This window comes from Brachypodium distachyon, chromosome 4 (genome assembly GCF_000005505.3).
Source record: "Brachypodium distachyon strain Bd21 chromosome 4, Brachypodium_distachyon_v3.0, whole genome shotgun sequence".
NCBI lineage: Eukaryota > Viridiplantae > Streptophyta > Magnoliopsida > Poales > Poaceae > Brachypodium > Brachypodium distachyon.
Window position 1 is genome coordinate 23154829 of NC_016134.3, and position 70605 is coordinate 23225433.

The 70605-nt window shown below is 45.5% G+C and overlaps 4 protein-coding genes and 1 long non-coding RNA gene across 6 annotated transcripts; all 5 read right to left on the minus strand.

Annotated features, from left to right (window-relative positions):
* Nucleotides 1-3358: 3358 nt before the first annotated feature.
* Nucleotides 3359-8576, minus strand: LOC100838506 (DUF724 domain-containing protein 3). Of its 2 annotated transcripts, none has more exons than XM_024462843.1 (6): nt 7954-8576; nt 6052-6480; nt 4940-5554; nt 4770-4836; nt 4600-4698; nt 3359-4518 (listed from the first exon to the last, which is right to left on the minus strand). In XM_024462843.1, exons 1-6 carry the CDS (start codon nt 8470-8472, stop codon nt 3638-3640), a joined length of 2610 nt encoding a protein of 869 aa, XP_024318611.1. In that variant the 5' UTR covers nt 8473-8576; the 3' UTR covers nt 3359-3637. The 2 variants fall into 2 exon arrangements, with proteins under 2 accessions (XP_024318611.1, XP_014757678.1); XM_014902192.2 differs by having other exon boundaries at nt 7951-8576.
* A 5994-nt stretch (nt 8577-14570) lies between these two features.
* Nucleotides 14571-20046, minus strand: LOC100834141 (cycloeucalenol cycloisomerase). The gene is made up of 8 exons (XM_003577563.4): nt 19874-20046; nt 19618-19793; nt 19326-19409; nt 18258-18299; nt 17680-17790; nt 17110-17301; nt 15871-15968; nt 14571-15013 (listed from the first exon to the last, which is right to left on the minus strand). The coding sequence occupies exons 1-8, from the start codon at nt 19878-19880 to the stop codon at nt 14824-14826; spliced, it is 900 nt and encodes a 299-aa protein (XP_003577611.1). The 5' UTR covers nt 19881-20046; the 3' UTR covers nt 14571-14823.
* Nucleotides 20047-21793: 1747 nt separating this feature from the next.
* LOC104584565 lies at nt 21794-24186 on the minus strand. The gene is made up of 2 exons (XR_002960234.1): nt 22223-24186; nt 21794-21951 (listed from the first exon to the last, which is right to left on the minus strand). It is a non-coding gene; the product is annotated as an uncharacterized LOC104584565 (long non-coding RNA).
* Nucleotides 24187-26953: 2767 nt separating this feature from the next.
* On the minus strand, nt 26954-39017 carry LOC100838819 (receptor protein kinase-like protein ZAR1). Its single transcript, XM_014903346.2, has 2 exons — nt 37228-39017; nt 26954-27977 (listed from the first exon to the last, which is right to left on the minus strand). The coding sequence occupies exons 1-2, from the start codon at nt 38771-38773 to the stop codon at nt 27310-27312; spliced, it is 2214 nt and encodes a 737-aa protein (XP_014758832.1). The 5' UTR covers nt 38774-39017; the 3' UTR covers nt 26954-27309.
* Nucleotides 39018-43925: 4908 nt separating this feature from the next.
* On the minus strand, nt 43926-50618 carry LOC100834441 (flavin mononucleotide hydrolase 1, chloroplatic). The gene is made up of 7 exons (XM_003577564.4): nt 50382-50618; nt 49731-49806; nt 48250-48301; nt 47839-47953; nt 47705-47775; nt 44366-44453; nt 43926-44280 (listed from the first exon to the last, which is right to left on the minus strand). Exons 1-7 carry the CDS (start codon nt 50600-50602, stop codon nt 44139-44141), a joined length of 765 nt encoding a protein of 254 aa, XP_003577612.1. The 5' UTR covers nt 50603-50618; the 3' UTR covers nt 43926-44138.
* Between the last annotated feature and the right edge of the window lie 19987 nt (nt 50619-70605).

Genomic DNA, 70605 nt, shown 5'->3' on the forward strand with positions numbered 1-70605 from the left:
ATTTTAATGTTTAGGCATTCATATTGATTTAGAAATAAATGAGTGTGAACATTTATTGGCTAGATGAAAGAGCCAAGAGAATAATGAGCTATGCTAGAAAATAAATAGACAAAATTTAATACTTCTTCCGTCCAACAAATAATGTCTCAAGTTTGTCAAAATTTAAATGTATCTAAACATGACTTAGTGTATATATGCATTCAAATTTAGTCAAAGTTAAGAGACATCCTTTATTGAACGGAGGAAGTATGAGCTTTATAAGGGAACGGAAGGCTTGGAAAAAAATGCAGAAATTTATTGAAAGCATTAGATGCTAGTCATAGCTGTTACACATAAACAAATGAATTTTTTTCATGAAGTTGTATCTCATGCAAAGTAGACATATAATTTTATTTTTTGCTATGATTTCAATCGAGTTCAGATCCTCTATGGTTGTGTTGTAGTTGCATGCATGATGTAGCTCATAAATCTGCCATCCACGCTCAATCCAAGGGCTCTTTTTCCTCCTACTTAATTCGTTAATTAATTGAAAACAAACAGTTGATAATATGGAGGGAAATTTTCCTTTCACCGTAGACTTGGTGCCAAACGGACGGGGAAAAAGATTCAATTGGGATCCATCAAATTATTTTTCACTTCTCAACCCATTTGATCATCTGCTCATAGTGTAATTGTACAGACAAATTAAGTTCTTCTTTAGTGGAGTTAGTCCCATTCGCCAATATTAGATATTGTCTTTCCCCTTTCACTTTTGTAATTCGTCTGAACAAATATAGTCCACAGAATTAAGAGAAGATAATAATCATTAATTAGTTTTCTGCTACTCGAGGTTTCCCCTCGATATTATTAGTTGTTCATTTCTAATTAATAATAGAACTAAGAGATGAAGGAGAGCCCTTGGATTCATATTGGATGGCAGATTCTATGGGCTAGAGCGTGCATCAAGTATCAACATAACTACAGATGATCCGAACCTGTTTCAATCATATAAATCAAATGAGTTGTAAAAAAATTCCTTAGGAATATAATCCTCCGAAAATTCCAAAGAAAATTGATCATTTGCATCAATGAGGACCAGATTGGTACTCTCCTCCCAAATTTACATGGCCAATATAAAATTTTATGTTAAAATTTGATCAACTAGTAGCCAACAATATTTATCAAATGTTTATTAAAATATCATTAGAAAATATAATTTAATTGGCATTCAATGATATCATTTTTGTGTCACAACAAAAAACCTTAGTACTATGTACTACACTAGTTTAATACATATGGGCTAGGACGGATCTAAGGGGAGTGCCATTTTTTTATGGACCGAAAAATAATGGTGTGGCTGGGGGTGTTATTCTGTTTCAGAAATGACGGGATACAAGAAAATATTCCATTCATACACAAATCGATCATTTTGGACATCAATACCAATGTTACCTTGTTTTGCCACAAAAGAGAGAGAGCTTTATTAAGGTAGAATAGGAAACTACAATCAGAGGCGAGGAGCCCAGAAATAGATGATGGTGCAGATAGGTGGCAAACCATTGAATGCACATTCCTCTTAGCAAGTTCAGCAAGCTCGCCAGCTACCCTCTTTTTCCCCATTCTTCTTCGTTTGTAAAATTACCACTTATGAAACAAGTGCCAACAGGCCTTAACATTCCGCCAACAGATTGTCGGATTCACTAGACAATCTAGCTTCACCACCATGGCATGTATAGGTGGCCATCAGGCCAGCCCTGGCCCTATTTGGACAAGCTAACATGGCACGGGCCCTGAAGCCAGACTATAACTGGGCCGGCCCATGACATGACCTGTAGGACCAGACACGTCACCTGAGCCCGTTAAGCCTGCGAGGCCTAGAAAGCCCTCTGGCCAATTGTAGAAAAAAAATTAAAAAAATTGTTGGGCCAAAAATTGGAGAGACGATGAGCCGAATGTAGAAAAAGAGTTGGTTGACCCAAAATTTGAGCGATGATGAACAAAATGTAGAAAAGCTAAAAAGAATAAACAAATCGGGCTGGCAAGAGGGTTCGAGGTTCAAGCCCCAGCACGGCACCGACCTAGCCCGTTTATCTCTATGTCGAGCCCATCCCGGGTCGGGCCAGCCAGCCTGGCTATCGGGACGCCGGAAAAGGCCTTCGCCTGTTGGTCGGCTATATCGGCATGTACAGACATTGGAGTAAGAGACGAAGACCTTTCATAAAAGCTAAGATTATCTCTAGCGGATCCCATAAACGGGCGACGTTGGAGTTGACGAAAGAGAGGTACAAATCGGAGCTCGTCGTCCTCTTCGACGATGACGAGGAATAGTCAGCGCCAATGAGAAGACGTCGCTTTGGAGCATATTTTATTTTTTGTGAATTGTTCTTCTTCTACTAATTAGATTTATGTAGGAAGAACTTTTTTCTTTATGAAGAACTTGATGTGATGAAATGATGAATGTATTTGTGTTGTTCCAGTATGATGAGTTCTGACACGAAGATTCATTTTAAATTTTCGTTTTTCGGTTAACTACAAAACGTTTTTTCCGGATGACCAGTTTGCGGAATCTGCTAGATATGCTCTAAAGACACCTCCTATGCATTAGAACATCACCCCAAATATTTCCAGGAAGATAACTCTTTTGCATCAATTTCAGACCAGCCGAATTAAACCATCAAATAGCCCACCGAACACGATGTGACCCACCTATTTGATGTGTTCATCTCTGAGCATAGGTTTTCCAGGTTGAGCGCCACTTCCCCCGAAGTGTTGAGAGTTTTATTGATGGCTCCTTCCTGGTGGAGACGAAGTCTGCAGGTGCTGGTATGATCCTCAGAGATGAGCTTGGCGTAGTCATCTTCTCGGCCTGCTGCTCGCTGGATCAGTGCATTGATCCACTTGAAGCTGAACTGTGTGCATGCATGGAGGGCATTGCTCTGGCGCTCCAATGGTCGCAGCTTCCAGTTCTTGTCAAAACTGATTGCCAGGCAGTTGTGGCTGCTGGCACGGGCAAGGGGAAAGACCGGTCTAGATTTGCCTATCTAATCGATGAAATTAGGTTCTTGGTGTCGCAAGGACGGCCGTTTTCGTTTGTGAAAGGGGATAGAAGTCAGAATTGTGTTAGTCATGCGCTTGCGAATATCGCTCGCATGAAGAGGCGTCGTGTGGCGGTCCATCGCCTGTGATGGACGTGGTTCTCCAAGATTGTACTTCTTAATTCTTAATATATCCCTTTTCACCCGGAAAAAAAAAGAGAGTGTTGAGAGTTTGATTCCTCAAGAAGGCATTTACAAAAATTAAAATAGCACACAACAATGGTTTAGTTGAGCGTGAGACACTACTAGCCTTCACCAGAACATCTGGGTATTCACCAGTAGCATGGATAACCACAGGATAGCATTACGAACTACCTACACGAACATCTGGGTGTTCTACATAAACAAGAGATTTCACCAGCAGCATGGTTAACTATAGGATAGCATTCCGAACTACTTACACAAACATCTGGGTGTTCTACATAACCAAAAGATCCACCAGTAGCATGGCTAACTATACAATAACATTAGGAACTACTCCTACTTACCAAAACATCTGGGTGTTCTCCATTTACCATAGTAACTACATACACAAGCTTACCTGCTTATTTGTCCTATCAAACTCACCATGGGGATAGATACGATCGCTCGAGCTCGCTCACTTCTGTTTTAAGTCTCAAGATATCCATGGCATTGTTCATCTTCTGTGAGGTCGCAGATCGTAGTATCCCGCGCAAGAGGTAGGCATGTAGTTCGAGATGATGGACAGTCATAGCTAACATGCGAATTTGAGTGCCTAGTTCTCGGTCATCGGTTTCTTTGTGGGTGATCCTCTCCCCCAACTCTTTCATAGCATCCTGTAGCTGGACACGACTGTTCTTCACGTGGATCAAAGTTTCTAGCCGTGATCTCAGGTCCCTGACATCAAAACCATTTTCCTCGAGTGAAGAAAGGCTTTTCATCTTCTCCTCCAGTAGTCCCTGGTCATCCTGAACATCCAGCCTGTATATACTTTCTGCTAAAATAGCAAAAGAGAACATCAAACCTAATGCCATTCCTTCACTGATCTCCACACCATACTGTTGAAACTGATGGAAATTTGGTCGCTGTGGCACTTTACTGAATATTTCCAGTGCCTCAATCTGTGCCCACATTGGGGAGGTCTTCACAAATGGAAGATGCTGGATGGCCAAAGATTCTGTTTCAGTAGAATTGCTCGTCCCAACTGAAGACAACAAAGTTACTGTTGGCCTCTTGATGGATTGGCTACTTTCACCTGCACACTCTACCATTGCTGAAGTACGACCTTGTTGTGACATGGTATGTTGTTCATTAGGTGCCAACTTCTTGGTTGGACTCTCCATAATAACTACGTCACCCTTGAGTGCAGCTAAAGATGTGACTGACAATGGACTATCAATATTGGTATACTGTGTTGAACGCCCATTACTGGGTAACCCAGCCACATTCCCTTGATTATCCTCATCAATACCTTCATGTGACCCTTAAAAATGGAAATATCAAGATGTAAGCGCTGGAAACCCAGTGAAAGTGTTGCTGACTTCTCCGTAATCAGTACACATACCTCTTGTGTCCTCTCGTGGTGTCAGGTCAATATAAATCTCCATATTCATTTCTGAAGGTATTCCACATTCAGGAGTCACATCATTAGGCAGTTCAGACACTGCAAAAGAATTCTAGTTAGCACTTTGTGTTGTTTTCTGTACCATTTGAAGTTACTAGTCCACAACTTACAGTCTTCAGAGATAGCTATAATGTTGCTGGCTTCCTCAATAGTTTTAGAATATATCCCCTTCTCTGGCTGTATTTAGAAATGTAAAGGGAACTAAGAACAAATGATAATTTGAATGATCCTAAGACAAGTTTAAAATAGATAAGAGGATGTGTTAAAAGTAACAACTCACAGTTTCAGGGTGATCAATCCCAGTTCCAACATTTAGATTCTTCTGTTCAGTACTTGCCATTAGATAACAGAATTCATCAGTTGACTGCTTTTCTGGATCAGTTAACACTTTTTTTGACCCTTTAATACTGCGAAATTCTGTGTTAAATGATCGTGTTCCTAAAAGTGGGCCCTGTGGAGCAGGTCTTGGTTGCCCAAATGCTCCAAATAACGAAGCCTGTAACTGTCGACTTTGTTGCATAGAGGATATAGTAATAATCTGAGAAGATGATTGTTCAAGATGACTACTTTGAGTAACTGAAGATGAACTCAGATGACCAAATCCTGCCATGAATGGCAGTGAAGGAAGTGACAACCGAGACCCTAATGCAAGTACTGCGTTCCCTTGCTCCACTGTTTCTTCAGGATAAGAGCTGGACTGATGATCGACTTCATCATTTTCATTACAAACAGGGAGGAGAGGAGACATTATCTTTGATGATAAATCTGCATTCTTGGACTTTTTGTCACCACAAGAACTAGGTTTATTACTGACTTCACCGCCATCATTATACAATGACAAGGCAGCAGAAATTGACCTTTTTCGAGAAGTTAATCCAGGTGGATTGGCAGGTTTCTGAAATGGAAAAGGTACTACATCATCATGGACATAATTTTGGTGCAAAAAATTAACATGGGAAAAATAACACATCGGTACAACATAACACAAGGAACTGAGTATACAATCTTCAGGACAGGTTTGAGGTAACATTGAGTAACTCCTTGTAGTTTGAATGGAAAAATTAAAGAGATGATGTCCTAAACATGAATAAACTGCATATTCCTAACACATTTGCAGCTGTTTCTGGTTTCATGTGCATATTCCTATTACATTTGGATAAATATACAGGATGCAGACGTCGTAACAGGATTATGTCAATCAGTTCACTGGGCCCGCCCAAGGGACTGAGAACAGATCGAAATCAACACCAGGCCTTGATTGAATCAAAACTTCAAACCACTATGTAGTGCATACAATGGCCGAACTAGATAGCATCCCATCTTCTATAAGGAAAAAAAATAACAGAAGAGAATGACGAAAAGACAAAAACACAGAGTATGTACTGAGCGTACCTCTTTCAAACAGCGTACCCATTTTTTGCCGTCCCAGTCAAACTGTGACCTTAGCAGCGTATTTTCAACCGTCAACAGATCGTGATTATTCAAATTTACTACATACTTCTTCTTGATTCCACTACCTAAAACCTCCAAAATAACACCAGGCCACCAGCTACCTTCATGGAAGACCTCAACATGTGAAGATGGAGAAAATCTGTACTTAGAGTCCATAGAGTTGATGTCGCGTGCTGGCCGAATATATTGAGAATCTAGAATCTCAGTGGCCAATTCCCCGTCCTCTCCAGTATGCATGTACTGTACTAGGAAAACTGTAGCACCAATCACTTTAGAAATAGTAGCTGGACTCCATGATTCACCGAATCTTTTTGCAGACTGACTCACTTCAACATGGACTCCCTCACTGAACAAAGGACTTCTATTGTCCTGCACACAACAAGAGCATTAAAAATATAGCGCTTTGGGTCGCAAGGGTGAGATCATTTGTTCTGTTAAACTATTCATTTTCTTAATACATAATCCCTCCATTCCTCAATACATGGCATATTATGTTTCGTTATCACAATGCTTTGACGAAATTACTTTACTAACATGTGATTATATGATATGAAACCATAATTATCAGCAAGTAAGTTTAAAGACAAATCAAGTGATATAAATTTTGTGTCATACAAATCACATACTCCCTCTGTCCAACAAAAAGATGCCTCAAGTTTGTCAATATTTGGATGTATCTAAACATGACTTAGTGTATGATGTTTGCTTCCGTACACCACCCCCCCCCCCCCCCCCCCAAAGTATATTTACGAATCTGAAAGCGTCTAAAAGGACCAATCCGTGTTTTAGGCTCAAAATTGGACCAACAGGTTTTTTCACCTCGTCACCAATTAATTGCCTGACTAACGCAAGTGCTGTGGAAGCACTCCGGCGATCGCCGCAGCGAGCTGTCGAGTCGATTCTTGAAACGGAAAAGCAGGGTGTCAATTAGACAACGTGGGTGTTGACTTCATTGGGATAATTTGTGTTGTCATTGATGATCATTAGTTCATTACAATTGATCTAGGGTTCAAAGCAAAAGACGCCGCCACCATTAATTAGAAAAGGAGAAATGGAGTCCAGATCGAGAACTTCATGGGATTGGCAATTTGACAGTGCACAGCTGAGAAACACATGTGCATGCAATTAAGATCAATCTACGACACCAAAACTATGAATTGGATTGGGCGGCTGCCGTTTCTTGCCGTCGGAGAAGGAATTACTCTTGTTTTTGTTGTAAAGTACATTAACTGGGGGGGGGGGGGGGGGGAGGTACCGAATCATGGCTCGTCACATATTAAGAAAGTAATGTTTTGTCAAAATCTTGTCTTAACGGAACCTAATACACCATGTATTATGAAAATGAGAGAGTATGTCATAAGAGAAAATCCCAGGCTTTCAGTTCACAAAGCAGATTCTCCACACATGCATATTTCAAATGTCTATGTTGAAAGCCTGGATCTTTTCAAAGATGCCAGTAATACCAACTCTACATAATGATCCTGCCACTGTTTACCTTCCATGTTTCATATTTCACAACGAGGTCCAGCTTTAGCAGCTTGTTTGTGCAGCGGCACTTAGCACTGCAGGCAAAAGTCCTGGACGTGCCATGAACTACTATACTAGTGGTACTCTGCAAATACAGAGGCACCATTTCCCCTGTTTTTACCTTCTTTTAGTTGTGGCAGTTCTTAGTTAAGAGGCTTTTTCCACTTCGTCATTTGTTTTTGCCTCTTTGGAATATCGGCTGTCTCGTTTTTGCATGTTCGAGAACAAAAAATTCCATGTGTTTCAGAAGAGAAATGGCATACTAGTTCCGGCTGTAAAAACAAAGGGAGTTAAATACTCCAGCCCGCTTACCACCTCTGCAGCCGGGACCCACCGGCCATCCTGGAACACGCGGTGCGGCCGCAGAGCCGTCTCCTCGAACTCCAGCAGCTCCCTGGACGTCGGGAACGTGACCTTGTAAACCCTCGGCCCGCAATCACCACCAACCACCGGCTGCGGCGGCGGAACAACGGAGACCACGCCAGCCCACCACCCCTCGTTGTGGAACGCCTCCACCATCTCGTAGACCGCGAACCCCCGCCGCCCCTCCTCCTCGGGAGGGGGAGGGGGCCGGGGCCGCACGTCAGCGGCATCCGCGGTCTCCCGGAGCGGCTGCCCGTCCTCGCCCTCGAGGGTGGAGTAGGCCACCGTGTAGCAGCCGCGGCCGCCGCTGGAGAGCAGGTGGCCCGCTACGGTGGCCTCGTAGAAGGAGCCGACGAAGCCCGGGTCGTCGCTGCGCACCTCCACCTCCTCGCCGACCGGCAACATGAGGTCGTCCTCCGAATCGGAGGAGGAGGATACCGGGGGTCGCTTCTTGGGGCGGCCGCGACCCATCGGAGCAAAGGTGCGAATGTGCGGTCGATTCTTTCGGGGGTGGGGTGAGAGAAGTGGGAGGGAGAAAGGTGGTGGCGGAGGCGACGATGTGGGTTGGGGGGTTTTGTGAAGGTTGGCTGGCTGTAGGCTTGTAGTAGGGACTCGATTTCCCATGGCGCACGACGTGGGGAATTGGGAGTGGACCATCGGTGCTGACGCGTGGCGGCATTCGGAGTACTCTTGCAGTCGCACGACTCGCGTCAACGAGTCTGGACGGGCTAAGTAATACTCGTCCGTACCATATTAAATGATTCAAATTTATCATATGAATGTATTTATGTTTAAAAGACGTCTAGATACATGTAATAGAAAATCGTTTCATATGAGACGGAGGGAGTATGAGAATGGCCAAACCTTCCACCCGTGATTTACCCCTATAGAAAAAACACAGGAATAGTAAAAGTACAGAAATTGACATGTTATACACGTGAAATAATATAGGATTGAAAACAGAGGTTTGAGATAAAAAAGCCGTATGAAATGCAGGAACGCAAATTATAGGAATTAACAACATACTCCCTACGTTTCATATTAATTGTCGCAACTTTGTCTAGATTATGCGTATGTAGACAAAGTTGTGACATGTAATATACAACGGAGTAGTAGTATAAAGACAAAACTAGTAATAATGAACTACTTCCTCCGACGAAATTACTTGTCGAAATATTACATGCATCTAGACGTTTTTACACGTAAATACATCCGTATTTGAATAAATTTGAAACAAGTAATAATGACAGGAGTAAGTAACAGAACTAGCCCTGTAGATATGGCCTGATTGATTAGTTGAGTAACCATGGGACAAGTAACCGTGACCATAGCTATCCATAGACATCGAGACAAAAATTGAAAAGAACTCGGTGTTTCTCGTGCATGACAGCGCTTGAGCAACAAGGGCGAGTTGCTTCGCTTGTGCAAAATAATGAGCTTCAGTTGGACTATTCCTGTGAAATTACGTTGGTGCAATAGTGTTTCATAGGAATGGACATTTTCTCATTCTTGGTCCAAAGGAACCTATTCATGTGAAATTCCTTTCCTATAAAAATCATATACAAATCCTTGGTTCCAAACGGGGCCATGGTGTCTACCAACAAGTGTACATTTTCTTTTCCTAATCTCTCTGTGGCTCTGTCCCGAGTGATTACTTGGCTTTTTTCCAACGAATCCAACCACTCGGGGAGCTGCGACCGTGCGGTGCTCGCTTGTCCGCTTGCCTCGCCGCCGCAGGCCTCGGTCATGGCTGCCGCCTGCTTCCTCCACCCCAAAATCGCCGACCCCGGCCTGCTCCGCGTCGCAATCTGGCCGCCGCCGGCTTGCTCCGCCCAGGAACAGAAGGAATTGCGAGGTCAGGGCCGGCACGCACAAGCGCCTTCGTCTTTTGCATGCATTGAGGCACACGCCGCTCTTCGGGAACCACCACCGCATCCGCCTCGGCTTTGTAAGCATCATCTCATTTAGTTACTTCGTTTTTGAGTACCGATTCGATCAAGAATCCTTCTTTACCTAACTGGCTATAGCGCCTTCCCGAAAGCCTAAACCAGAAAAGAGGATGGTCCCGTATTAGCCAAAAGCATGCAATATCAGGAACTTCCATCCAGGCAAGCGTTACGAAAAGGGGTCCATTGGATACTGACAGTGATAGATGGTACCCGAAAGAAAGGCACAGAATGAGTCAGGTTCTCGATTGCCGCCCCCTGTGGTGCATAAACGAGCTGGCAGGCTCTTCGTTGAGACAGTGATTCTTTCATGGCAATCCCTTAAGTCAACCACTCTAGCATATCGATTTGGAATTCAAGTTTATCAAACAATCTATTCAACATTTTAAGATCTCGCAAAAAGGAAATAAAACATGCTTCGCTTTCACCACCATCTGCAGCGCCCACGCTGGCAAGGGGACAACCAGGTTCTCCTTGCCATCATCGCTAAGGAAGGCCGCACTCAGGCCGTTGGAAGGCCCCACGGCACACTTGGCTCGCGAGTACATCATCCTCTTCGATTCCATTTTCCTATCTCTGATACTCTTTGATTCTTTTTTTCTATCTTTTGATCCATCGATTGATGATTCTTACGGTTGAGGATTGATAAGGTACTTCGGTACTTAACTGATGCAGGTACTGTACGTGTTTTGTACTTAACTGATTCTTTAGTACTATGCATAAAAGTTCTTTTTTATCTTAGGTCGAGGTACTATGTTTTGATGATTTTTCATACCGATGTACTGATATGAGTTGATGTATATAGTCTTGATATGAGGAGGTATTTAAAAACGGCTAAGGTACCTGTGTTGTACCATACAATGTACACTCGCCTCATCAAAAGGTACGAAGTTTTGACATATACTTAAACTGTGACTGTTTTTTTCCTGATACATGTGATGTATACTCGTCTCATAAGTTCAAGTACACAGTCTTGATATTTTTATGACTTAAAAACTGATAAGATACATATCATGTACCATAATGTACTTCAAAACCGATAGTGAACAGTTCATATACTATAATGTACTAAGTATTGACGAGATATCCATCTTGTAAAAAGAGAAGAGTTTGGGTGTCTGACAAAGAGATAGATGAGCAAAATTTGCTAGATAGTCACACAAGGAAAGTAATATGTTTTGTTTCCTCACATTGTTAATCCGCACCTCTAATAAAACATAATACTCCCTCCGTCCAACAAAGGGTGTCTCAAATTTGACAAAATTTGAATGCATCTATACACTAAGTCATGTCTAGATACATCGAAATTTTGACAAACTTGAAACATCTTTTGTTGGACGGAGGGAGTAGATTAATTGGGATGCACACGAACCATGTGGCTAGGACGGTGAGGGTAGATACCACCGGGGTACCGCCTCGGCTTTAATCAGAAGGGGCTTATTCAAAGGTGGAAAAAAATGTAACGCTTGGCAGTGAAAAAAGCGATTTGTTATTTCTAAGGAGACTGAAGTTGATGTTAACAACCATTTGATCTAACCATTGGGATTCGTGCAAGATTTATGCAAGTACTCCGTACAAAGTATGAGAAACCTTAATTGGATGACCATGACTGTCGACTAAGAAATAACTATTTGTAAGTCGACCGAGAAATAGACACTCTCATACAAAATTTGTGCGCCATTCAAGAATATGCTGCGGTTATTGGATAATGCGATTACTACTGGACACAAAGACTTTTGCGAAAGAAGAATCGGTGAAGTTTGTCGATGATGAGTAGATGTACTGTTTGCTCCTCTTCGCATATCCCTTGTATGGTTCGTCATAGCGCCGCAAAGTTGGTTTGTCATCTCGCATTCTCACTAACAAATGGCGGTCATCTCGTTGCGTCTCAAAGTGGGTCTGTCTGACTCGGTGATCTCCCTCCCCAAGCCCATACTATCAGGTTAGCATATCTATACCCGTGACTTGTGAAACATAGTCATCAACCAAATCAAATGGAACAAAAAAAATCTCTTGAAGTGGTACGAGTTGAGATGAACCTCTACGTGGTGGCGGCTAGGGCGCTTCGATCTCATTTTCCCTGCGCCAATAGTGTCGCTAGTCCGTCCAGCCTCCGGTGGTTTTCTTGGCTTCGGAGGCACGGCGGACCCCGACCGCTTGCCAATGGAAGAGCTTCTCATTTTTGTTTTAGGGTTTTCAGTGTCTTCTTCAAGATGGTGAGGCGGCGGCGACAACTTGCAGCCAGAATAAGGTCCTAATCGCGCTGTCCTTGCTTCGGTGGTGCGCCTAGCACCTGCAGAGGGCGTGTGGAGTCATGCGTTCGGATATCACTTGGGATCCGGCCGGTTTTTCAGGTTTTCGGCAAATCCTTGGGTTTCGGTTGGATTTCGTGTTTGTTCGTGTGATTTCAACTGGTATGTCTCTTCTAATCTATGGTTCTCATCTCTGGCGATAGTTGCTACTCTGGTGCGATGGATCTTTTGGGGTCTTATCACGATGACTACCCCACCATCTACTACCACAAGTTCTTTTTTGACAAGCTCTACCCAGCTCCAACGATGGAGGGGCAAAGAAGGTGGCTCGGCTCGTTCTAGTACTTGTTGTCGTCGCTAGGTGGTACAAAAACTTATTTATAATTTTTGTTACTTCTAAGACTCTTTGTACTGCTATTGATGACTATTAATAAATCGGTGGTCCTTCGCTAGGTTATGTGTAGACATAACTTCAACTATTAATAAGAACCATTAGAACAATCACCAACGTAGTCTTACAAACAAGTCACATATATGAATGATGATATTTAAGGACAATATTATAAACTCATGAATACATCGAAAATAATCATCACGTGATTACCTCTCCAATGGTCTTATCCCCAGTTTAGGTTTTGGCTGCTAACATGCTTCATTAATTCAATTTATTGTTTGCCTAGATTATTAGGCCGGCAGTAAAGAAACGAATTTACAAGAGGTTGTTTTTGCATCTTTTGGTGTTTAGTTTAATCTTGGATTAGAAAGCTTAATTGTCGTTGACCAGAATAATTTGACCCAATAAGGCAATAACCCAAGGGTGCTCGTCAAGTCCCTTTCTCACCACCTCACCTGAACCAAACGGGGTATATATCTGAATGAAGAAAGCTACTCCCTCCGGCCGGAATTAGTTGTCAAAACATTACATGTATATAGACACTTTTTACACATAGATACATGAGACAAGTAATGCCGGTCAGATGGAGTATCTAAAAATAAATCATTCTAAAATTCAAAAAGATGATAGTCAGCTCGAAAATCGGAAAATTCAAAAGCCAGATTTTTAGGATGGCAATTGTCGCATTTCAGTTACGACTCAAGACCACAACGCTAAGAATTGACACGGCGAGATCTGGTTACCATTCGTTATTACTAGTAGCTTACTCAAGCATTCAACTACCTGCTCTGTATGCATCATAAGACAAGGACTCCACTAAGCAGTGTCCTCCGCGGACGTTTTTCTGCCTTTCCACAAGAACCCACGGCAGATCTTCTCTATGCCCGCAATGGTCTTCATAGGAAGGTCGAGAGACATCATGGCATAGACCGGCATAGCTGAGACGGTCGATCTAACAAGGGTGAGCCGTCCCCCAAGAGTAAGCATAGGGGCGGACCATGTCCGGAGCTTATTTGCCACCTTGTCCACCAAAGATGTTTGCTCCCCTCGCGAGACTGGTGGTTTAGGCATCCCCAATCTGAAACTGCTCAATCTTGCGCTCAGAACGAGATGGGGCTGGCTATGTCGTGCGGACCCGACGCGCCCATGGGTTGAATTCAACATCCAAATCCCGGAACAGGCCAGAGCACTTTGTGAGGCGGCGATTGAGGTGGCGAGGGGGAACGGTGAAGCCCTACATTTCTGGTATGATCCTTGGCTACCGGAGGGGCGTTCGCTTGCGGATTTGGCGCCTATGCTGCTATCGGAGATCTCGGGTTGGGCATCCAGGCTTTCTGTGGCCGAGGCTTTGCATGCCAATGGTTGGCTTCGGGCCATCCACCCGGAACTCTCCTTCCAGGCGCTTGTGGATCTTCAGGTGGTTCATGACCGCGTGGCTGAGGTGATTCTTTCAGACGATGATGATCGTTTCCGTTGGAAATAGAGCGGCAATGGGACCTACACGGCCTCGTCTGCGTACGCGGCTTTCTTCCGAGGTCGTGTGCTTGCTGCGGGGGCTACTGAGGTCTGGTCCTCCAAAGCGCCAACTAAGTGCAAGACCTTCATGTGGTTGGCTCTGAAAAATAGATGTTGGACGGCAGATAGGCTTTCGAAGCGAGGTTTGCCCCACCCAGCACACTGCCCTTTGTGTGATCAAAGCAATGAGACCATTGACCATCTTCTTCTTGGTTGCGTCGTGGCTCGGGAAGTGTGGTCAACCTCGATGCGGGGCTGGAACAGGCTTTGCTGGCTCCCTACTCCGCAAGCCTCTCTTGCCGAATGGTGGACGCAAGGCAAGAAAGAGAGGAGGAACCTCAACACTAGCATTACTCTCATCTGTTGGTGCCTCTGGAAGCACATGAACTCGGTGGTGTTCGATGCAGCGACCCCGAGTGCTAGAAAAATACAACAAATGATCAATAGTGAAGGAAGGGCATGGTCGAGTGCGGGCCTTTTTCATAATGTAGATTTTTCACTTTCTTGTCTAGTGGATCCCTTGTGGAATGTAATAGAGTAGTCGCTTTACTGGCGTCTACGGGCATGTAACTGCGTCGCGGAATTCTCCTTTAATATAAGATACACATGATTGGGTGTATTCTAGAAAAAAAAAATAAGACAAGGGTTCCCAACTTCAAAAGCCAGGCTGAACTTCTGGAAAACGTGGGAACAAAGATTACGCAGCGTCCCTAATTTAGACGCTTTCGTTCTGCACCTGGAACCATGCAAGCCCCGGCTGACCGCACATTCTTGATTCGGGCAACGGCACGATTGGCCCCAGAAATATACGCCATAAATCGAGTATTATGGTGACGAGCATCGCCGCGCCTAGGGCATCCACGGCTACCCTGGGAAGGTCCCACTTCTCTGCTTTTTCATCGATCCTGGATTTCAAATGACAGAGTTAGGAGTTGAAAATATAGACCATGAGATTGAGAACTAAGATGTGTACTGTTTGCACTTTCTTTGTTGCAAGCTTGCAGTACCAGTGCTTATGCATTTTCCTACTAGTCAAAGAGAGTTATTTACAGGTCTTAGCTGCTATTGCCTATTTTTTGAAAGAAAAGCTGCTATTGCCTATTGATCTTGATAATCTCTTTGTTAGCTGAAGACTGGTGTACTGATGCTCAAACAAAGTAGGAAAACGAGAGTTTATGCTTACTCTAAATATGTCAATTGGTGGTGGCGGTCCATCAGTATACACCACATTTACATTTGGCACAAATGGTTGAGACACGAGTGGATATGTATATTTTGATTTACAATGAATGTATAGTGTAGTTTTTTTAACCCAACGCAACGCAAAGGTATTATGCAAGTTACCACAAAAGGAATCAAAATATTCCTGTGAAGCGAGGGCGAGAAGCCTGTCTACCACCAGCTGAAATGATGTGATCGTATGTTGGAGGATAGACCTATATTATTTGGGGGTATTCAAGCTATTGATGTCTGATAAATCCGACTAGCATAAAATAAATATTTCGCAAACATGGACCCAGTTTGGTACCTAATAATGATGTATTAACGAACAGCTTGATGGATAAAGACCATAAGATTGCTTTAAGAAAAAAATAAAGAGCACAACATTGCTTCAGTAAATATACAGAGCATAGCAGAATAGAAGAAAAGGAGAGTATCATTCCTAAACAAACAGATGTGTTGCTCAACTGTAAGAAATAGAGAAAAGAGCGCGTTTTTAATGAAACCAGATGAGCACATCAAAGTTCTGAATCAATTTTACCTTGAAAACATTGGAAAGCTAACAAGGAAGTATATTGCGTAAAACAATGATCCAACTTTGTACATTATGTCCCGGTCGACGAATTCGTAGTATGGAAACTGCAAAGGTCCACAGTAACATCAGGATTACAGTTCCTTGGGGAACAGAGAGGGAAAATAATGAAATAAATACAAGGATGTAGAAAGCTCTTAATATAAGAAAACAAACATTTAGCTTTGTAGATAGCATCGCTAAGTGAAAAAACAACATCACTTGTATGCACATCACAAACAATGATAGACTGATTGTGTACAACACAACTTCATGAGCCATAGAGTGTTGCTGTTATGTGATACCATTATTATTTGGTTGCAGCATGGGGTAAGAGTGTTTGGCTTTATTTTTCACCAAGTACATAATAATTGGGAACTCACCTGCATGGGAAAAGAAAGGAGACTGATAGAAAAACTCTACTTTGTTGCTAAATATAGACACGGCGTAAATAAAAATAGTACAACTTTTAATCGTGAAACAGACAAGGGAATCTTAGTCAAGTAGATGACCAAACCTATAGTAGGAGCTAAAGATTTCTCCTTGTCAAACAACCAAAATATGGAGTAATCTTCTGGAAAGATTATGTAGCAATAATTTAGTGATGTTTTAAAATGCCTTTTTGTATGAACTATTTTGTATGCGTATAAACTATTTTGCTTTATTTACTTAACTGCTTTTTATTTTTCCAGGCACAAGAGAGGATCAATTTCCAATTAGGAATTTCCGCACAGTGAATCTTAAATGGTGAGTTCAAGCAATTGCACAACTGATTTGTAAAAATAATGGATGATATGGACGTACTAGATATATCCAAGTAGACAAAAAAAATCAAGGACGACCTAGAGTTGTTTTTTTTAGGGAAATACAGTAGACCAAAAGACCTACTGCTGCAATATATTAAAATGTGACCTAGAGTTGTTATCCAACACTGCCGATAACTAGAGATTAGAAGGGATTGATTGCAACTTCTGTGATATCTGCCAGCAGGAATATATCATTAGAGTAGATGTATTCTGCAGTTAACTCAACATGGGATGGGATGCGAGAAAAGGGAAAGAAAACTGAATCAGAATAGTTTGTGTTAAAAAATAATGTACAAATTAATGAAGATTACCACTATAAGCAAGAAGATGAAACTAAATTGTGGAGAAAACCCTCCAAATACTTATAGCACTATATGCATGAGATGTATATGATCGAACATACATTTGCAATGGCTAGGGTCTCCAAGTATGCTATGAAGTATGAGAGTGCTAAAACCCATGCGGCTTCAAATGACCACCGAATAGACTGCGGCAGGTGAGCTGTGGAGTGACGTAATCTACGAAGTGTCATATTTGATGCCATGTGATAGAATAGGAAGCATGCGTGGGTCAGGAGAAATGTCGTATGGGGTACCTGAAACATGAAGAAAAACCAGCAAGCATTGGAAACAAAGAAAATGGAACTGGTGTAATCCACAGCAATAATTAGTACTTAGAAAACCAACAAAGCAAATATCTAAATCTGAATCAAGGAATGATCGAACTGGGCAGCAACCGGCTAGGAACTGTTACACCGAAACTTAAACCCTGGCATTAAGCCCTAATTTAATAGAAGAAAATTGGTGGAAGGGAATATATGACGTGGGAACAAAGGTATGAAATTAGGAAAATCCCTAGTTTCTTTAGCATCTAGCCATTGACTTCAAAGTTTACTAAGAAAACAAAACATTTGTAAAAAGAGTAGCACTTTAGATGAATTCCCACGGTCTTCCTTATGTTACGAAGATCTTACATTATTCATCCTCCATGATGGAAAAGTATATGATGCCCCAAGAACTGTGAAGAAATAATGTGTCCAAAAGTAGTTACCGACATAACTGAAAATTATAATCCAAACATTAGCCTGCAATTGAAAGATATGTCTTGGATTTAGCACACAGTTCTGAAGAACTAAAACAATAAAATGCATTATCAAATAGAAATCTCTGAACAATGAAAATATTGCACATTATTCATATTAGTTGTTCTGTAAGAAAGTAGGTGTTGTCGTAACTGAAGAACATACATCAGTACAGTGTAGCATGGTGAGTTTACCTTCTAAAGGCTTTTATGAGTACCACTTGACAACAATAGAATAATATTCAATTTGATATATCTAGAGTTATACAACCACTTTTTTTTTGTTTCAGCGGATCAAAATGAATACGGGGTAGAGTGTAACTGTACTACTGTAGCAACAAAACATATTAGTCTAAATTAGATCAGATCTACAGAACCGAATCATATCGTACAACTGTGGGATTTTCCAAGAAAATGGCCAGTTCTAGGAGTCAAATTGGTTTACAAAGTCCACAGCATATATACACTTACCTTGACCCAGTACCGATCTTTCAAACTTCTAATACTGTCTGCCTGGAAAACACAAATGATATTAACTTCCAAATATATGAATGGTGTAGTCCATACCAGTAAAAAAGTAACAGAATGAGTTTGAAACTTCACTCTTTATGGACTAAAAAATAGAAAGACATAGTGTAGGGCAGAAAAAAGAATCCTCCCGGCATGTGCATTGAAATGATACACGCAGCGAAGAACATAAACAATGTTATCAAGTTTGTGTCAGCTGACACCAAATACATTAAGTGATTACATATCACTCCAAGACTCACTAGTTTAGGAAAGGAAATAAGAGAAATCAGAAGGAAAAAATATGCTATGCCTAGCTGAAGCTCAATAAGATAGTGTGGAGTGGTCTAAAATCTTTGATGCAGTATTTGCTTTGATCCATCACTGACAAAAGTCAAAACCTTCAAAGAAAGCGAGTGGAAGAAAGACCAGCTTTGGAGAGGAGAGATTAGCATCAGCTGCAAGTGAGAGGAGCCCATCCTCATGAATATGCAACGGAGGTGAAGCTCTCCCCCCATCTCTGCTCTTCCACTCCTCTGTGCTCCTCTTATCTCATTCCTTTATATTGTTTTACTTTATTGCAGCAACAATGGTTCCGTCTGCAGATTTGTCCGCTCAGCATTTAATAGTTTTGTTCCTTCCTCCACTCTTGATATTGTTTTTACTTTATTGCAGCAACAATGGTTCCGTCTGTATACCCGAAGGGGAACTGGTGCTATGGTTGGAAATATGAATTCCCAGATAATCCAAAACACCAAATGCTACTAGTGGATTCTCACCATATTGTTTTTGTCAATTCTAATTGCTATCTAAAATTCAAGGAAAAAATTATGTCTATGTTTATGACTTAATGTTTCTCGATTCGCGCCTAATGACAGAAACCTGAATTTGGTGAAACAGTAACACTGCTGTCCAAAATTTTCCCTTTTGCAACAAATGGTCTTTATGGTTACCCTCTGAAGACTGAATTTGTCACATTGAACAGAACTTCCAAAATTGATGTGGTGAGAGAGTAGAAGGAGGCCAAGTTACCTTCCCCACGAGGAACAGAGGGATGACGAAAGCCGGCACGGTTGACACCAATCCAAGAACCAAGTACTCCAACTCCGTGAACCTCTGTGGATCACAAAAAAAATTCCAATAATGCTAGTAAACTAATCAATCACTAGAAAACAAACAGAATGCATCAAGATCGAATCTTTCTTCCGCAGGAAAAAAAATAGACCGGATCTTTCTTGTAGGATTCAATCTTCATTTTAGGATCCACCAGAATGCTCCCAAGACGAGAGAGATGAATCGAGAAAAATCTGTGGGCGCCGAGTACCTCGTATAGCTTGAAGGGGACGACGACGCCGAGGCAGAGCGTGAGCCAGAAGGGCGTGTAGAACAGGAAGAACTTCTCCCCCCACCGCTTGCTCCCGTCCGCCGCGAGCCAAGCGCTCCTCCCCGCTGCGGCGCCTCCGCCGCCCCTGGGCTTCGCCGCCGCCTGCCGCCGGACAGCTGCAAGGCGAGAAGACCCCTCCGGTGAGGCGCGGGTACACATGGAGGGGCAGCATTGGAGGCGCAGGCGCAGGGCTCACCTGTCATTGTCCGATTCCGGTACTAGCTGCCAGAGTGCCGCTCTCCCCTCTGCTTGCGAGGAGAGGAGGTCCGAGATTTTTTGGGTGGCACTGGGCGGAAACGCGGAGTGCGTGCGCTCTGCTGATGCGAGAACGACTGAACGAATCCTGTACGACAAGCCAACTCCAGGACCAGGTGCGCCGAGGGCTTTCGACCAGTTGGATGGGCTTACAAGATGTGCTGCTGGAACATTTGCAAAAAAGAACCTTGAAATGTTGCCGAATCTCGGCCGAGTCCAGCCATTCCCTTCCCTCAGCGTGTAGGCCTTGACGAAAAGATGGAAATTTGCCAATTTTATTGAACGCTTGCTAACTCGGTTCATTGAGGTCGGTTCGTTAACTAAAGAACCAAATCAAACTTTTTTTTCAGATAGTTAAGCTCAATGATCTTAACAAGCGAGCTCGGTGAGCGCTCGTTAAGTTCGTTAGCGAACTCGTCTCGCACATCACTTATGAGTGGCTACTATAACTTCTTTTGTTGTTGAAAATGTGTTGTTATTTCTCTTTTGCTGTGTTATTTCTAATTTTTATAGCCCTGTTCAGCTTCTGATATATTTTATTTGCTGTCAAAATTTATCCCAAGCAAATATGTCATGTCAAAAAATTTAGATTAACGTGTCATCTATTTATCTTAATGAGCTTTTAACGAGCGCTCGCGAGCTCTTATCGAACCGAGCCGAACAATGGTCTCAGATCGTTAACGATAGCGATCTTAACGATCCGAGCTCTTAACGAACCGAACTCTTAAGGAACCGAGTGCGCTCGTTAGCCAGCCCTACTCCCGTCTGACTATACCCAGACGAGCACGTTTCAGCTCTCCGTCAACCTCTCTCTCACCCCTGCTTGGATCCACTGCCTCCCGACCGGATCCGCCCAATGCCACCCACTAAGCTATGCCTAGATCTCGGCCGTGATTCAGCAACATTTCAAGGTTTGCTTTGCGAATGTTTCAGCAGCCAACTTCTAAGCGAATCATGTCCCTCTGTCATCCATCCAACAGCTCGGAAGCCTTAGGCGCACCAGGTGCACGAGTTGTCTCTTTTCACATGATACGTTCTCTCGTTGATGCCTGGCTGGTGGAAATTACAGAGTATTGGCCCGTCCAACGTGACAGTGACAGGTGGGTCCGAGACGTACTAGCAGCTAATTTGTCGCTGAGTAAAATTGCATGTTTCATTTGCAAATTGCTAAAAAAGGGTCTGTTCCATTTGCAAATTTGTCGCTGAGTAAAATGCAATGGACGCGTAGTTCAGTTTAGTGCCTCAACTTGTGAGGAAAGGACTAAACTGAGGGCACTAGCAAAGTACAAGGATTAGAAGATCGCTAGTTGAGGGACTAAAGTGAGTCGCACGTCCAAGTAAAAGGCTCTAGGGTTTGGACCCTCCCAAGCATTAGGGTTGAAAAAGGTCGTTGGATACACATGCTTTGGACTTGTTAAAGAATGTGTGCCAGCCAGTGTTGAGGTCTAGCAACGTGATTTGGATTAGTATGATGAACTACAAAAGGTTTGGATTCAACTGACCGGGCTACAACCAAAATGGTATGAATGGTCGATTCTTGATGCAGAATTCCTATGAGATTACTAGAATTAAGATCCATTGAAGAGATTATAGTAAGATTTCCCATGATAGGCTTTTCTACGTTGGAGGGAAGTTATATCAGACTAATTAAGATGGGTGTGTCTATTGGGCAGTCGCCTGGTTTTAGAACCAAAAACAGGCGCCTGTTTTTTGGTTCTGTACCAGACATCTAGTTTTTTGGCCAAAAACAGTCAAATGTCATAGGCAAAAGAATGAACAGGCTGCTAGCTTTGGCACTCAAAATAACATGAATACAAACTATAACACCGCAGCATATGGAGCAACATGGAATCAAAGTACAAAACACAAACAATGATTTATGGTTTTTGGTCTGCAAACCTTTTTATAGTGTTATCTTCTGTGCAGACAAAATACATTCAAACTCCAAATGCTTCCAGGATAACCCAAAATGTAAATTGTTCTCTTCTGTGCAGACAAGAGACCTTCAAACTCCAAATGCTTCCAGAGTAACCAAAATAAAAAATCTTGTTATTTTTTTGTACCACCAACCAAAGTTACAGAATACATGACGTTACTAGTGAAATGTATGTAGCAGTGTTTCATTCCCCCGCAAAAACAAAAACAATATTTCATTACAAGTAAAGCTAACTATCTGCTGACAGAACAAAGGCCAAAGAAAAACTATAATTAGGACCCAACTTTTCTTGTTTTCCAATTTGCTGAACTCAAGAAAGCTCAGATGAAAATTGGAAGCAAAGCTTTCACTTACCAAACCCAAATTCTTGTTCGAGTCGGATGCCGGTAAACAGAAGGCAAAGCACGTTGATGAGTAAATGAACAACCCCAGCATGAAGCCACCAGATACATGTAATCAGACGCCATCCTTGTCGACCCTAGACAATTTTAGAGACGTCTAGATCTCCCATCTTACCCTAACTGGACCTGTGAGTTTCTGAATAAGCACAATTTGTTTTTCACCCAAAGAAAAATAAAAAGATGAAGGAAACGATATAGAAGCACTAAATCTGAAAATGGAAAACAACAAACATTCCAATTGCAGAGAGTAGAATGCAGTTGGAGAGGGGCATCACATATTTAAATGAGTGCCTGCGCATCAATCAATCAATCAGCTACCGCAACCTAATCGGAGGAGATAAATTAACAGAGTAGTACACCTAGCTTGTACTTGTAACCAGGAACCAATTTCAGCAGTTCATGCTTGCTACAGTAAGTAATTGTAGGCAGAGGAGGAAAAGGGGAGAAATTAACAAACAAACAACAAACAAACAAAGTCAAAGTATGCAGAGATCAAGAACACAATTTGCTCAAATCTATATCTAAAATTTTAGTGCAAAAACTTGCATAAACCTGTTGCATTCCCATGTTATATTCGATCTGGGTTCATCAAACAATGAAAATAAAGAAAAAGAAAATTTGTTGTTCAAAACCTACTGAAGTGCATAGATTTTGATCACACATTCAGAGACCAAAAACTACAAAAAAAGGAATCCTTAAACCAGGGAAATTGCATAAATGTGCAATTGGTTTTGCTTAAATTCAATGGTGCAATTGTAAAAGGTCAGTGCTGAAATTGAGCAAACTAGAAATATATGGTATCAAAGTTCTGAAAAAGATTTGAATTGCAAGCTCTGGATATAGAGGGACATATACAGAGGTGCATAAAAAAAGAACAAAATGACCACACTAGTTGGTACAGAAAAACTGCAATTGCAATGAATGAAAATCAAGAGTGAAAATTGCACTTTTCCAGAGTATAACTTGCAGCACTGTTTGTCGGTGCATAAAAAAAGACAACAAAAATGTTCAATTAGCCAAATATAACCCACTAGTTGGGACAGAAAAATTGCAATTGCAATTAATGAAAGTCGTAGTCCGATTGCGCTAAAGTATAATGTAAAATGCGATATTGTTTGGCAGTGGATCAAAAAAGAGAACAAAATGTTCAAGTTAGGCAAACATAACCCCACTAGTTGGGACAGAAAAATTGCAATTGCAATTAATGACAGTTAACAGTGCGATTGCGCTTAGACAGAGTGTGAAATGCGCTATTATTTGGCAGTGCATCAATTAGAGACACAAAATGTTCAAGTTAATGCATATGACACCCCCCCAGGTTGGGACTGAAAAAAAATGCAAATGCAATTAGTGAAAGTCAACGGTGCAATTGCACATATGCAGAATGTAGGTTGCGCTGCTATTTGGCAAGGCATCAACGAGAGAACAAAAAATGTTCAAGTTAGGTAGATAACACACACACACACACACCCCTAGTTGGAACAGAGAAATTGCAATCAATGAAGGTCAACAGTGCAATTGCATATAATTGCCCCTTAAAAAATTATGAGTTCATCATCAAGTTAAACTATATATGGAGTGCAGTTACAGAACAAAGCATCTGCAACTTCAAATAAAGATATACAAATTGCATGCTATAGTAGCAAACAAAAATGGTACAATTGCAGTTGTACTTCAAGTTACACCCCCTATTGATTTAACATACTCCCTCCGTTCCATGTTAATTGGCACGAATTTAGTACAAGTTGTGCTAAATTCACACCAATTAATATGGAACGGAGGGAGTAGCAGTTAACCTGCCAGATTTAGTATGCAAGTTATACCACTACTGTTTTTACATAGCACTTATTTTTCAAAGCAATACAAACATTTATGACTTATATAGCACTTAATCGCAGTTATGAACCAATTCTACGGTGTTTCAGTCTTTAACCCCTTTTTTTTATCAGTCACAAATTAGAAATTCAATTGCAAAAACACTTGAATTGCAGGGGAGCAGGTTGTGCAACTGATAAAGCAAATTCAATCCTACAGTCAGGAGAAACAGAATTCCGTTCAGTGCTTCGCTTCTAATGAAATTTTGAAAATTTAAAGAGAATTACAAATTCAGAGTAGACAAAAAACTAAAGAAGATATGAGCTAATATATAATAATGAATACAAATAAAAAAAACTAGGACAAAAGGACCTATGGAACATGGCGGCCAACACCCCTTTGCCTCATGTTGTTACGAAAGCAAGATTTCAGATAGAAAAGGCAGACAAGTAGTTAAAATTGACATGAAGAATAAAAGCAGTTAATATTGAATTTGCAAAATGAAAAGAACATTTGAACACAATGGTCACATGTACCGGATCACTGATATTGTCGATAATTAGATCAGTTTCTTCAAAAGATAAAGGTCACATGTACCGGATCACTGTAAGACCAAATAATGCTAGAAGGAAAAATCCCCCTCTATAGGAAAAACAACATGCCTAATATACTGGACTACAAGAACAATACTAAGCAAATATTCGGTACATACACAGATAACCGAGCCAATAAATAAATAGAAATAAAAATGAAACTAGAGAAAATAGCAGCAAAGTTTCAGTATATACTTGGCACAGATAAAGTTGCAAGTTATAAACCCCAAAAACTTACAAAGCAGGTGACGATTAAAAATGATGCAATGTTCAGTTATACAGGGAACACAAAAGGACTATAGGCTAACACATACACACCTATATAAACTCTTCTCTAGTTAAACTAGAGAAGATCAATTAAGAGGATCAATTAAACTAATAGAACTACCCTTGAACACACTAACAAATCTGCAAAATTACAAGCAAAAAAATGAATAAGGGGGGCAATATAATAAACAAAGAAAGATGCTGCACCTTAAATTTCTCCTTCCAAACTATCCACTTCTTCCTGTTTCGACAGTTTTACCAAACTAGAAAAAATAAGGAAAATAACACTGTAAGGGTGTAATTGATAGCTACTTAAAGAACACACGGAGATACCGTTAAAAACACAGATGGGGGAAGGTGGAAGGAAAACCCATACAATCAACTTGAGCTTGTTCAGAAATGAGCGGTCATCAATTGCCTCAACAACACGTAAAGTGTCGACATCGTCCATGGAATCATCAGCAGCTGGCAATGAATAATCTTCTTCATGAGTCCCATCATCACCATTTGAGTCATTGTTACCAAATAGATTGGATGTTGAATCCACTGACACTGCAAATGATTTTGGTACTAAGCCTTCCCCAAGTGACAAAAGCTCTAAACCGAGCGGAGAGGGTAGCCCTACCCACTCTAAACATTCTGCTATACATTAGCATGCAATGCATATTGTCAGATAATCAACAATTGTTGATTCAAGACCAACCATTCAATCTACAAGCTACGAGAGAAATCATCATATCCTTTCGTGTCTTCAGTCTGAGAACAATGATGAAGGTGCTCTCCAAGATTAGATGGAGTTACAGGAAAATGAACTCGTTGATGAAGATTTTATTTCAGACTCTAGTTTGCTTGACATGGACACTGACCTAATGGCAGTCACTTCTAAATGGCATAATATCAGTCATGAGTTGGGGGACAAAAGGGATGTCATTCCTAGAGATGGTAACACGAACAAGAAACAGAAGCAATGGGGTCTTGTCCAAAGCACTAGGCACAAAAATCTGTAATCCGTGGCTTGGGGAAACTACGATGGAACTAGCTCAGGTCAATAAGAAGAAGCAGAACTTGAATTCTTGCCGCATTCAAACTCAAACGAAAGTTCGATTGATATGGCTTGTAATGTTAGGATTGATATTGATACGAATCTACTGGAATTACCTGATTCAATGAATGTCTCTTTACATGCTCCTTTACCTGTTTTTTGGCCCAGACCCTGATAAGGGTGTTGTGGCCTCTTTCAATACTGTTTTAGTCGATAACTCTAATTCCCCTTGCACACTTGTCCTGTCGATGGATGGCTGGGATATAGTGAAGGTGGAAGATGTTTCATGGACCATGGTAGAAAGATATAAACAGGGCGAGTCCCTAAGAAAAAAAAGTTCTATATAAGTGGAATTTTCTAGGATGTCAGGGGGTTACTCTTTTGGGTAGGAAAAACTTGTATCATTGATACATTTCATTAAACTCATTCTTCTATAGTAGATTCCCAAGAAACTAAAAAGAAACCATTTGTGGTTCTTTTCTTGGGTCTTTAGTAGGAAGTAAGATCTTTTCTTAGCATAGTTTACCTGGTAATTGTTTTCTTGGGGCATAACAATGGGTGCAGATTTTGTTGCCGATGACATCATCTCATGGGAGAATAAAACTTCCCCAGGAACATGTACACCTAAGTGCAAGGACACTAATGCTATTTGGAGACTAATCGGACTCTTAGATGTAATTTAGTTCCCTACTTCAATACATTTGAGATGACAACTTTGTTTTGGTGAGTATTTATGCCAATCTTTGCAAGAACTAAGAATACAACTTGGTAAAAAGAAAACAGAGAGGCAAAACATGTTCTCATTCTATATTATGTCCAACGTGACAGTGACAGGTGGGTCCGAGACGTACTAGCAGCTAATTTGTCACTAAGTAAAATTGCATGTTTCATTTGCAAATTGCTAAAAAAGGGTCCGTTCCATTTGCAAATTTGTCGCTGAGTAAAATGCAGTCGACGCGTAGTTCAGTTTAGTGCCTCAACTTGTGAGAAAAGGACTAAACTGAGGGCATTGGCAAAGTACAAGGATTAGAAGATCGCTAGTTGAGAGTGAGCCACGCGTCCAAGTAAAAGGACCCTTATGGCATTTTACTCTTTCCTGTAGCTACTTGCAGCATGTGTACGTTTGTCCAAGAAAACAGAGAGGCAAACACATGTTATCATTCTATATTATGTACTGCAAGTCTGCAACGCTGCATCCAAAAGGAACGACAGAGAAACAGAGAATATATATAACACAAAACGTTGCAATACAAAAACCGAGGAAACGTTACTCTGACAAGGAACAACGGAAAGGCAAAGGCAGTGCCCCTGACGAAGGAGATTTCACGACCCGATCTTGTCGAGGCTGTCGGCGACGGCCTTCATCCGCGGCCGCCGCTCGAGGTCGGGCTCGACGCACCCGAGCGCGACGTGGAACGCCGCCACCACCTCCTTGCGCGCGCCGGCGTCCCGCAGCACGGCCTCGTCGGCCAGCTCCGACAGCGGCCGCGCGTCCTCAAACCCCTGCCTCACCCACCTCACGATCTCCGGCTCCTGCTGCTGCTGCTGCCCCCCATCCCCCGAGAAGGACGCCGAAGCCGCCTGGTGATCGGGCGATCGCCCCGTGAGCAGCTCCAGCAGCAGGACGCCGAAGGAGTACACGTCGGACTTCTGGCTGGGCCGGGCGCCGGGCACGCGGGCCTCGGGGGCCCGGTACGCGTTGGGTCGGTCCGGCGCGGCGGGCTTGACGTACGGGAGCGCGCAGCCCATCATGCCTGCGTTGGCGTTGGCGGAGTGGTCCGCGGAGCAGCCGGCGATGGTGAGGAGGCGGGCGAGGCCGAAGTCGGCGAGGAGGGCGTTATAGTCGGAATCTAGGAGGACGTTGGAAGGCTTGACCTCGCCGTGGACGTACCGCCTGGGGCTGCACTCGTGGAGGTGCGCCAGCCCGCGCGCCGCGCCCTTGGCGACCCGCAGCCGCAGTGACCACGACAGGCTCGGCTGCCCGGACCGCCCTGCACAAGACACACATCATCGATCGTCAGAATCAAGCTCAATATTAATCCAGTAGCAGCCATGCTCCATGCGCCAATTGAATTGCCTTTAACATGCGCTTGGTGCGTGGTACTTATCGCATTGCTTATACAGACATGGTAATAGGCAACAACACAGAGCCCATACAGGTTCATCGGGAGATCGAAGGGCGAACCAAAGGGGGGCGGGATGAGCTCCGGATTTTCCGGAGAGCCGTTAGGGCGACCGGGTGGCCGGTTCTGGGCCCTTCCGGTGGATCTCACCGGAGATGCCAGTGATGATGAGGAGGCCACTGCTGGGGAGTCGTCGGGGGACCTGGCGCAGGTCTGTGCGACGCCGGCGTCGTCTCAGTCTCGCGATCTCCATTCTCCGGCGGTTCCAACAATTTCGTCTCGTGAGGAAGCGACGGCGGAAAAAATGGCAGGTGCGTCTTGCCCTTTCCACTGACCTTTCTCCTGCAGTTTCATCGTCAAGCTCGGCTAGTGGGTTGCGGGCGGTCTCGGTGCGTGCTCCGGTACAGCGAGATTCCTGTAGGTCGTCGCCGGTTCTTCTGCCTTCGACTTTTCTGCTGGACTCGTTCGATGCATCTGAGTGGACAACGGTGCTGCGTCGGCGTCGGGTGGCAGCGGCAAGCTCCTCGCCGGTAAGGCTCCTTCCTCCATGCCGTTCGTCGGCATCTGGTTCGAATGCTGGCCAACGTTCGTCTGGCAACTCGGGCCGGAACGTTTTGGGCCTGGTGCTGAGCCCATGCGGGCATGCTGGGGATTGCGTCGATTCTTGCGATCTTTCTGGCGTTATTCCAACTCTTTCGTGCATGTGGTTCCTGCGGGTCCGATGGCGAATCATGGTGGTCGTGGGAACGGCGGAGGCGGTGGTGGTTTCACCGGTTTTCTGGCCGGCCGGAATGGTTTCGAGTGAGGTGGTTACTCCGGCAGCAACCAAGGCGATTTCGATGCGCCTCGCCTCGTGGTCGTGCTGGCGACTACTCTGACTTCGGGTACGGAGGTGGCCGTGGTGGCCGCGGTTATGACGACGGCCGCGCGGGCGGCGGCTACATCGGTAGCCGTGATGGCGGTTACGACGATGGTCGTGGCGGCTACGATGATGGCCACGGCACTGGCTACGGGGGCAGTCGTGGCGGCGGCGGCTATGACAGTCGCGGGGGTGGTGGCTATGATGGCGGCGGTTTCCACCCCGGCCGATGGGATTCAAACTACAACGACCGTAATGGCGGAGGTGGCACTAGCTACCATAGCAAGCGCCGGTATGAGTTCCGTGGGGGTCGTGGTGTTGGCAGCCGTGGCCGTGGTGCGTCCACGGGCCGTGGTCGTGGCCGCGGATCGGCCGTTGGCGCAAAAGAACATACGGCAATTCAATCCTCTGAGGTGGAGGCTCCTGCTGCTGCTACGGAATCGACTCCAGCGGCAGCAGCGATCTCCTCCTCGTCTGCTCGGGGTGCCTCAGGGGCCCTGGTTGTGGCAGCTGCGGTGGCCACTGCCCCCTGTCAGACTTCGACGGCGATGGGCGTCGTGGCTGCTCCGGCTTTGGTCGGTGCTTCGGCTGCGGTTCCGGTGACCACAGGGGCGTCAACATCTGCGGCAGCGACGTCCGCTGCGGCTGCAGCTGCTGTTCCTGCAGGGACGGCACCTCGGGCTGTTTCGTCCTTGTCGGCTGGGCATGCTGCTTCTTTGCCCGTTGTGTTGGCTCCGGCTGGTATGGGGGCAGCTCCTTCAATCTCTGTTGCTGTTCTTACGGGTGGTGAAGCTGATGTTTCTTCTGAGCGTCGGGCTAGATGTTATAGGTGCAATTTATTTGGGCATGTGTCGTTAGAGTGCGACACTATCCTCTGTGATTATTGTGAGTCGGCGGAGCATGCTTCGGATGTGTGCCCCCTTCTATCTGCGCCAAAGCCACAAATGTTGTTGCATGGTTTTGCTGATGAGGAGCTTATTATGTTGAGATGCTGTTGACAGAAACTTTTCGGACTAAGCTGGACAGTGGCCGTGTTGGTATGGTGTTAGTTTCGGGAGGGAGTCTGTTGATCAATGAGATGGTTTCTCTCCTTCAGTTATTTGTTCCGATTGAGCAGTTCCACTGGGATGTTTCTCTTGATGAGCCTAATGTTTTTAAAGTGCATTTTCCATCTAAGGCGGAGCTGCAACGGATGGTTTGCTTTGGTACTTTCAAAGTGCCTGGTAGCTCCTGTGTTCTTACTTTTGATGAGATGGACGGTGAAAGTGGAACATGTTTGGACTTTGCATGAAGGTTGGGTTCTCGTGTCCGGAATTCCGACGGATGCACTTCGTGATTACCTGGCTCTGTGGGGGTTGGGGTCCCTGTTTGGAAAGACTGAGGAAGTGGATATGGTCTACACTCGTCTTCATGGCGTGTTGAGGATCCGGATTGCGTGCGCGGATTTTAGTCGCATTCCAGATCGTAGAGTTGTTCTCATTAAGGGGGAAGGTTATGAACTTTCGTTCCAGGTAGAGGCGCCACTTGGTGTTCAGCCACCCGCCGATGAACATTTGTTGGATGCTACGGATCCAGAGGAAGATGGTGGTGATTTTGATGGCAAACCTCCTAACGATCGGTCTAACAACAGTGAGAAACTTCCGGATGTTGCTAATAGCAATACTTCTACTTCAGCCACGGGAAATGTTGTGTTGCCACCTTCTGCTCAGCTTGTTGGTTTGCCGGGTTCGGAAATTTGTTTTGGGTCCTTCCCTGCAGGAGCCTTTTCCTTGTGGGTGCTTTTTTGACCACGACTGCTGCTTCTGCTCGGAAAGCTGCAGCTCTTGGGCGTTTGGGGAGTGACAAGGGTGCAGCGGCTCCTTGTTTGTTGCTGTGCTCCTCGCCTGCTCAGAAGGGCCCTTCGGGACGGCTTGCGGCCCCATCTCCAGCTCCTCCTCAAGTGGCTGGGGCACGCGTGGCAGCGACGGCTTTGCCTCTCCATTCGACTGGGAAGGGCATGGCTGTGGCTACCCCGCCTCGTCCGGCTGCGTCAAGGGCGAGGCTCTCCTCGCCGGTCCATGCTGAGGTCTTGCCGGGAGCACAGCCGCAAGCGGCTGCTGTGCTCAGCCCGGAAAGGACTCCCCCTGTGTAGTCATGACAGGTGGCTGAGAATGTGCTCAGGGCGGCCGTCGCTTCACCGGATCGAAACCCGACGCGAGCGGTGGCTTTTCTTCCTCTCCCTCGGTTGCGGAGGAGATCGCGTTCGGCGGGATCCCGGATGTCGAGGCTGCGGATGTCCGGTCTAGTGCACGGCTTCGTGCCCAACCGGACCGGGACGACACCCAACTCGAGCATGCTTCCCGTCGGGCTAGCTGCCGCGACGAGCTCCCTATTTTAGGGACTAATTTTTGTTCAAAATTTTCTTTTGCATCTTTACCTGGTTCTGATATTATTGCACGGGCTAGTTGCATTGGGGTGTCTCTTGGCTTTACTGATCAATCCATTTCAGAGTCGGTAAAATTACTAAAAGATGTTGAAATTGAGAGGGCGCTTACGATGCTACAAAAAAACTAACAGTCAGCAGGGGAGGCTGATGGTGTGCATGATTTAGTTGTGTCAAAAATTTCACACTTGTGCACTGATTTAGATGATGCTGCTGTTGAAATCGAGGAAGATCATGCGGATCATTGTGTGAAAGTCACATGACCTCGAAAGAAAAAGGTGTATGATCTTTCAGCTGTTCGTCGTAGTTCTAGAGTGAAAAAACCAAGAAATATTTCGTGATGAAGGGTATGTTCTAGAACAGCGAGGGACTTCGTGACCCAGCTAAACACCGTTTTATTCAGGATACAATTCGTGAACAATGATTAGACTTTGTGGCCCTCCTCGAAACGGGGCGCTCTAATTTTTCCAACCCTTTTTTGAGACACTTGGCTGGGGGACTTGACTTTGCTTGGTATTGTTTACCTCCACATGGCAGATCGGGGGGAATTTTAGTTGGTGTTAATACAACTTCTCTCCATGTTAATCGGATTGACACTGGAGATTATTGTGTTAAATTTCACCTGCATTCTAGAGCTGATGGCTTTGAGTGGGTCTTGGTGCCAGTTTACGGGGCGGCCCAAGAAGCTCACAAAGCCGAGTTTTTGGCTGAGCTGGTTCGTATTTGTGAGGCCGAAACCCTCCCTCTGTTGGTTGGCGGTGATTTTAATATTATTCGTCGCCGCAAGGATAAGAACAATGATCGTTTTAATGCTAAATGGCCTTTTGTTTTCAATGCTATCATTGAAAGCCTGGATCTACGTGAAATTGCTTTATCGGGTAGACAATTTACTTGGGCTAGTAGACGTCAGGTTCTGACTTATGAGAAGTTGGACCGCGTGCTCTCCAGTATTGGTTGGGAACAAAAATTCCCTTTGGTGTCGATTCATGCGCTGGCTCGGTCGGGGTCAGACCATACACCACTAATTATTGATTCCGAGGATCAAGCACATCTAGGGAACCGAGCTCAATTTTCTTTTGAGCTGTCGTGGTTGAATGAGGAAGGTTTTTATGATATGATCGCCGCGGAATGGGCATCCGTGACATCAGGTCATACGCCTATTGAGCTTTGGCAGAACAAGATTAGGCACCTTCGTCGTTTCCTTCGTGGATGGGCTAAGAACCTGAGCAGTAAATATCGGAAGGAGCGGGACCGCCTACTTAAAATTATCGATGACCTTGATATTAAAGTTGAATCCGTCGATCTCTCGATGCCAAAGCGTGCCGCTTTGAGAGAGACTAATGATTTCGTATCTAAGCTTCGACACGATGAGGACTCTAAGTGGGCTCAACGGGCTAAGGTCAAGTATATTCAGGAGGGGGGAAATAACACGAAATTCTTCCACCTTATTGCCAATGGGAAACACAGAAAGAAAAAAAATCTTTCAGTTAGAGCAGGACGAGGGGACTATTACTGGCCAAGCTAACCTTCAACGTTTCATTTCGGAATATTATAAGAAATTATTTGGGGCATCGGCGCCAAATTCTTTCTCTCTTGTGGAAAATCAAGTGGCCGATATACCTCAACTCTCTCCCGCGGAGAATGCCATTCTTGGGGCCGGGTTTACGGAAGAAGAGGTGCATGATGCTATTTTTCAGATGGAGCGTAACAAAGCACCCGGTCCTGATGGCTTTCCCGCTGAGTTTTTTCAGACCTGTTGGAATATCATTAAACCCGACTTGATGGCTCTTTTTGGTCAGCTTCAAGCAGGACACCTGCCCCTTTTTAAGCTTAATTTTGGGGTCATCACGTTGCTTCCTAAAAAAGAGGATGTAATCCAAATCCAACAATACAGGCTCTATTTGTTTACTTAATGTGAGTTTCAAAATCTTCACGAAAGTTGCCACTAATCGCATTTCTGGGATCGCTCACCAAGTGATTAGTCCCTCTCAAACGGCCTTCATGCCTGGACGTCACATCTTAGAAGGTGTGGTGGTTCTTCATGAGACTATCCATGAGCTTCATCGGAAGAAAATGGATGGGGTTTTATATAAAATTGATTTTGAGAAGGCATATGATAAAGTTAAATGGCCCTTTCTGCAACAAGCGCTCCGTATGAAAGGTTTTGATCCGATATGGTGCAATTGGATCTCCCAATATGTTCAAGGTGGGAGTGTGGGGGTTAAAGTGAATGACGACATTGGCCATTTTTTTCAAACTCGCAAAGGTTTGAGACAGCACGATCCACTGTCACCTGTGCTCTTTAATATTGTCACGGATATGTTGGCCATTTTAATTGCTCGGGCCAAAGAGGATGGCCAAATTGGGGGCTTGGTTTCTCATTTAGTTGAGGGAGGTGTCTCTATCCTCCAATATGCGGATGACACGATTATTTTCATGGAGCATGACTTAGCGAAAGCCGTCAACATGAAACTAATCCTTTGTATTTTTGAACAATTGTCGAGCCTAAAAATAAATTTTCATAAAAGTGAGATTTTTTCTTTTGGTAAAGCTAAAGATAATGAACATAGCTACAGGAGCCTCTTTGGTTGTGAATCTGGAACACTCCCATTTCGCTATCTGGGAATTCCCATTCACTATCGTATGCTCCTCGATAAAGAATGGAAATCGGTGGAGGATCGTTTTGAGAAAAAAACTGGGTTGTTGGAAAGGGAAGTTGTTATCCTACAGTGATCGGTTTACCCTAATCAATTCGGTTCTGACTAGCATGCCCATGTTTATGTTATCCTTTTTTGAAATTCCAGTCAGGGTTCGTAAAAGATTGGATTTCTACAGATCCCGTTTCTTTTGGCAATCTGAAGAGCATAAGCGCAAGTACAGACTGACCAAATGGAATATTATTTGTCGTCCCAAAGATCAAGGCGGACCCAGTGTGGAGCTTTTGGAGATTAAAAATAGATGTTTACTTAGCAAATGGTTGTTTAAACTGCTTAACGAAGAAGGAATGTGGCAAGAGATGCTACGAAATAAATACCTTCAGAATGGCACTCTGTCCCAGACGATCGCCAAACCAACTGATTCTCAGTTTTGGAAAGGACTTATGCGGGTTAAAGATGATTTTTTTTAGCCGTGGTGCTTTCGTCCTCGGGGATGGGTCCGGAATTCGTTTCTGGGAAGATACCTGGCTTGTCAATACCCCACTTTCCTATCAATATCCATCTTTGTTTCGTATTGTGCAACATAAAAATGTTTCGGTTGCCACGGTCTTTGCAACGATTCCTCTAAATATACGTTTTAGGCGGAACCTAATCGGGGCCAATTGGACAAGATGGTTACATTTGGTTCAGCGTTTGATGATGGTTAACCTCTCGAACGAACCTGATAGCTTTGTGTGGAGTCTTACTCCCTCGGACGTCTTTTCTGTGAAGTGTTTATACGCGGACTATATGGATGGGCAAACGGTTTTTCATCAGAAATTCATATGGAAGTTAAAAATTCCATCGAAAGTCAAGATTTTTATGTGGTTCCTCGATCGCCAAGTTTTATTAACAAAAGATAATCTTGCGAAACGAAATTGGGAGGAGAGTTTAAAGTGTTGTTTTTGCGAGTCTGATGAGACTGTACAACATCTTTTTGTCTCTTGACCCCTTGCACGTATTATTTGGCGCATCGTTTTCTGTGCTTTTAATTTGCCTCTACCGACATCAATTTCCATATGTTTGGCAATTGGCTTAATGGTGTGGAAAAAAAGATTAAAGCTCAAATTCGGATGAGAGTTTCGGCTTTCTGTTGGGCTATTTGGAACCATAGAAATGATATTATTTTTAATCGATCAAGAACTCCTCATTTTTTGGAGGTTATCTTCAAAGTCACACACTGGATTCGTCTTTGGGCTTTGCTGGTCCCTGTGCACCAGCGGGCAGCTTTGGATACTGGATGCAGCCGGCTAGAGATGGTATCTCGGGATATCTTCAATCGGGCTGGTTGGCGGTGTTCTAGTCGTCTAGAGGCATAGAATCGCTATGTTTGCTTTACTTCGCTGTCTTATCGTTGTATCCATAATCGGTGAATTTGATGACTTGTTTTTTTAAAACTTTGCAATAAAAATGCAGCTTTGGATACTGGATGCAGCCGGCTGGAGATGGTATCTCGGGATATCTTCAATCGGGCTGGTTGGCGGTGTTCTAGTCGTCTAGAGACATAGAATCGCTATGTTTGCTTTACTTCGCTGTCTTATCCTTGTATCCATGATCGGTGAATTTGATGACTTGTTTTTTTAAAACTTTGCAATAAAAATGTCCATGTGCATCTATTGATACAGAGGCTCGGCGATTTCTCTCCCCTTTTTGAAAAAAAAAATAGGCAACAGCACTCACTAAACAGCACAGAAGTGTGTGATCCTACTGTTGGCGTGCAGGGTCACCATTGCTTTGATTTGAAGCAATCTAGTACTAGCTTGTGCATGCCATAAATAAAATGTTTGATTAATTTTCAGCGCCACAGATGGATCCTTGTATTGTACCGTACGAGATTGCTGGCCATCGACGGTACACAGAGCCTGACATTGCACATTTCTGCGTGCTCCGTTATGCGCACTCGTGCTGGCAAGGCTTTTAGCATCGGGCATGGGCCTGGGCCAGCCGCTCACTAAAAAACAAATCAATCAAATGCAAAAGTTGATCACCACTGGTACCATTTCTATGTTTCTAATTTCTTTGCTCTCTCTCTCCAGTCTCTCGATCGGAACCTTTCCCTTCTCATGATCACTTTTGTGAGTCTCTAGAGCCGCTAGACGACTGCTCTCAGGCCTGAAAAGATCCTTTTGGCTGCCCCTGTCTGCCGGATGGCACCTTTTCTTATTTTTTGGATTCTAGTTCACTTTTTGTTTACTGCCAGGGGAGACACACCTTTTGGGGCACGATTGATTTCACACCACGGAAGGTGGTAACGAACAATAATGATCAGGGAGCAGGAGTTTACTTAACTTGGTAAGCAATCTCCATATGACTATGGGGATACAATTGTAACCTCAAAAGTATTCCAAACGATTTACTACTCCGCTACTGAATCAGCAACGCATGCAAGAAATCGCCATCTAATTAAACAAGCATGCACTTTCATTTGTATGTGTTACTGATTCTAGAATCTAGACTATGCACCAACCAGAACAATCACATGATTCACTCTATCTCGTGTTGGCATCAACTATCGAGTCGATCTAGCTAAAAAAAGCCTCCCGAAACCGGTTCATCGGCCGCGCAAATGTCTCGTGTAGTATGCAAGAAGAAGACGACAGGTGACCGATGAGTCAGGGCAATGGCCAACCGGACCATCATAAAACGCTGCATTGTGGTCCATGTCTATCTTGACGGCTGGTCCATGGCATGCATCATGCCATGGGCAAGAGTGCAGCCCCATCTGGCTCTCTTGGAAGCTTTTCGTGCAGCCGCTCTGTACGTAGTTGGTTCGCTTGGACCGACCAGGCTACAATCCAGGCCACAGGGACACGCTTCGCGTGGCGAAGCCGCGACGATCCAAAAGGATACAGCCTTGCGCCGGTTTGTTCGTTTTCTTCAGGGCGAATCAAATGTTTCATCTTCATGGTACTAGCTAACTCGATATTTCTTTTTTCCATAGCAGGATTTATGGTGTTTTCATCACTAAAGAAAAAAAATACGGGAAGAAATTTGACGGCTCCCGCATGTAATCAGCTGTGGAACAGTTTCACTGACACTGGTAGGTGGACCCCGATGTAATCAGCTGAGTACGTGCGGAAACAGAGGTTGCATTCAGAAGAAAAAGCAGAGCATGCTCGACGGAACGGTAAGAAGACTCACCGCGCAACGCCGTGGCGAGGTTGCCGTTGTTGACGAAGTCGGTGACGACGAGCTTCTCGTCGGGCGACCAGTAGTACGCGCGCAGCCTGACCACATTGGCGTGCCTCACCCGGCCGATGGCGCCGGCCTCCGCCGCGAACTCCTTATACCTCTCGTGCGCCGCGCTGCCGCCGCCGAGCCTGCGCACGGCCACGGGCGTCGTCCCGTTGCCCACCACCACCTTGTACACGATCCCCTTCCCCCCCTTACCCAGCACGTACGCCGACGACCGCAGCAGCTCGTCCAGCTCCATCTGGAACCCCTTGTCGATCGCCACCAGCTCCCCATCCTCCCCTCCTCCTCCTCCTCCCGTGCTTCCACCGCCGCATTTCTTCTCTCCCCCGGTTTCCGACTCGTCCGACGTATCATCGTCGTCGGCGCGCATGCAGCACGGGCACGCGAAGAGCCCGCGGCGCCCCTCGTCGTCGTCGTCGTCGTTGCGCCGGCTGTCGCGCAACTTCCAGTATATGTACACCACGATGACGCCGATGAGCGCGACCCCCGCCGCGTCGGCGATGGAGATGAGCACGATCAGGCTCGTCTTTATCGGCTGCCGGGCACCCCCCACGGCCACGCCCTGGGAACTCTGGGACGGGGGCGGCGGAGAAGACGAAGACGGTGGGGCCGCGTGGCAGGGGACCTGGAGCGGGAACCCACAGAGCCCGGGGTTGTTGAGGAACGCGGTCGGGCCCTGGCTCGCCAAGGATCCGGACTGCGGGATCTCCCCCGAGAGGTTGTTGAACCGGAGGTCGAGGGTGACCGTCGCGGGAAGCCGTCCGAGCTCGGGCGGGACTCCGCCGGATAACCGGTTACGGGAGATGTTCAGCGTGCCAGCCAGTGAACGGAGCTTGCCGAGCTCAGGAGGGATGTTACCCGTTAACGAATTGGACGAAAGGTCGAGCAGCTGCAAGCTAACCATCTCCGGCAAGACCCTTGCCGGTATCTCGCCCGAGAATCCGTTGCTCGACAGCAGCAGCCGCTGCAGCTGCTTGCATCGCGCGAGCCCCTCAGGGAGCGCGCCGGAGAGCGAGTTGAAGGATAAGTCCAGATTCTGCAGCCGCGGGAGGTCGCAGAGGGATGCCGGGAACGCGCCCGTGAGGTTGTTGTCGTAGAGGAAGATGGAGCGCAGCGCCGTGGCGTTGGAGAGCGCTGGAGGGACGGCGCCGGAGAGCCGGTTGCCGTGGAGGTTGAGCCGGCGGAGGAACGAGAGAGATCCGAGCTCGGAGGGGAGGTAACCCGAGAGGTTCTTCCCGGCCACGGCCAGGCTCGTGACCCGGGTCTCCGTGGAGGACGTGTTGAGGCAGGACACCCCTGGCCAGCGGCACGGGTCCGTGTCGTTGGCGGACCAGGATGAGAGTGCCGACGACGGGTCGACGGTCACCGCCGACTTGAACGCCAGCAGCGCCAGCCCGTCGGCCGACAGCGATGTCGCTGCCGGCGACGATGCCAGCACCAGAAGCGACGCTAGTATGAGTGTTCCGAGTGAAGAGTGCAGTAGGCTCCTCATCTAGCTAGCTAGTAGTACCAGGAAAACCGTTTCCTTGCCTTGCCTTGTGCAAAATGCTAGCTTCTTATTAATTTGCTGTGTTTCAGCCTTTCAGGCAGGTACTACTAGGGAGAGAGGGAGAGAGATGGGAGATGCGAATGCATGGAAATGTGCAATAATAATCGTGTCAACTCCCGATTTATGTAGTGAGACGGGGATTGTGTGGTTGCCTGGTTGGCCAGCTGTATTTAAGGGGTGACATGGACATGCGACATACCTGGGCAAAATTGCATCTGCATCCATCGCCATCCATGCATGCTGTATGTAATTAACAAGAGGTCAATGATAGCTCTCGTTCCTTTTCCTCTTTTTCGCACGGGGATGACAAGTGGGGCATATATACTCTCAGACGCTGTATACACACTGTTTTTTTTTTAAGTGGCCAAGATTAGGGAGGGGTTTGGTAAGGCACTGATATATGCATGTGAAGTGAGATAGCAGTGGAACTCAATCGATTTTTCCGGCTTTTCCCCCGTGGTAGTGAGGAGGTGGTTATGGTGGTGGCCCGGCCGGGCTTTGGTCCATGCATGTGTGCGAACGAAGGAAGGAAGGAAGGAAGAGCGGCGGTGGAGGGGAGTAGAAGGGAAGCAAAGCTGAGGTGGAATGGAAGACATTGGACGGGGAGACGAATGATGAATGATGAGAGCTAAGCTGTTGCGGGCAGGCGAAGGTGTAGACTAATTCGTGCGTGCGGGCAGTTGAGTGGCTTGTTTGGTGGGCTTTCTGTCAAAGCGTACGTACAGTTGCCATGGTGCTGTAGTGGCCTGGGTTACCTGAGTAGCTTAAGATTTTACAGACACGACCGTGCTTTGCTGCTTTGGCGGCGCCGAAGACAAGTGTGGATCTGTTCTATGCTAACTTCGATGATCTGTGTAGCGTTGTGTTTGCACGTCTGTGCGTGTCTTCCCTCTAATTGCAAAAAAGAAAGACCATTATTTCCTGGTAGGCATGAGAAAAGGGAAACACACACACACTGGTTTGCTGCTACAGCTATGTGAAGTGAAAGGTAAGCATCGAGCGTTACAGGTCAACTCTGCTTCCATGCATGGCATGCCTAGGTATTTGTGGGGCAATATCGAGTTTGTTAGCTAGAATCCGTTTGAAACATGTAACTGCCACAATTGTGGATCCCGCCGTTTTCCTCCATCAGCATATCCCGACGATGTTGTTATGCTATCCCTAGCACAGGACCCCTAAGTCCTACCATACCTGTACATATACCTACGTCTTATATTTAGTGTCTCAACCTTCTCGAAATGTGTATGTACCTGCGTACTACAACGTGTCTCAAATTAATATGTATTTAGACAAAGTTGTGACACTTAATATGTGATAGAGAAAGTAGGACTCTAGGTTCGATTTTTCGGAGATGGCCATATTGAGTTTGTTCCACCGGCAGATTTACGGTACCTCCACATAGGGCACGTGCACGGGCTCTCCTGTGCCGTCTGTGGAGCTTCGCTGGTAGCTAAAGCAATTTTTTTAGGAACGTCTCGCTTTGTTGATTCAAGAAACAAAACACAAATCATCGAAAAAATTCAAACAAAAACCAGTTGAATTGGGAGAAATCAAGATCCGGAGGAAGAAAATGCGTTGAAAAATTCAATTTGGGTCAAAACTGCATATTTGACAAGACCTTTTTCTATGGGTGTGTTTGATTTTGAGCCAAATGTAGTCATGCCAAAATATTGGCAACCCATGAAGTTTGGTACTCCCTCCGATCCATATTAATTGTCGAAATATTACATGTATCTAGACGCTTTTTAGGCATAGATACATCCATATTTGGACAAATTTGAGACAATTAATATGGAGTACTTGTTTGCTTTGTTGCCAAGAATTGGTTGGCAATAAGCATCTAGCCATCCCTCTCGCATATTTTTGCCAAATCTTTGGCTAAGAGTGGGCTCAAGAATTGTTGGCTAAAAAATTGGCAAGCCAAATTATGTCAATATTTGGTAGGACTATGTAAAAAAAAAAGCATGCTCCTTTCTTTATTTTCGGTCAAATATTGGTTGTCTTTATCCTCATTGTCCCACTGATCAATTACTTTTGACTACTCCCACTTTTCTAAATGTGAGAATCTTAACTTTGTCATAAGTCAAACTTCTTACAATTTGACCAAATTATAGAAAAAACTATATTTTCATATTGTACTTATTTGGTATTCTAGATGTTGATATTTTTTTTCTATAGATTTGTAAAATTTTAAGTGAATTAGGAAAAATCTATGACTTATTATACTCTCACTGTTCCTGAATTTAAGAAGTCTTAGGTTTGTCCTAAGTCGAATTTCTTTAAGTTTGACCAACTTTATAGAAAATTCTGTCAATATCTAGAACTTCAAATTAATTTTATTAAATATGATATGACATGTTATGTGTATCTAGAAAAATTACTACAAGTAATATGGATCGGAGGGAATATTATATATATTCATTTGATATTGTAGATATCAATAGAACTTTTTTAATTTAGAAATGGAGGGAGTATTTAGGAGGGAACACGGTAAGAAAAAAAAGGAGAAGAGGCTATTGGTGTCCTATCTGGTTGTATCCACACAAACAAACAAGAGTAAAATGCACTGTACTTGTCATCTGTTCTCGATTTAGTTACTGTATTTTGGAAATCGCAAGTTACTGTCTGTGAACTTGACGAAATATCCAACATACGGTCACCGGTACCGTATTTTGTACGTATCGATTCATATCGTGTCCCAACTCAGTTCGGATTTTTTGCATTTCCGCCTTGAAAAAAAAAAGCGCTCCGGTCTCCTCGTGAATTAATTTTCAAGGGGCAAAATGTAAAAATCTGAGCTGAACTGACACATAATACGAACCGATACGTACAAAATACGGTACCGGTGACTGTATGTGGGATATTTCGTCAAGTTCACGGACCGTAACTTTCGATTTCCAAAATACAGTGACTAAATTGAAAATTGCTGTGAGATCGAGATAGGCAATCAGAGGGGGGGGGGGTGAATGATTGCGCGGAAGCAAATTAAAACTTTTCCTGAAAGTTCAAACCCTTAATCACCTTTCTGCCCGTGATAGTAAAACAGCGGGATGAACCAAAAAAATACGTACGAGTATGCAAAAGAAAGGTATTGCAATTATCTAACCAACGCAACAAGAATCAGCTCAATAGGATATACCAATCAAAAGATATGATCAAAACAGTAACAACTGACAGAAAGTTACGAAAATTAATCTATAAGCGATTTTGAGGAATAACAAGAAAGATGAAGTAATCGCGATATTTCCTTGATCTCGTGATAAATCTGCAGCAAAGTATTATGAACTCGTGATAAATCTGCAGCAAAGTGTTAGAAAGATGTAGCACGAATAATCCACGAAGATCCGAGAAGAACAAAGATGACACCGCCAACGAATTTCTTAATTGCAACGATGTCGATCGATTACAAAAGATGCAACCATGCATTCAAGAACTCTCTAAGAATTGATCTAGATGTAAAACTCTGAATTCCCTCACGTCCTTGCTAAACCCCTAGCTAGAATGCCCTCTATTTATAAGGGAAAATTTGCGACCCTAAACCGAGTCCGAATCCAACACGAACTCTTCTGTCCCGGTCGTTATTCTGCCTGTGGGACCCCCAGACGACCTCGGATTGAGACGACTCCAAAAGCAAAGTTGTTCGTCTCGACGACGTGCACAACTTTCATGTGGACCACTTTTCCATCGGACGTCATCTTGATGACGCTACTGTTTAATCTTTAAACAGTTCTTATCCAGCCACAGCTGGACCTACATGTCTTCACGTCGATGCCACTCCATGCCATCAACTCTTCTTGTGATGTCTTTAAAACTCGACCATCAAGTATCGAATATCTTCAATACCGTACATCTCCAGTATAAACAACGTACGACAAACCGGTGCCCTCCCGGATCACCGTAGTCTTCATTTTCATTGTTCCTTCGCACGAACGTCCCGCATGACATTGATCCCTCGACCTCAGCTTCTCTCAAGCTTCGTCCCTCGATCCCGTCATCGACCACGTTCCTCTAACTCCGGCAACACCTGAAAGCGAACACACAAATGACCAGTACGAGCACAAGTTCACGACTTGACTCAGGGTAAGTTTCACACCACTCACGTCATGTTTTCACATAAAAAACTAATGAATCAACACAACACTAGCAAAGCACTAAGTCCAAACAAGATACAAGTCATCATATAAGTATCCATATTATCCAAAATATCCACATCAATGTTTCACCTAAAACACTTGCCAATGTTACACATTACTTATGATTTCACAATTGCAACCAAGTTCAGTGATCATGGGTGCATTTTACTCAACAAACAAACATGCCCTTGAGCGCGTTGTAAAAAAAAAAAAGAACATGCCCTTGAGCGCGCCACTTTCATCATTGCATGGTTTGTAGAGTTGTTACCCGCGGCGGTCGGCAGTGCATTAGGCTCGCCCGGAAAAGTACATCCAAGTTTTGGACTCGTGCGGTGTGAGGAATTTTTGCCACGTAAATCTGCTTCAGCATCACGCATTGGTTTTGGTTTGGGAAAATCCAACAGCACTAGCTTGCAATTCAAGCTACAAAACCTGTGGCATCTCAAGTGAAATGAAAACAAAATAAACTAGTCATAGAAAAGTGGCAGGTTTGCCATCATTTTCATAGGAACTATCAAAATGATGGTGAAGTAATATTTGCACACAAAAAAGAGTACAAATTATAATAAACCTGTCAAAACCAAGATGCAATCTAACTAGGACAATAAGCATATAAGAACAGATGACAACAGCCAAAATTAGTTGACAACAGTGTTTTTTTTAATACAGATCAAACTATGTAAAGTAGCAAAATTGAATTATCCATTTTTTTAACAAATAAGAGTTTTAACTACTTTGCGACACTCATGGAAATATGAGCATCAACCAAGGTGAAGTGGATTTCTAACTACAAGTTAGCAATGCCATATATTGAGCTTGATATGATGTGTATATGAAACTGTTCTCTATTAAGTTTGTCGGGCCCACTTTCATGTAAGATAAACAGTTACACTTAATCTCAGTTAAACATGATTCGTTTTCATCCAGAATAGAGCTTAGCGAAAACCTTTATCTGACTGAGGTTTGACATCTCTCCAAGCCATTGACATTTTCTTCACCTCTCTCACTGGAGGCACCGCACTAATGCTTACAGTATATACAAGTAACTTAATGACTTAATGAATAGTTTTATGATGTACAAACATGACTTAAGGACAGGGTTCACAACGAGACAGAAGGATCATTTAGACGCCTGAATTGTGTAATCATGAGCACACAGGAAACAGGAAGCAACCTTATTGTGCTTCAGTTTCACCTTCAAGCACAAGAGGTGCCAATTCAACTCCCACTGAGAACAAATCATTCTTTAGGACCTCAGCATCTTTAAAATGCAAACCGACCATTCCTACACTAAGGGCTGCTTCAATGTTTACCATCCTGCAGCAGAAAACTCCAAAAAAAGTCAGGAAAATCCGTATAACTGCATAACCATAAACAGTTCAATAAATAAAAGGTAATGAACCTGTCATCAATGAAAATGCAGTTTCCTGGATCAATACTGAGATGATTCACGGCATGAAGATAAAAATCACATGAAGGTTTACGTTTCCCTACATGAGGTAATTATAGCAGTCCAAGATTAGAGGCAGCATTTATATTTGGTATATTAAGTCTGACAATCAAGCAGGATGAGAATGCACTAGCACGAAAACATAAGTATAGTAATGGTTCAATACTTAGCTCATAATAACAAATGTATCTAGGCGCAACGCTTAAGCAGACCTAAATTAGAAATGACAGAATAACTGCAGAATTTAGACAAACATATGGTACTGTAGACGAATATTTTACTGCCGATATATCGGTCATGTAGACACTAGAGCGAGGATGTCATGTCCCGGTAGGATCTCGCCGGACGAAGGTGTTGGGACAAAGATTTTACCCAGGTTCAGGTCCTCAAGGTCAGGTAAAATCCCTACATCCTGCTTGAGTATATTATCTTTAGCATCTCTTAATTTCTAGTTGGTGATAGCAGTGGTAGCCTGGTAGGTTGTCTCTCTCCCCGTGATTCCTCTCCTCCCACACATCAGTTTACCAACACCTTGTAACCATGTAACATCCCCTGCTAATTCCTCCTTTCTCGTTTCGTTCCACGACTAATCTTGTTGCTGAGACCCACTGACATAGCTCATGGGCGCCATCACCCCTGCTCTGCGGCTCTGGCCATCCCCTCTCGCCGACTAGCTTTCCTGAGTCACAGCTCGCTTCCTACGTTCTCCATGCGGCCATGCAAGTGCATACCACATTTTGTGGGGCCTATCAACTACGATGGTGTGGTTGTAGTTCATACCACCCCCTGGGCCGCCTCCCTCCTTCCCCGATACCGTCCTGATGGCTTCAAGCCACAGTGTTGCACTATGCTCACCAGAGACGGATCCGTCCAGAGTTTGATGATGGTGTAGCAAGGCATAAATGTTTTGTACAAAAGCATTTTGTTGACCATATCCTACGTTAATTGATAGTACTAACCTATGTAACTGCAGCAAACGGCATATATAATGGAATTGATACCAAATAATGTAGAATTGATGATTGTCTTGATTTTTGAGTTACATATTAGTCTTGTGCTGATTATGCATTCGTTTGCTTACATAATTTTGTGTCAATACTTAATCTGTTTAATTATGAATAAAACACTACAATCTGTGTACGCCAAGGCTTGTGACAGAGCATATAAATGATTTTGATAGAGCTTAACTTGAGATATTGAATATATATAACTCAGAAATTAAACAAATTTTCCAACTAGGAAATACATTTTAAGAAATACAACCTACAACCTGGGACCAATGCTTCCACCGAAACATCGAGTGACACAGGAGAGAGAACACTCCTACTCCCTCCGATCCATAATAAATGTCAGGGATTTAGTACAAAGTTAGTATGTCAGGGATTTAGTTCAAAGTTGTACTAACTTTGTACTAAATCCCTGACATTTATTATGGATCGGAGGGAGTACTACTTTAGTATATCGTGGTATTATTTATGTGTTAAGACAGACGAGAGATGGAGCCAAGTGGGAGTGCAAAGGGTACAGAAGATAACGGCTTGTCTTCTTGCGAGTCAGAGGTGGAGAAGGAGGGAGGAAGACGGCACCGTTCGTAGCCACGTGATCAGGAAGTACACTCCATTCTAATTATTGTATGAACGTATATTTATTTTTCCGTAGCACCTAGAAAACACACGAGCGCATTACGGAATACAAGAACTAGGCAAGGATTGCTAATAAGATAGGTCTTGGATCTCCAATGGGTTGTGAAATGAGAATTAACTTAGGTCCTGTTTGTTTGGGCTTGTGCTTCAGCTTGTGGTGCTTCTAGGCCCCTGGAAGCACAAGCACATAGATTTTTTAGTGGGCTTGTGAGAAGAACTTCACAAATTCTTCTCTCCCCCCAACCATTCATTTTCCCCAAATCCCATTGTCGTCCCGTGAAATCGAGAGAGGAGCTCGACATGGGTTTGGGAGGCGCGTCGTTGCCGGCCTCTCCGACCACGCCGTCAAGCGACTCTTCAGCTGACTCAAGTTCTCCCATGATGAGGGTTGCCCCTTCCATGATTTCCTCCTCCCTTGACGTTACTCCTCCCCCAACGAGCGCCTCATCCCCCAATTTCCCTCCTCCCCCAACCAGCACCTCATTTAACAACTTGCCTCCTTTCCCGAGGCAGCTCCTCCGGTGGCACGCATCCTCACGGTTCCTCCCCAAGCTTGCACCAGCGTGCGACATGCCTCCTCCATGGATGGATCTTGGCCATTATCTTGTCATCTCTACCTGACGCCTCAATGGTCATGTCGTACATCTGGAGAAACTTGCTAGCATCTGTAAGCCCATCACAGTGGTTGACCGGTTGTGCCTTGAGGCCTAGTGGCTATGGGATAACACAACTTCTCAGAGAGGACTCGACAGCCCGTGATGTAGCTTTGACCCGGAGAAGGGTGAGTGTCCTGCTATTACGCATCACCGTCATAACAGCCATGATGACACTACGGAGGCATCATCGTTGTAACGGTCATGGTGGCACTACGGAGGTGACCCTGAATCCCTGATGTTGGTTGTTGAGTATGCAACGGAGGTCAAGGTCCTAGGAGCCGTTAGGCCCAGAAAGGTCTCACAGGTCGGGATCTTGGGGGCGTTTGTCTCCACAGAGACCTGATCCTCCGGAATCCTTCCTTTAACTGGTTTTGTCAGGGATCCTATCTCGCTCTGTGCTTGAATCGAAGGCGCAACAGCTTGCCACAAGGATATGCTCATTTACGTCCCAGGGTCGTCCGCGAAGGTTCTTGAAGAAGTCTTGTGCAGATTCAATGGTGTTGAGCTTACGAGGGAGGGCCGTTTTGGGTTCCTACAAAGATTTCAAAGAGGGTCCAAGCCAATGGGATGTGGCAGCTCGCACAGCGTGATGCCCTCAAGATTTCCCTCAGACCAGCATCCGTTCTAGTAACGTTCTTACCAAAAACATAAGTACAGTACGCAATGCTTAGCTGATAATAACAAAGAATTATTGACTAGAAAGTGATGAAGCACCCAATGGTTAAATTATTGCCTATCACTATCTGTAACTACCTCAAAATGTTAATGACGGTAACAAGGACACGGGAAGAAATGATAATGTCAAAATTGATGGGTCATAACAAATAGTCTGTGAATATTACTTTTTTATTTATCCAAAAGTGACCAAATATACTGAAGCTATCTATTCTGTCGTATAAAAAAAATGGAGTTGATATGATTGAGAAACAGCAAACAATTAGTATGTATTTGTCTTTCATCTAGAAGAAAGAAAAACTGAGATGGAGTAGTACCAATTTGGCAAGAACAGAATGTCCAAGACAAATACTCTGAGAGCTTTAACTTCTCCTCGATTAATTGGTACCTATAGAACATATATGAGAAACAAGTAATTGTGTACAAATGTATCAAGAGAGCTGCAACTCACCAGACAGGATAATTTGTAAAAGTGTGCATTTCATAGTTATTTTTCTTTAAACTGCGTAGAATGTCTTCAACACCATCGACGTACTCATATGCTCTCACCATGCAATCTTTCAGACCTACATGACATAGAAATGGATTTCAAAGAGAATTATCAAAGCAAGAGAAAGAGCAGAATACAGACTAATTAGCTTGGTTTTGCAGGAAGCCTATATCACAGTAGGTGTAAGTAACCAGAAGGGCACCAAAACTTATGGCTTTATATTTTTACTATTCAACATCTAATAAACCAGGCTATTTGTAATGTGAGATGACTCATAAGTCAATAAGTTATTTATTGTTGAAGACAGTGATTGTTAGTATCAGCCTAAAGGGAACGTGTACCCTAATTGCACTTCTACTTTGACCTTCTCACCTTCTAAATCAAAAGATCTGCCGTCATTGAAGAACTTTTTGGCTAGCTCGCTCTGAAAGAAGCAAATAAGATAGTGTGCAGTTCAAAGAAGTAGTAAAAATATCAATGAAGGAGATTACTGCAAGCTAGTACCAAATAGTACTTTAAATATTCCATTTAAAACCCCCTTAAGTGTGTAAACATCATGTATGGTTATCAAAGACTAAAAAAGGAAACAAATCTCACATTAACAAAAATTACCTAACTCATGCAATGCATATGTGTGTAGAACCGATCATTATGCATGTAGGAGGGGTGTGGAAGTTTGGCTCCACCAAAGCTGGCATTGGTTCTTTTTGATGTCCTGACTTCTATCGTAATGCACATGGACTCCCTCTACCTTATAAGGTTCCCTACTTTTCGCTCAAACCAAATGTGTCCCTAACCTTGCTATGTGGACATGACGCTCTTTTAACTCCTTTACCATGCCCTACACATCTCACCCGTAGCCTTTGTTCTGGTCACCAGCCAGCAACAGTAGATTTTGGAGTGCCACTGATCCCCAGTCCACACTGCACGTTTGATCCATCTCTGCCTTGGTGCAATCTGGTTGCATGCACCATGCAGCATAGATTTAGGGCCGGGCATATGGTTACCAAAGCGGACCAAATCTGAAACCCCCAGAACCCAACAGAGGACTTCTTAGCCTGGCATTACGATAAAAGCTACCCAACGCAACATGTGGTGAAGGACTCTAGAAGTCTCAAGTATGTGCCCTATCTGTGGAATGCAGGAAGAAAACAGCTACCATGCACTGCACAAAGGCCAGAGCTTTGAGAACAGAGCTTTTGGAGTGGTGTTGTGTCTGTGAGTGATGTTGCGGCTGAGATGTATTCAATTAGTAACGAACAACATGTGAGAAAAAAAGAGCAAAAAATTATACTGCGGTTGCTATTTCTCCTAACTAATCTGCATAAACAATAAACAATTAAACTATTGTGTCATGGAAAGCTCTTCATTATGTGGATGCATGTATGCTTGATGCCTTGATGGAGTGCTGCACACTTGGTTCTAGTTGTTTTCTTTTCCAAACAATTCTAATTTGATATTTAGAAAAGTTCTTGGTGACTCAGTTTGTTACTTGTGATTGTGATGTGGAGTAGTCTCGTCATTCTAAAATCCGTGTCAACTTTGGTTTATATGGTATTTACTGAAACCGTAACAAAGTAGTTCGACATTAGAAAATATCACAAGAATTCCATAGTCCATACACCAAGGACAACAAAACTGACCACGTATATTGTGTGTGGCACTCCACTAGTTTCAAGAATGAATGTGTACAACCTGCAGTACATAACTTCCTATGCATGAAATAACTCCACGATTACAAGTTTATGTCACACTAAAATTCAAACATAGAGTAAGCAAATATTAAATGTTCACTGAGCATTAAAAATACCATCATATAGACAGAAAATAAGTCAAGCTTCTATAGTTGATACCTCATTAATCATTCCCATCTCAAATTCAGACCATGCTGTTGGATGCTTGCTTTCTAGGAGTTCCTTCATGGACATTCTACAGAAAAATGTTGGATCAACGAGAACTTAGGAAGGATGTGAAGAACATAAGGTTCAAACACAATTCAAGACAGAGGTCTAGCAATAAGTAACGCAGGATTGATATGGCAAAGAGGCTGCTAGTTAAACAGATTCATTGAGGTACTAAAACATGAGGATGTACATGACACCAAACAACACTGCGAAAATAGTCCTCGACACAACCTTACACTTCGGCCTGCTCTGACAGATCACTGTTCTATTCTAAAATTTTGAATAACTATTTTTCTTACGGTGTCAGTGTTACATCCTTCAAATAACTAATGAATCATTTTGCAATTTCTAAGAAAAAAACTCAGTAATTTAGTAGCGGCTACCGCACAGATTATGTAGTTAGTCCAGAATACATGGTCCCGACATCTTAGCACAAGCGCACGTGCCCAATTCGGCCGATTCTTACCACATCACCACCAAAGAACCCACCACGCATTCCATCGAACACCTAACCGGCATGGCATGCCTAGACCACAACAATACAAGAACCGACAGCGGTCAACAAAGAATAGGGATAAGGAAGAGGGGTATGTACGCAACTGAAAGAAGGAGGGGATGTGGTGGTAGAAAGGGTCGCGGACGATGGTATCCATGACGTCGAACAGCAGAACCGGCAGCTTCCTTGGTCGGGACGCCTCCGCCGCCGGGACCGGGGTGGAGGACGACATGGTTGGGGGCCGCAGCGAGGAGGAGAAGGCGGGAGCGGTGGGTTTGGGGAGGGAGGCAAGGTAGGGAGGCAGAGATGGCAGCAAGCGGACCATCAAGGCAAGAAGTGGTAGACTGGTAGGCGAAGCGTGAAAGATGTTTTGTTTTGATCTGTAAACTGCGGACGCATGGAAGCCGACACCTGGAAGGCTGGGTCACTCGGGCAGATAACGGAAATCCCAAATCATCATTGTCGTAAACGCTAATATCTGTCTAATCTCCATCTTTACTCTACTTCATAAAAATTCAATGCCAAAATTGAAGCTATTTGGCCTCCGATGACAAAACAACCAAGATTGATTTATCTCCTCCTCTAAAGACGTCAAGATTAAGTGACATCCTCTTTAGAACAAGAATAATAGAAACTGCACATGGGCTTAATCTTTCCCGAACATAACCTTTATCAATGGTGCTTGTCGCTGACGCTGAATTTCCTTGGTCTAATCAGAGTAAGTACGGTATGATGAACGTTTTGAAAGAGGAGCTTCTGAGATCAATTTGATGCTCGATCGATGAGTCTTATAGGAGGGACTGTCCAGCTGATATCTACTCGGGTAACACATCCTTGAAATGTTGCAAGAATGGAACAATAGAACTAAGAGGATAGGCTGACTCGACTCGTTAGTTGAAAATGAAACATCTTTGCGCAGTAACAGACCGTACAGGCGGCCGGAGCAAGGTGTCCTATTGTTCAGGACGCAAAAAATTAGGGGCCCTAAATCTAACCTTAAGATTAAGAGAAAAGTCTATTTTAAACACTGATTTGTAGACAAAATCTAAATCGGACTTTAACCTTTTAATCACTAAATTTCGAACCCTGGCCTTACTGATCCCGGTTAATTAAATCCCTTAAGCCCAGAAACCGTGTTTGGTTGATCGTTTTCACTAACAGGTTTTGGGATTGATGAGTAGTCTTAAAAATTCTCATGATTTGCGTCTATGTCACTGCTACATAATGGATCATTAGTAACGAGCGTAAAATATAACATTAGTAGCAGACGTCTCACCCGCCGCAACCTCCATGCTAGTGACGAAGTGCAAATCAGTGGCGAGAAGGCCACCCGTTACTGATGGGGTGCGGTCACGCCACACACATGGGGATTAGAAGAAAATAAAAAATAAATCACAAAAATAAATTGCTCGCTTGTCAAGCTCCGCCGCTGCCGCTCCGGGCCCCACGCGCGACGTTGCTCCTACATGCGCCGCCAGTTCACCAAACGGATTTTCTAGAAATAAATGCATTAAGTAATTAGGATTCGTAAGGTTAGGGTTCGAGGTTAGGGTTCAATTCAGACTTTGCCTAAAAGATCAGAGTTTAACGTAGAAATCCCGACCGGGATCATCCTTTTCCTAGCGTGGCAAACAGTTTTAAGGTAATAATTGACCGGATTAAAAAGGTCAGGATCCCGATTTTAGGGATTAAGAAGTCAGGGTTCATTTCGGTCGTCGTCTACAAGTACAGGGTTGAAAGCGGACTTTTCTTGAAGATTAATTATCTATGCTTAACTAACATCAGGTTTTCAGGTCCATTAAATAAAAAAAAAGCCCGTAAAAACAAGGGCAGAGGATTAAAGGCCTGCCTAGCTAGCTGCTTTTCAGCATTTCATCGTACCATCGTGTTCGGCCGGAACTATTAGCGATATGTCATGATATATTCCCTACCATTTCAACACAAATACTGAAAGATGATGCTTTTCAGTGGAACATGAAAAATTGCAGCTTCAACACAACCTTTATTATACAATGTTTACCAGTCCTTTTTCGGAGTCAAAGAAGCATCCAGAGTTACCCGAGAGAAAAAAAGGCTCCCGCCCTAGCCGCCACCTACTGCCCGCTCCAGATCGTTCTCGTCTCCCGGCCAGCCGGGAACGACGCCTGACGTGGTTATGACTAATCACATATTCGACTCGAGTATACCCGGTATAGCCCAGCTGAGGCCCACAAGGAAGTCTACTTCGACTACAAGAGTCTACATACCAAATCTTCCGACTCAAGATAAGAAAGGTTAATTAGAGTATATCTCCTCATTGTAACTGACTTCGACTCTACCTGAAACCTGAGTTCCTGCATATATAAAAAACCAGGAGGGGGAGCCAATAGGACACCCTCCAACTTAGATACAAGTCGCCTAGACGCACTTGACGACTCAATGCATTTAGACTCTGCGGCACCCCATTGTAAATGACTCATCAATACAGATCCGACAAGCAGAACGTAGGGGTATTACCTCATCGAGGGCCCTGAACCTGGGCAAATCGTGTCCCCTGTGTCCTTGTTAGCCGATGAGTTCGCCAACACACACTCATCTTTTCTTGATACAAGTCCATCAATATGGACATTGTCGAAGTTACATCTTCGTCATTGGCGCCTTCTGTGGGGAGAACGTGTGTTGGAAACACGACCTCGTCGGTTCCAAATCCAGCAGAACCATCATGGACTCAGGCGGAGTCGACGATCCTCGAGTCTTCTGCCGCTCGCCTTCAGTCCAACCCCGAAGTCTTGGACAAGCTTGATGCCCGCTTGGATCTCATATTCGGCGAGTTCCACGTTCGATCCGGTATCCTTCGATTACCGTGTCCGACTCCTTCTTTTCCGAAAGAATTGCTTCTCCTTTCTCCTTTAGAGAAAGATCCGCCGACAAGCTCGTCGGAGCTACTCAAGGAAGCAGAGCGAGTCCCCTCTTGGACCTGCTCTGATGTTAAAGACGATCCATCCTCACGTGCGGACAGCCCCGTCCCTAACCGCTTAGAACAAGGGAGTTGCTGACAACCCCATCTCGCCGGGTTCACCCGACGAAATAGAACAGGTTTCCCTATGAACCTCCTCCGACTCTGACAGAAATCCACCCCAATCTGCAGGAAGCCCCGTCCCAGGCGACGCCGGCAACTGCTCAGAACGGGAAGGCTGCCATAGCAGCAGCGATCTTGCGCCCGAGTGTGCCATCGCTCAAGTCTTCATGACAAATCTCGCCGCCCCAAAGCAGACTCCTCTGGCCGCGAGTGCATCCGCAGGTCTACCAGCTGGATATTCTGCGGCAGAGAAAGCTCGAGTCCAGGCAGCCCTGGAGTCAGGAGTCCTCATGAAGGATCCCACTATCGCTGAGTTGCAATTATATGCTAACTCACTTGCCAGGGCTCAGCACGACCTGAACAAAGCGAAGGAGGATTTCATCAAGAAGCAAAAGCTTGAAGCGGAGGGGCTGAAGAAACTGGATGAAAATATCCAAGCACACAAAAGAACTCACCCGGGTTCACTCAGCGACTCTGATGGAGCCACACCTCCCAGAGATCTCCCCAGACGAAACATCTCGCGTCGTGATCACAAGACCCGAAACCTGGCTCCAAGCTTCATGTCGGTTGACGACCACAGCGATATGATACCAGAAACCCTGGAGGCTGCCTTGCTTGCAGCCGATACCTACCTACAAACAATCCAGCCACCCGATAGTGACCCGCGTTCGCGGCTTCACAAACAGATTCTGGAAGGATTGAATAAAGCGGGGGCTTCTTGTATCAGCCAAGACTTCAACAACCGAAGGCAGCCGCGGGACAGGACTCCATCCCGCCGCGATGGAGAAATCCAGCATGACCTCGACCCGCCTCCACGAAGTCGCAGGGAGCATGACTCGCTCCCGAGGGAAACACTAGGGTCTTCCCGGGTCGCAAATCGCGATCGGCGAGACAGATATCGCGACCGCTCGCCGGGACTCCGATCACGAGGCTGAGACATGCGGAGCGCCATGCTTCAGCCATCGCATCCGTCAATCTAGGATGCCCAGGAATTTCAAATCGCCGGCTGATCTAGCCAAGTATGACAGCACTCAAGAGCCCAAGACTTGGCTGGAAGACTACCTCACCGGGATTCGTTGCCAAGGCGGTTCTCGCACCACCGCCATGTAGTGCCTGCAGCTGCAACTCAAAGGCCCTGGACGCACGTGGTTAACTGGCTTACCACGAGACGACATTGACTCGTGGGAGGAGCTCGTCCAAGCTTTCACCCGCAACTTCAGGTCCACGTACAAACAACCCGTCTCCCTCGAGCAACTCCGAGCTTGCATTCAAAAGGAGGGAGAATCCATCCGTCCGTACATCCAGCGCTGGACCAACACCAAACACGCTTCTGAGGAAGTCTCTGATGAAAGCGCCATCGACGCTTTCAAACGAGGACTCCGATGAGTCGAACTCAAAGAGGAATTGGGTCGTGTGCGGAGGTTTTCGAGGTGGTGACAAGCGCAAGCAACAATGGCAGAGAAAAGGAAATCAACCAACCCTTGCTTAGCAGTTAGCTTCCCCTTGCCCGTTTTAAGGAATGAGCAAGGCAACATCAAGCCAAGTCACCCTCTAGCCGAGTGCCGGCGTTTCAAGGAACTACAGGCTGAGTTTGCCAGGACACAGCAGTTGGCAACCAGTGCGGGCTTCTCACAATTACCTGGGATGCTTCCATACCCTAACGAAGGAGTCAATGCACCCTTGCTGCCTCCCATACCAGGAGTTCTAGCCATCGGTGCTCCTCCTTCGCCTCTGTGCCCAGCCAGTTTTGCCGGCGCAGTGCACCCAGTTGCACTTGCGCTACCACCAGAAGCGCCGACAACGGTCGCCAGTTCATATCCAACTCCGGTCGGGCACATCTGCATGATTCAAAAAGGGAAACCCACGAATCGGGTCCAAAAGTCTATAACTCGACAGGTCCATATGGCCGTGAGGTCACCTCCCTCCTCAACGGAGTACCTCGACTGGTCGGATGTGGGGATCACGTTCTCCAGAGAAGATCACCCAGCCTACATCCCGCAACCGGGAAATGCAGGACTGGTGCTCGACGCACAGATCGGGGGCTACATGTTGAACAGAGTGTTCATCGACGGCGGTAGTGGGCTAAACATTATCTACGCCGACACCCTACGAAAGATGAACCGCTCGACAACAAAGCTGGCTCCCACAAAGACAACCTTCCATGAGATCATCCCAGGAAAATCAGCCACACCACTGGGCAAAGTTAGCCTTGACGTGGTGTTCGGCACACCCGAAAACTTCAGACGCGAAAGACTCGACTTCGAAGTGGTCGACTGGCCATCCCAGTACCACATGGTCTTGAGTCGCGTCGCGCTAGCACGCTTTATGACAGTCCCGCATTACGCTTACCTTAAGCTCAAAATGCCTGGACCCAACGGCGTGATAACTATCTCTGGAAGCTTCCTGCGGTCCGATCACTGTGACCGTGAATTCCATAAAATTTCCGAATTACTTGCCGCGCAGGACCAGGCTGGCCAGGCCTACTTCTTAACAGACGACGACCAAATTCCGTCCTTAAGAAAATAGCCACTGAGGCCACAGGCGGTGTAGACTTGAAGACGGAGGAAGCACAGGCCTCTTTATCAAAGGAGGCCAACGTTGGCTCAGCCAGCAGCCTTATCAACTACGGGGTACTGGCTCGCTGGGCTCCCTTAACCGCAACAACGAGAGTCCCCTCTAGTAGGTGCACTAAAACAACGAGCACACCAAGCTGGCTTCGCAGCCAATGCAGCGTAGCTCGGAAGACGCCTGCCGAAGAAAGAGTCAGTTCAAAACAATACCCGCAAGTCATCCACGCCTCGACATGGCTGTTCAGCCAACTCGACTGCGGGATATGAGACTCAAAAACCTCCTCCTAATACTCCAATCCAGAGCCGGGGACTCAAGAAGCAAGGCGCGGAACGCCCCACAACTGCGCCGCTCGCCAACGCGCCAGGCTTTTTTACTTGATTTTCATTTTAGTTTCTCATCTATTTATCTTTTTTTTTCTGCATTTTTAAGTACCTTCTTGTACCATCGGTACGTAATAAAACTATTTATGCTCCTCTATTTAGAGTTTTTTTTCCTTTTACTTACCTTGTTGCGATCGCATCACACTCAGAACTGAGAGATCAATCCCAAACCTGTCATTGGACGCACTTGCCACACGGGGGCTACGTCCAATCGACCAAAACTTGTCATTGGACACACCGACACTCGGGGGCCGCGTCCAATCAACCCAAAACTTGTCATTGGACGCACCCGACACTCGGGGACGCACTCGACACTCGGGGGCGGCGTCCAATCGACCAAAAACTTGTCATTGGACGCACTCGACACTCGGGGGCGGCGTCCAATCGACCAAAAACTTGTCATTGGACGCACTCGACACTCGGGGGCAGCGTCCAATCGACCAAAACTTGTCATTGGACGCACCGACACTCGGGGGCCGCGTCCAATCGACCCAAAACTTGTCATTGGACGCACCGACACTCGGGGGCCGCGTCCAATCGACCCAAAACTTGTCATTGGACGCACCGACACTCGGGGGCCGCGTCCAATCGACCCAAAACTTGTCATTGGACGCACCCGACACTCGGGGGCCGCGTCCAATCGACCCAAAACTTGTCATTGGACGCACCCGACACTCGGGGGCCGCGTCCAATCGACCCAAAACTTGTCATTGGACGCACCCGACACTCGGGGGCCGCGTCCAATCGACCCACAACTTGTCATTGGACGCACCCGACACTCGGGGGCTGCGTCCAATCGACCCACAACTTGTCATTGGACGCACCCGACACTCGAGGGCTGCGTCCAATCGACCCACAACTTGTCATTGGACGCACCCGACACTCGGGGGCTTCGTCCAATTGACCGCAGATATTGTCATTGGGTGCACCCAACGCTCGGAGGCTGCGTTCAATCAACTCTAAAACCTCTCGTCGTCCGCACCTGACATTCACGGGCTATCACGTAAACAAACATCAGCACAATCATTCAATGGTCGGCAATTTCAAAGCAAGCAAAATTGGAATAACGATGTTTTCTCATACAAGATCAACGAAATACAGAACAAGAAGGTGCGACCTCTTCAACGATGCTAACAGTTTTCAACTACAAAAGATTTCAAAGTATTTGGGGCTCCACATGACTGCAAACCAGTCATGCACAGACCCGGGGGCTACTCCCACCGGGAGTGCTGGTCGCGCACTCGGTAAAAATACTACTCAGGCAACTACGCCTACATCCTTAACGAATATCAAAGTCTACTCTACTCCAAGGCCATAAGAGTCACCAGCTGATGTGCCGTGTTCTCCATCATGTCGTAAATCGGTCCAAGCTAAGCATCGTCCGGAACATAAGAGGGGGTCAAATGTAGGGAGTCCAGATTCAATGAGGGGTAGCGAAGACGAACAAACAAGAGGGCCAGCATAGCCCCCCTCCACCAATTGTTCATGAGTAGCCCCCCTCACTACTGCCCCTTCGCAAAATCTCTCGATTAATCCTTTCAGGTCAACAGGAACAGGAAGCTCCGGAAACAAGTTATGGTGCACCTCTATCAAACAGTGACTGCAGGACTTCAGGCAGATCACTGCTCTTGCAACTCGATCCTGCAGCAGCGCAAGGACATAACCCTTGTCGCGGTTCGACCAGAAGGATGGGGTCTATGAACCAAATCGTGCTAAAGCATCAAGACGAATCTTTACACGTTCAGCTTCAACGTATGGTTCTGGCATCATATCTGCAAAATGTGGCGTGTCCAAGTCAGTCGAAATTCAGTTAACTCAACAACTTCAAGCAGAGGACTCAACGTTACCTCGTAAATCTGAACTCAGCTTCACGGTTTCCCAAAGGAGGAAATCCTCTCGGCCCGATGCGGACCGATTCTCTGACTTGAGCAAGGAGATTGTAAGAGTCCGAGACCAACCCTTTTCCTTTTAAGCCCTTTTGGACTGTTTTGCAATTTAAAATGTTGTCATCATTAACATGTTGCCATGCCATTAGCATCATGTCGCATGAAATAAATATTCATTTGCACGAAACTGTCTTTAATGTGTTTACCTTTTCGCGTGTTCGCGAAAGCCTAAAATTATTTTTGTAGAAAATCTAATTTGAGTTTGACAAATTAATTCAGGTTTAATTAAACCTAGCTTTTGCGAAAAAACTAAATTTGCAAAACTTGTATTTTGTTTGAGGATTTTGTTGACCCAAAACCCACTGAGACAAACTCTAACCCTAGCTATTTAATCGGCTCTCCCTTTTCTTTTTCCTTTTTCTTTTTCTTTCTCCCCTTCTTCGTCCTGCCGCCGCCTCCTTCTTCTCCCCTTTCTTCTTCCTCTCTCCCGTGGCCTCTCTCTCCCTGGAGCTCCCATGGCCGGCGCCCCCTCTCCTGTTTCTCCCCGTGGCCTTGCCTCGCGCGCGCCTCCCGCTCCGCCTCCCCTGCCTCAGCGCCGCCAAGCCGAGCCCGCGCGCCGCCCCGGTGCCTCCTCCTCCCACGACCCCCCTGGCCACGTGCGCCACGCCCACCTCGCCAGCGTCGCCCCTCGTCTGCCTCCTCGCCCGAGCCGCCCGACGCCCTCGCCTCCACCGCGCGCGCCCGAGCTCCTTGCTCCGCCCTCCCCCGCGCCGCCCCGCTCCCCGCGACCACCTCGCCTCGCCGGCGCCGCCTGCCTTGCTTCCCCCCGCGCCGCCTCCACCTCGCCGGCCCGCTCCGCCGCCCGAGCTCCTCTGTGCCGCGCCGCTCTCTTCTCCCTCGCGCGCATCTTCCTCCCGTCCCACGAGCTCCCTCTGCCTCTGCCCGTTCTTCTTCCCCACAAAACACCGCCGCCACTGCCTTGCGCTCCGGCGAGCTCGCCTCGCCGTTCCCGCTGCCTCCCGCGCCCGCGAATCGACCCCGACGACCTCGATCAGCCCCGGCCTCCCAAGCACATCGACCCGTGCGTGAGCTCTGTCTTGACTCCGCGAACCCGTAGACGCCCTCGACCGAAGCATCCGCGCCCCAGAACTCCTCCGTGATGCACGCCTCCACGCGCGCGTCCTCGCCGCCGCCTGCCGTCGCCCTCGCCCCGGCGCCGCTCCTCTGCGTCTTCCTCGTCGGCCCGACCTCCAGCGCCCCAGCCTGTGGGCCCAGCTCGGCCCGAGCCGCCCCCCTTCTGGCCGTCTCCAAGCCCAGCAAGCATAGGCCCGTGCCCTCTTTTCCTTTGTTTTTCTTTCTTTTTCCTGAAATTGCTGCCTGACGTGTGGGCCCTGCTGGTCAGCGCCTCCAAGTGCTTGCTGCTGTACTGTTGTTGCCGCCGCTCCGCGTGTGCTTCGCCGTGCCGCTGCCCAAGACCTTGCCGTGAAGACCGACGAACCCCGGAGTCGGAGCCTTGAACGACTACGACCACGATGATTGAACGACTACTTCGCCGCGACAACTTCATCGACTACGTGTACGACTACCTCGACTACTTCGTCTACATCGCGATGCCGCAACGAGTCGAAGGTATAACGTGCAACCGTCCCGTGAGCCGACCGTTCTTCGACGTAGACCCGTAGGTTGCGATTGTCGATAATCGTGTGTTGTATGAGATACCCGTGATTGTACCGATAGTATCGATAGATGCAGGTACCTTGTTTCCATTAGTGTTTGCAACCCCGACCTTGTCGGTTCCTTGTGCTAGTCTTGTTAAAGCATGTGCTGCACCTATCCATGTCATTCTCATGCAAGATGATACAACTCTAATATTGAGTGTAGTTAATCCATTAACTCTATTCCTTACATATGGAGTTGTATAAATGTTATGTGTAATATTTTCGGACTCCATTTAACTTGGTAAATTAATATCGGATTCACTTTCGGAATCCTTAATATGGCATGCATCATCCCCATGTCATGCATCATCCTTTGATTGCGCATTTAACATTACCATGTGTATCTTGTATGCTTATATTTTCCTTTTATGTGGTGTATTTGTTTCTTCCTCGCTAGTCTTCGATTCCTACGACGACGGCTACACTTGTGTTCTTCTTCCAGGATTCTTGCTCAATTCGGGGCAATTGAGTACTCCAGTCAAGCAGCTTTTCCTTGACCATGTTGATTATACCCAATGCTTCTCTCTCATTTTTGCACTAAGTTACGAGTTTGGTCACGATGCCTTTAGGATTGCATAGCTTTTTAGTCAGCTCTACTCAAATACCTTTGCCTTGTTACTTGTCCTATTACCATGTCACATGTTTGCTTGTCGCCCTAGTATGTCATGCTTAGTTGCGAGTCTAATGTCCTTATATCTGGGGTTCCACAATTGCTGCATCCACATGCTACTTTGTGTCTTAATTACATTCTTAAAACTGTGATATGATATTAAACTGTAACAAGGCAACGATGGGAGGTCGTGCTCCAACGCATTGGTGATTTGTTCCATTGGCGCCGACCTAAGGATTGAGTTGTCGTTTTCGCCGACCCAAGAAACTTCACGCTAACCGCTCGTGGGATAATATATGGGTTTCCCCTCGGCTTAGTACTCGTTTCATAGCTCTTCCAGGGGCCACATAGTTCGGGCGTTCCATTTGGCATATCGCATATACACTGGTGTTGTGTTTGGAAATTTATTGATACTTTGCATACATATAGGACTGCGGCACACGTCTGGAGTGGTCATTCTGCGGACACTGAACCACTACTAGCTGTTCACGCAACTCTTGAGTCCATACGACGCTTCGGTCGGGCTCTCGTTTCGGATTAGACTCAGTTGGGTGGTTTCCTGGATTAGTCGTGATGCTTGAAAACGTCGTGTCGCCCAATCCTGCCGACACACCTTTTTGTGTGTTCCTACTCGAGTGGCAATAAGGGTTGGACGAACGTGTACGGGTAAATTGGCACACCCTGCAGGGATAATCTTTCGGAAAGCCGTGTCCGCGGTTATGGACGACTTGGTTGGTCATTACTTGATCATAGAGAACTTAACCAACTTAATCTCAACCACTTGACTAGTAATTAGGGACTATTTCTGGATATGCTTAAAACTGCTTAAGTGTGAGTTTCCTTTGGATTGCTTCCTCACAGGGTGTTGAGGGGGTGATATGAGGATTGTGTTGTTTGGTGTTTAGTAAATAGGTTAATCACCTCACTTGGTAGACGCTTCTTATCCTCTTCTTAGACGATGTCATTAGTGTGTCTCTCTAGATATATCTGCTGCTGCATAACCCCACTTTACCCTCCTTTGAGACATGTTGCATACTAGCATAGATTTCCTGGTAAGTCAACGTTGTTTTCTTCAGAGGTTCTAGCAAAGCAGGTGAGCCGCTAGCTTCTTCGTGGAGCACGGCGTTGGATTCGATGTTTAGCGAGATCCAGATCAGGGTTTTGAGACTTGTGGCGGGTTTCCTTCCAGCTTCCAGCCTCTTCAGGCCATGCTGTATTCTTGTCCATACTCGGGCATAATTCGACTTCCGCTGATGTAATGATGTAATGTTGGGACATGTGTCCTCTCTTTGTAATATTTGTTTTCCTGCTCCTTGTATGAGTTTTGTAATTACTCTCTTCTGTAGAGTTTTGGTAATGATATTCATGTTGCAAAATCTTGCGATGGGCACTTTAATGCGTGTATGTATTGAGGTGTTTATCGTAGGTTAAGAACCTGAGGCTTGAATTATGCAAAGGTTAGCAATTTGGGGCTAAATTGTATAATTCCGGTCCCGGGGTCTTACAGAGATCTCCTCCTGTGCTTGCGCAAGTTGGTATTCAACATGTCCCAAACGGATATGGATAACTTCGAGTGCGTCGGAGGAATCCATCTCTTCTCGCAAGACCCAAGTGCTAATCAGCAGGACAAATCCCTTGCGCTGGCAAGTACATTCGAGTCTGCACTCGGTTATTTATATTCGACTGCGAGGCACTGCCACCGGGAGTACTTCAAATCGGATTCAAATTCGACTTCCACAAGTCAGAATTCGACTCGGCGCTGATTGGCAAGTCAGGGCGCTCCATTTCCAAAAAAAGAAGGGGTGCAACATTGCCAAGAAATTCAAAGGATATCAAATTACAACCTTGAGTCCAGTCGCCACTACACAAAGTCGCAACCGAACTCAAGGGCTACTCCCACCGGGAGCGCTGATCGCGCACCCGGTAGAATATTCGTTACAAAAAAAACAAAACTACAGACTACCTACACGAGATATGGTCTCCTCCTCGGCTGCCTCCCATTGCTGGATCATCTGCAGCGCCGCCGCCTGCCCAGCCTCCAGGAATAACTTTATACCCTGGGCGAGAGTAGCTGGCAGTGTAGCAATTTGCCAGAAATCCAATTCTGGGCAGTTGACTCGCACAAATGCGAGGGCAATCTGGGCACCCTTCACCAGCTAGAGTCAAACCAGTTCCTTCATCTTCTCCTCGCCGTGAAACTTCACCATCAGGCTGCCCAGTCTACGAGGCACCTTCTCCTGCGGCCATAAGGCCCGATGAGTCGAAGCTAGCATGTCACGACCGGAGGTGAAGTACCTTTTGACCTGCTTGGTCCGCTCGATCAACAGCATCAAGTCGTAGCTCCTCGATTGATCCAGCCAAAAGGGTGATGGATCATGCACTCAGCGAGCTTGAATGGCAGCATTCACTCTAGCCTATTCATCGTCAGGGTCAAAGCGAACAGCTGCACAAAAGACGACAAGATTACTTTGCAGACCGACACGAAAGGCAAAGTCTTGCGATCCTTACCTTGGATTTGGCCGCTCAGGTTGCGAAGCTCTCCGAAGACAAATTCTTCCCGGTTGGTCGCAGCTTTCAGGCTAGACTTGCTACTTTGAGCGTCACCCAGCGTGTCACGCTTCAGTTTAGCGAGTCGAGCCTTAACTTCTCGTAATTACTCTGGGGACAGAGTAGTCCGAGCCTGACCCTTTCCGCTAGGATTGGCTGGAACATCGTTACAAGAGGCTGACGCTGCAGCTGGAACCGAGTGGGTTGACTGTCCTTCTTCCCTCTGCGCGGAAAAGACTCAAGTTACCTTAGCATTTATCCTAAAGAACCCCTTCAGGGGTGGAAATAAAGATCTTTTGATTTCTTTCCAAAAATGGCTCAGCTAGAGCAGTTCTTTACAAAGATAAAAGAAAACAGAAGAAGAAGATTCACAAAGGAGAAAGAGAATCAAATATATCTTGTGAAAGATCGCCCACCTCTAGGCCGCCGGATGAAGCTAAGTTATGTCTTGAGCATCACTCCCACCGGGAGGCAAATTAATAGCAAAAGACAAATTTACTCACGTGCTGACTCGATGCGGGAGTCGTCGCCGGAGGAATGCTCGACTCATCGGGTCGACTCCTTCTACTCGTTCTAGAAGGGTGGGCCGCTGAGGCTCCTTCGGTGTGAGCTGCCTTTTCCTTAGTCGGCTGGTCCGACCCTTGTGAGTCCTGACCAGTCGATTCAGTTTCGGGGGCCTTTTTTTCCTTGACCGAGCCACCAGCATGGCTAAGCAAGAAATTTTTAGAGGTTTTGATAAAATCTCTAGAAGGCTGAAATAAGATTGCCAAAATATTCACCTGGCACGATTGAATCGAGCAAAAAGGCCAAAGTGACCAGCCGCGACTGGCCCGTCAGACTTGGTCCTCTTGAACGCAGGTAGAGACGCCGACGGCTCGACATTCAGGTCCCTCGAGCCTGTCGTCTGGGTCTGTACCGGCGGGTCATTATCCTCTCTGCCGCGCTTCTTTGCCGGTGGAGAAGCGCTGCTTAGATCATTATCGGGTTCCTGAAATCAAAGCCACGGTCAGAAATAATTCATGCCAAAAACGGCAGGGTTTATCAGATGCTTCGGTGATCACCTTTTCTTGGGGCCTGTGAGGCCCATAGGAAGCCACTAGAGGGTCACTCTTGCAGGGCTCCGACTCACCCAAGTCAGTAAGCCGCCGAACTCATCGACACACTTCAGTAGAACGAAATTCCTCGGTACTAATTCGGTTCGAGTCACGAACCCCCCGATATGCCCACATGGTATGATCATGTGCGTACAGAGGCTGATTTCCAGTCACCTTCAACTGAGCAGTCTCCATGAGAGACAGGACTCGGGCCAACAGAGTCTTGGCTTCTTCGCCCTCTATTCCTCCCAACTTATGGCTCCAGGCCGTCGTCTTCTTCACCGACGCGCTCACCGGGAATTCGGGAAGACTGAAACCGCGCCCTTTGGCCGGCACATCCATGACATAAAACCACCTCGATTTCCATTGAGAAGATGATTTCCTCTCTAGGAGGTTGAAGAATTTGGTATTCGCCTAAGTTTGAATGTCCACACGTCAATCGGGTCCTTACCCTGGCGCTTGATGGTGAACATTCTCTTCCAGAGTCCCATATGGGGATTTATTCCAAGAAAGCATTCACACAGCGTCACGAAGCACGTGATGTGGAGGTAGGAGTTTGGAGAAAGATTATGGGGTTGGAGCCCGTAGGCCAAAAGCAAGCTACGAAGGAAATGGTGGACTGGGAATGCTAACCCACGAGTGATGAAATCATAATGCACCACTCGCTCTCCATGCATGGGGCGAGGGATTACCTCCTCGCTGGGAAAACGCACATGCCCCAGCCGCGGGGACAGCAGCCCTTCCTCTTGCATGCCGGCCACCCTCTTGCGATCCACGGAAGACTGCGGCTAAGCTTCTGCGCTTCTCTTGTTCTTCCCCATCTCGCCGGGTCGAAGGACGTGATTAGCAGGGAATACGAAGGGTTTTTGGCTATGGAAGCTAAAGTCTTGAGCGCCTAAGCTCTGGGTGCGAGGAGGAAGAGGGGTTAAAACTAAATTTACCCCGCCTCCAATTTTATCCTTGCCCTGGCAGAAAATCCAGGACGCACGATCTCGATCGTGGCCACGTGTTCCGCATCAATCGGAATACGAAACTACAAAGATGAAAGTAACTACTTACTTCGTGGGCGCAAGAACCAATGAGATCATCATTGTGTCTTGTTTACTGCGCGAAGTGTGATCGTTTCTCCACTGACGCATGCCTACAGTGTGCCTAGCTGTCAGGCTAGGTTGTACATCCCGTCACATCGGATGACAAAATATGACTCGAATATCTTGACTCGAAATTATCTCCCATACAGGATGACGGAGTTTATCTTAAATGTTGAAACTCATCGTGAGTCTCGACTGTGAATACCAAGACTCTCATGCGAGTCGCGAACGAACCAACTGATTGCTTTATACTAGCTAAAGACATCATTCGGTCAGCTATTGTTTATTTTTTATTCATAACAGCAAAAACAGGGCAATGACCCTGACACAAAACAGTCGATTTCATATAATCGACTCATGTGAGTCGCACCAGCTGCGTCACCTCAGTTGTTTATGCTCATTCGCATAACAGTAAGCCTCTTGTGTTTCGTCCAAAGAGCTTGGAGCCGCACTAGCTGCACTGGTCTAGTAAAATCCATGCTCATTGCATGAAGATAAGCCTGATGGATCTCTCCATCGAGCCTGAAATCGTACCAGCTGCGTATTTCAGTAAATCCATGCTCATTGCATGAAGATAAGACCCGAAAGTTCTCTTACGGGCCTGGGATCGTACCAGCTACGTTATCTCCAGTCAAATCCATACTCATTGTATGAAGGTAAGTCCTAAAAATTAGGCCTGAATATGCATCCACCGCATCCCTCCAGTAACGATTTTCACTGAAGGGCTGCTCCCTGTAACCATGTTCATTACATGAAGATAAGACCCGTATGCTTCCTATAGGGCCTGGAAACATACCAGCTGCGTATTTCTAGTACAAGTAATCTTGACGAACGAGTCGAGTACTTAAAAACTGGAATTTGACTCTATAAGACCCCAGCATGCTAAGTTGAAATTCGCCAGTCACCAGGTTCAAGCCCGGGGACTCAAATGCTGATGAAAGCTAGTGTTGTTTTCGCCCTAGAGCGATTAACTGGACTCGACTTCTCGAGTATCTGGGCGCATTAAGCATATATCCCTATGACTGCTACTCACCGCATTGATCCACTATCAGATCATATTGTGAAACTGTCACCTAACAGTCAAGCACTAAAGCATCGGCTCAGAAACTCTCTGAGTCGAAAATACTTCTCATTTGAATTACAAATCGATGAAACTCCAAGTCTGCAGCATTTTGCAACTGGCTCAACAGCATAATAAGATCATTCTTTACAGGAAAAGTCCTAGTCGAGTCTTCGACTCAACCAGGCACTTGGGGGCTACTGACGTGGTTATGACTAACCACATACTCGACTCGAGTATACCCGGTACAGCCCAGCTGGGGGCCCACAAGGAAGCCTACTTGACTCCAGGAGTCTACATACCAAATCTTGTGACTCAAGACAAGAAAGGTTAATTAGAGTATATCTCCTCATTGTAACCGAAGTGGACTCTACCTGAGACCTGAGTTCCTGCATATATAAAGGACCAGGAGGGGGAGCCAAGAGGACACCCTCCAACTTAGATACAAGTCGCCTAGACGTACTCGACGACTCAGTGCATCTATACTCTGCGGCACCCCATTGTAATCGACTCATCAATACAGATCCGACAAGCAGGACATAGGGGTATTACCTCATCGAGGGCCCTGAACCTGGGTAAATCGTGTCCCCTGTGTCGTTGTTAGCCGACGAGTTCGCCAACACACACTCATCTTTCCTTGATACAAGTCCATCAATATGGACATTGTTGAAGTTACATCTTCGTCAACGCCCCTGCTTCTTCTACGTTTAATGCTTTAGTATGTCTTCAAAATTTAGAATTTGGTCAACCGGCAGCCGAGCTATGGTCCTAATGTTAGCACTGTGTGCGGGTCAATAATAAGTTTTTCTCGACTCCTCATCCACCTCATCGATGGCAATCCTGCCGGTGGCATTGAGGAGTGCGGGACGGTTGGTCGCTACTCTTCTGGAGTGGTGCATTTGGTTCTGTGTTTGTGCTTTATAGGTCGTCTACGCATATCGGCTTATCGGTTCCTTTTCCGATCGATGGGACTCGGCCAGTTTCGACCTCATCGTGGAGTTAGTGTGGCCAGGTCTTCTTGGATCCGTCTGGCCGGATCTGGGATGGTCATCCAACCCTCTTCGTCTTCTTCTTCTCCAGGACGGTGGTCTGTTTCTCAGATCACGGTCGCCGGTGTCTTCTGACTCCGACCGACGACTTTTCGGCTGCTACGTCAACAATGGTTTCCTGGCTCTGACGTGGTTCAGAGGTCCAGAAGCAGCATCGAGCTTCGATCACGGTGCGCCATCGGCGAGTGCAGGAGGAAGATAACGACGTTTACATAGAAGAACTTGCATGTAATTTTCTTTGATTTTAAAGATGATTCTGTAAGGGTTGGTTGATTTTAATATATGGCCTTGGCCTTCTCGCAAACAATAAAACACAACCTTTTTTATTTTGGCATAGTTTTTTTGTAACATCCCAAAATTTCAAAATTCTTATGTGCATTGCATCCATGAGCATCATGCCACAATTGCATATTTGAATTCAAATTTGTATCTCAAAAGGCTTTAAAAGATTTTTATTTCAATTTAAACCCTAGGGTTTTCACCCATTTGAGCTTTGGATCTCCAAACCAATAGGGTTTACTTATAAAAGGGGTTTATTGCATAAATAAGCTATCCCATAATTTTTGGATAATTATTGGGAGTTGAAAAGGTATTTTATTTAAATAGTTATATAGCCCTAAAGGCATTTATAGAGAAAATGTATTTTTATATATTTTATTTTGAAGGGAAATCACTCCCAAAAGTCGAATCATGATAAAACATGATTTTACAAATTTTCTGAAATTTATTTGGACCAATTTGGAATTCAAAATCAAAAGATATCAAAGAAATAAGAAAAAGGGAAAAAGAAAAGGCTAAAAGAAAAAAAAGGGAAGAAACCAGACCGGCCCAGTTCCGCGCGCCCGAATTGGACCGAGCCGGCCCAGCCGGCCCCCCCTGTCAGCTGCGTCTTCCCCGAAGGAAAGCGCCGCCGGTCACGCGCGCGATCCCCGTGTCGCCGCAGTCCTCGCGCTCGCCGTTCCCGACCTTCCCGAAGTGCCCTGACCGCGTCCCTATAAAGGCCACGGCCCCCTCTCTCTTTTCCCCCTAAATCCCCTCGCCACCACGTCGCCAGGCCGTCGGAATCGCTCATTGGAGCAAGGAGCCGCCGCCGCCGTTTTTGCTTCGGGTCGACACCGCCGGTGATCCATGTTGCCCGAACTCGTCAATTTCTTGAACATCTCGACCTTGCGCACGTTTTGACGCACGCGGTCTTGCTTTTGTGCCCCCTAGCACCCGGACGCCACCCGCCGTCGCTCGCCGGAGCTCGCACCACGCCGCCGCGAGTCTCCGTTGTCCTAGCCGTCGCCCTCGACCCCGATTCACCGCGCCAACCGCGTCACCAGCTCCGTCGCACCGAGCCGCGCCCCCCGCGCACCTCCCCGAGCCGCTTGCGTCGCCGGAACACCCTGCGCCCGCGCCGCCGTCTTCCTCGACTCCGGTGAATGCCGCCGCTGCTAGGTAAACCCTAGCCATCCTCAGCCGTCCGATCTTATCTGACGGCTAGGATTAGATCTAGCTTTTATTTTAAACAAAATGGTACCAACCAATCAGGAGCTGACACGTGGCAATGCTTAATAGAAAAAGAAAATGTAAATTTTAATCCCGGTTTGTTTTAAATGGCACTTTTGTAGAAAAGCCCCTATAACTTCAAAAGCTTGTAACTTTTAAACCCTTTGGCCATATTTGACCTTTTTGGAAAGCTCTCAACTTGTAGAATCTTTTGGCACGGTTTAAATTTAAATTTGAATATTTGAATCACAGTCAATTCACAGAATAGGGTTTAATGCCATTTAATTCATAACTAATTATTTAGAAATCCTTTTTAATTGAAACCAGTGCCCAAAAATTTGTTTTATTATCCTCTGTCCATTGGGACAGAGAAATAAATATTTGAATGAAATTAATTGACTGATGTCAATAAAACCTTTTTTTAGGATTTAAACCCTAACCTTTACTATTTGTTTAAAACCCTATGCATGTGTTTGTAATTGCCGATGTTTAGGATCAGTTGATCACCCAAATAAAACAAACCAAATCATGTCACATGCTTTGCATTGCATCATGGCATACTCTTTTCCATTTGATTGTATTGTATGTTTATGTATGTATTGTTTGTATTTGATTTAGTTTTCTCGGAGAGCGAACTGTGTGATTGTGAAGAGTGCTTGAATACCAACTACTATCAAGGCAAGTTCACTTTGACTATTATCCTATTATTATGCACTAGTTTTTATTAGTTGCATTGTTAGGATTATTATTGTATCTATGCTAGCTATAATTTCTCCTAGTAGTATAGGATACCCCTGCCATGTCCTCACCATCAATTGCCACCGTGGTAGTAAAATGCTATGCTATGATAATATACGAGGATTGTATTATTACAATGTGATACTATTGAATTACAATATGGTTTTCCTAGTGTATGGCAAAACAAGTAATTCAATGAACCGTCCTGGGTGGGCTGCTTTGAGGAAGTGGAGATGTATGCAATAGGTCCATTTCTATGAGTCGTCTCGCCATTTCTATGGGAGCGCCTGCGTTGCAACTGAGGAATGCCACCCGGGGTAACCAGAAACTGGACTAGTTTCCTATTTAGTAGCTTCCAGTACAACCACATGGTATTATGGGCTCTGCCAGGATGGATGTAAGAAATATGAATCCGGATCCGAGGTGACATCGGTATGTAGCAGTGTAGGTGGAGGCGTGTCCCTCAGGTGGTCTGGGGGATTATGTTCTGAAAATTCCTGTAGTCGGATGCCGTTGCTACTCTATCCTGAGGACAATAAGGGATTAACACATCGATTTCTTGTGGGGAATGTGTACAACCTTTCGAGAGTGTCAAACTAAGTACTTAGCCGTGTCCTCGGTTACGGACAATTATGAGCAACTAGATATTGGGGCTGTAAGGAAGTTCTCACTCGTTCAAATTTTCTAATAAAATGAACGGATTGAACTGGGTAGGAGCATTGATGTTTCTACTCAATGTGCCTAGGTTAATAGGAGCATGGGTGTTTCTACCCCGTGTCCAATAGAATTCAAAACTATTTGTTTAAAAATGATAGGATTGAACAATGATGCTTTTATGCAAATAGCCAAACCCCTCCTCGCTAAATTATGAATGTACTTGGTAGGTCCTTTATAACTCTGGTGAACTTGCCAATACATTCAAATGTATTGACCACGTAGTGGCTGCAATTAACAATGCAGGTGGATGAGTGAAGTTCGTCGTTATGTTATGGGTCATGTGCTTACATTCCAACATGCTCTCACCTTGGAGTAGTG

What these genes read in the sequence shown, in the direction of transcription:
- LOC100838506 (XM_014902192.2), bottom strand. Translation starts at nt 8,472, where the DNA reads ATGGGTCGCGGCCGCCCCAAGAAGCGACCCCCGGTATCCTCCTCCTCC. An exon ending in GGGTCCCGGCTGCAGAGGTG is followed by an intron (nt 6,481 to 7,950) that starts GTAAGCGGGCTG and finishes TGTTGTGTGCAG; the next exon opens with GACAATAGAAGTCCTTTGTT. An exon ending in TATAGCTATCTCTGAAGACT is followed by an intron (nt 4,699 to 4,769) that starts GTAAGTTGTGGA and finishes ATTCTTTTGCAG; the next exon opens with TGTCTGAACTGCCTAATGAT.
- LOC100834141 (XM_003577563.4), bottom strand. An exon ending in TCCCCTTCAAGCTATACGAG is followed by an intron (nt 19,410 to 19,617) that starts GTACTCGGCGCC and finishes TGTGATCCACAG; the next exon opens with AGGTTCACGGAGTTGGAGTA. An exon ending in CATCATGGAGGATGAATAAT is followed by an intron (nt 17,302 to 17,679) that starts GTAAGATCTTCG and finishes TTCATGTTTCAG; the next exon opens with GTACCCCATACGACATTTCT.
- LOC100838819 (XM_014903346.2), bottom strand. Translation starts at nt 38,773, where the DNA reads ATGAGGAGCCTACTGCACTCTTCACTCGGAACACTCATACTAGCGTCG. An exon ending in CCTCGCCACGGCGTTGCGCG is followed by an intron (nt 27,978 to 37,227) that starts GTGAGTCTTCTT and finishes TGTCTTGTGCAG; the next exon opens with GGCGGTCCGGGCAGCCGAGC.
- LOC100834441 (XM_003577564.4), bottom strand. Translation starts at nt 50,602, where the DNA reads ATGGTCCGCTTGCTGCCATCTCTGCCTCCCTACCTTGCCTCCCTCCCC. An exon ending in CACATCCCCTCCTTCTTTCA is followed by an intron (nt 49,807 to 50,381) that starts GTTGCGTACATA and finishes ATTTTTCTGTAG; the next exon opens with AATGTCCATGAAGGAACTCC. An exon ending in TGCATTTTCATTGATGACAG is followed by an intron (nt 44,281 to 44,365) that starts GTTCATTACCTT and finishes TTTCTGCTGCAG; the next exon opens with GATGGTAAACATTGAAGCAG.